The sequence below is a fragment of the Brachionichthys hirsutus genome, chromosome 17, assembly GCF_040956055.1.
Source record: "Brachionichthys hirsutus isolate HB-005 chromosome 17, CSIRO-AGI_Bhir_v1, whole genome shotgun sequence".
Classification (NCBI taxonomy): domain Eukaryota; kingdom Metazoa; phylum Chordata; class Actinopteri; order Lophiiformes; family Brachionichthyidae; genus Brachionichthys; species Brachionichthys hirsutus.
The window spans coordinates 6,526,200-6,598,288 of record NC_090913.1 but is presented as its reverse complement, the minus strand read 5'-3'; the positions used below and the strand labels follow the sequence as shown (position 1 = coordinate 6,598,288).

General features: G+C 42.2%; 2 protein-coding genes across 2 annotated transcripts in view; one reads left to right on the top strand and one right to left on the bottom strand.

The window, feature by feature from the left end:
* Positions 1-3,181, top strand: part of utp6 (UTP6 small subunit processome component) — a 7,233-nt gene extending 4,052 nt beyond the window's left edge. The window contains exons 13-19 of the mRNA XM_068750929.1: positions 118-195; positions 626-823; positions 1,095-1,175; positions 1,493-1,602; positions 1,757-1,823; positions 2,003-2,075; positions 2,372-3,181. Coding sequence (XP_068607030.1) covers positions 118-195; positions 626-823; positions 1,095-1,175; positions 1,493-1,602; positions 1,757-1,823; positions 2,003-2,075; positions 2,372-2,526 — 762 coding nt within the window. The 3' untranslated portion in view covers positions 2,527-3,181. The remainder of the gene's footprint in view (positions 1-117; positions 196-625; positions 824-1,094; positions 1,176-1,492; positions 1,603-1,756; positions 1,824-2,002; positions 2,076-2,371) is intronic.
* Positions 3,182-47,366: 44,185 nt separating this feature from the next.
* Positions 47,367-55,671, bottom strand: rab11fip4b (RAB11 family interacting protein 4 (class II) b). Its single transcript, XM_068751181.1, has 13 exons — positions 55,454-55,671; positions 55,122-55,307; positions 53,702-53,836; positions 52,425-52,460; positions 51,544-51,643; positions 51,228-51,331; positions 51,005-51,145; positions 50,695-50,776; positions 50,190-50,327; positions 49,922-50,082; positions 48,356-48,431; positions 47,795-47,938; positions 47,367-47,624 (listed from the first exon to the last, which is right to left on the bottom strand). Exons 1-13 carry the CDS (start codon positions 55,669-55,671, stop codon positions 47,508-47,510), a joined length of 1,638 nt encoding a protein of 545 aa, XP_068607282.1. The 3' UTR covers positions 47,367-47,507.
* Positions 55,672-72,089: the final 16,418 nt, after the last annotated feature.

Below are 72,089 nucleotides of genomic sequence, written 5' to 3'. Positions count from 1 at the left end.
TTTTCTCCTGCGTATTAAAACATAAATGTAAAAATATTTCAGTGACGTGACGGAATTAGAAACCTGTAGGTAAGGGGAGGCAAGCTCTGACCTTTTTTATGTATGTGTTCAACCCAGAGGCAGGAGAGGCTGCTGGGAGTTCTGCAGCGGGCTTCTGACTGTTCGCTGCTGAAAGAGCATTATTATAAGAACTGGGTAAGTGAATGGCTTCATTCAATCCATAGCTGGGCTCTGTGGTGTTCTTGTGGGTAAGTGTTCAGGACTCACTGTGGTTTTTAGTCCAGTCAGGGACATTTGATGCTAGCCACGCAGTGCATGTCATTTCCCTGATTTGATATTTCAAATCTTAAACGCATCCCCTCGCCCTCCAACACAAAAACACTCTCCGTGACAGTCTTGCTGTTAAATCACTCATTAAACTCTGTTGGGTAAACCATCTCCTTATTTTTATTTGTATTTTTTTAAACGCATCCTACTTCATTTCTTACTTTTTTGTGTGTGAAAACAGTTCAAATACATAACATTTGTGGGAAAGTATTAATTCCTGTATTTGTGTATCCATTTTCCTCCAGAGGGAGAGAGAAGAAGAAGCCTATTTTGTTTTAACATGGACTTTTAAATAAAGTTGCAGATGCTGCTCTCGTCTGGAGATGCTGAGGGGGCAGCCAGCGTTGCCAGAACAGCCACACGGCGCTACAGCCAATCGGTGTCAGCGTGGAGCCTGAGCCTGCAGACGCTGATGCAGCTGGATGATGATGATGATGATGATGATGATGATGTGAGCAAGGTGTTCCAGGATGCTCTCGCGCACGTTAATCCCAAGGTAATTTGTCCGATCTTTCTCTCTGCTTTCACTAACACCAAGTCACCTGACATCCTACAGGACAACTGGAATTGCTTCCACTGGAGTTGAGAAACGCACGCACACACACACACACACACACACACACACACACTGCTGTGACAGTGGGCCATGTCCTCAACCCAATTCATTTGGATTCCATTATAATGGCTTCATCAACTGGCCTCCTCCAACTCCATATTTGGTGAGAAACTATCTTAAGAGCTAAACCCTTCCTCTCGTGTCTTGAAAGGAGAGTCTTCCTCTGTGGCTGCTTCGGGTCCAGTGGAGCATGGCCAAGGAGAGTCCGGAGGAGACCGACGCCGTCTTCAAGGTAGTCCACCTGAATAGGTTCAGCTTCCTGACAAGATTTAGTCTAAATGCTACGTGGCGCTGTTCCTTGTAAATATCTTAACACATTTCTGTTTCAATTGAAAATGAATGGCACCATTAGAAAAGAAATCCATGGCTTCCCTGGTCTGACGAGTGAAGAACGTGAACTGACAGGGGGCGGGGGGTGGTCTTCGGGTTGTGGATCAAAACGTAAAGATTTAGCAAGAAGACTATTATCCCCTTGAGTCTGCTTCATTGTTCTATCCTCCACACTGAGAATTGCCGTCCAGACAGTTTTGTTTTGTTATTTGCATCCAGAGAGGACTTCTGTCTGCAGTGCCGGCTGTTACCATGGAGATGAAAGAGCGCTACCTAGATTGGTCGTACTCCACTGGAGGCTACAAGAAAGCCAGGAAGACCTTTACAAGGTTAAAAAACAACTCTTGTCTGCTTCACATTACAAAATAGATCACAATGTGTGTGTGTGTGTGTGTGTGTGGGGGGGGGGGGGGGGGTCTTCAGAATTAGTCTTGCAACAAGCTTAGAGGATTTAGTCTGAGAAGAACTTCTCTTATTACACAGCCTACGAGAAGACCGTCCGTTGTCCAAGGCCTTTTTCACCAGAATGATTCAGATCGAGAAGGAACAAGTACGTACAGCGACGGTACATCTACTGTCATCCGGTATCCGCGCCTTCACTAGGAAGCAGGCTACAAACGACAGAAAATAAATTGTGGGGACGGGTGGGCAGGAATTGGAGTTGATTTTGTGTTACTGATGTGAAGAGACAATCCTGTGGTGCGATAACACTCTCGCGTGCCCATCCAGGAGACCCCCAAGATGAACAATCTGAGAGACTACTATGAGAGGGTGCTGCAAGAATTTGGCACCTCGGATGACGGTAAGCAGAGATCAAATACCCAAGGAGTTGGAGGCAAAGTGAAAAATAGTGTTTATTCGTATTATTTAAGTATGGAGGACTAAATTATTACTTCATAGAACATGACAGATGCACCAATGATAAATATTAAATAACATTCATTTGACCATCGCGTTGAACGACATGGAGGTTAGAGTGAAAATACATTCTTGGACCTGGACTCGACACGAAGCCCAATATGGCTTCCTGAAACTGAACATCCTTGCACATCTCCCATTTATAACTCTGGCTATTGTTTTTTTTTGTTCCCATTTAAGATCTGTGGCTGCAGTACATCCAGGAGGAGCAGGGGCCTCTTGGCCAGCCAGAAAATTGCAGCAAGATTCACTGGAGGGCCATGAAGTTCCTGGAAGGGGAGAGTGTGGAGAGATTCACTACCAAATATACTCTACTTCAAACCGGACACTTTTGAGGAGTCCTGAAAGGGTTAAAGCAGCTTCGTGTGTTCAGAAAATGTTCTTTTTTTATCTCCTCCGACCTGCATTGAGGCGAAATGTCCCATTCTGATTTAGCATCGTTCAGCAGTAGTATTTTTTTTTAGGATAACCTGTTTGTGTTTCCTCATATATTTGGCATTTAGATGGTCCAGTGTTCCCACTTGAAGCCAAATTGTCATTCTATATTTTCACATTTGCTAAATAAACTAAACCATAAGTATTAAACCAGAGCCGTACTATGTGACCTTTGACTTGCCAGCTAAGAAAATCCTTCCCATAAAAATCCAAATACGTTAATAGTTATAAGGACACTTAAGTCTCGTGCAGCAGCGTCATCTCTACAGTCATGAAAAAGCCCGATGCCATAAATAAACACGTTAACCTAGAAAAATAACGTATCAAAGGGGATTTTAGAATCGCTTCCAGTCATGGTAAATTTAAGGTGTTAATGTCCCACTGAATTATCACCTACAGCTGTTCATAAGAGAACTATGGAGTCAGGTTTTTTGGGGGAGTATGATAAAAATAAAACAATTTGTATTAACTTGACATTCCAGTAATGTTTTCTGGGGTATGAACGTTCGACACGTATCAGTCTTTGAGGAAATTAGTCAATAGAGCAACCAAAGAAAACAGGACACTGAAAATGTGTTAAGTAGAAATTGCTGTGGCATTGAAATTCTTATTCCTTTTACAAAATGAATTACATTGTTGGGCGGGGGGGGGGGGGTGTCGGCAGACACGGGCCGCCAGCTGGGTTCTTTCCTAAAATACGCGCAAAGGTGTGTGTTTGTGAATTTTTTGATGTTCCGTTATTATTTATTGAGCAACTTTTTACCGTTTACTCCTGCTGTATGCAGACTTTGGGAATTTCCATCTGTCGAACACTTAAAATGTGTCACAGACAGCGTAGTCAACAGCTTGAGGCCGTTAAACAGAGTCTCATGATGGTCTCGCTTTTTGCCTATTTTTGAGGGTGGGGGGGGGGGGGGGGGGGAGAAGTCCATCTTTAAATGCTGTCCTAGTTCACATTTGAGCAAAAAAAAATTATTCAGGCTGGCACAAACAATCTGTCATCATGGTACGTAATGTGTTTGCACAAAGTAAAAACAGTAAATGAAAACACACACACACACATCACCACAAGCACACCCTTCAAACTCCTTTAGAGCTTCTTCAAGAGGATGTAGGTGAAGAGCGCCAAGACGCCGGCAGACAGCAGCCCAATCACACACTGGTGGACGGTGTTGACATTCTCCAGGGTGTGGATGCGTTCCTCCATGGCCCTGGTGTGGATGTAGTCATAAATGGCTGCGCCAATGCTCCACACCACCCACAGAGCATCCACCAAGGCTTTCATACTGGGAGAGACCATTGGGAGGGCCGTCTGCAGCGTTTATTGACCCCCACCGCACTACAGAGTCAAGAAGGCGACACGTAGAGGAGGAAGAACTAGATTACTATAATGCAGAAGGTAAAAGTGTTTCAGTGAGTTAGTGATAACTTATGTTCACCTTTAATGCCTAATAAATGAATCTCAGCCATTACAATTCACGTATACAGTCATAAAAAAACACTTGAGAAATCTTAATCAATGTTCATGCTACTTGTCAGTAAATTCAAATGATCCTGTTGTGACATTTCAATCACATCTGGAGGTTGTACCGGTCCATCAGGAGGAGGATTACTGCTGGAATCAATGCTGATGGGACACCCTGATGATGTGAAACACTGCTGAATGAAGTGGTTTCACCTGAGAGCTTTACGGTTCTTTTGTTTCTTTGTTGCTCTTTGACTGTTGTTCTTGTTACCAGTACCGACATTACTGAGGAACAAAATGGTTTTACTTCCATGTCACAAATGACACAAGCAAATCAGTAAATTAGAGTGGTAATCTAATAAATCCTTCGAGAATACAAATGCATAAAATATAGTGCTGTAAAGCTTTTATTCTCATTAAAGACACTTTGTTGTCCGTAATTCCGGTGCAGACTTGGGGCGGTGTGACTCTACACGCCTGACGTCATCATATTTAGCAACAGATCAAATATTTCTTTCAGAAATCCAGATTTTTTTTTGTCTTTCTCCTTTCCAGATCTTCGAAACTCTGACCGTCCCTCTGCTTTGCCTTCACGCAAAACATGCTGACGTCATCACGGTATAAATAAAAACCGAACCGGTCCCACGTGATCTTGGATTCTATCCCGTAAAATCAAGGAAAGTAACCTCTGTAACCGATAGAATGACGGAAACATTCCGGAGCTCACCTGCGTGCGTCGGACGTTAACGTGACGCGACACCGGAAATCCGCCCTGAACAGGTGAAATCTGCTGTCGGAGAGAAGCCAAAGCTGCTCCCATCAGGAACAAAGTCGGACATTGCTACTTTGTGCCAAAGTCAACCCTGAATCACAAACGGCGCATCCGGCCAGACCCTTCAAAATAAAGCCACCCAAGACTCTCATGGTCACACGCACGCTGAAGATGCGTGGATGAAAAGACGCGACACCTTGAGTGATGATGATGATGAATATATTTATTAGATAGAATGTTACAGTACAAGTACAGTCACACAGTAGCATGTATTACAGTACAAATAAGGTCAAACATCCTGTCTAAGAGGAGCATTTCAAAAAAGCCCTTGCGGTCTTGTTTCCGTTGAAAGTCCGTCGTACATAAATCATCGACATTTAACAATACCAAAAAAAAACCAATACGTATTAAATTACTCAATTGATGCAAAATAACAATAAAAGAAAAAAAAATACACCACTCGATCACAAATTAAATGACAAATAAGTAATTATCCCCTCAAGGTTAATTATTATTTCATACATTTTGAACTTCCTATCGAGGCTACATGGAGCAGGATTACAAGTTGCCATGAATTATATTGCAGCACGCCTTCAAGAATAAAAACAACAGGATATAAAATAGAATAGCATTTATTAGAATAGAATGCGAAATATCAGATGAGAAGAAAATCTAAAACAAAGGACTAATATTTGCATAGAAAAATGCAAAGTAGCAGATGGAATATGGAAAAAAAATATTCTTCAATTTAAATGTTAAAGAATCCAATAGAACAGAAGGCAAATGGATTAAATACTATGAGAACGAAGTTAGGGATCAACAACCCACAAGTGAAACCTTGCTGACTTTACGTGGTTTTACACTTTGTAATGAACGTCACGCTGCAATTGAGTCCTGACGCACAGCGCCACGTGATCTCAATCGATTTGATCAGAAGCAAACGAGAAAGGCTGTGTTTGACACACACACACGCATCTGGTGAACTGTCACTGTGAGTCGCGGCCGACAGGGGTCGCTGCACACCAACATGTTACTGATCAGGGAAGGTAACATGAGAGGAGAGGTGTGATGAACCTGGGGGGGGGGGGGGGGGGCGCAACCTCCCGAGCAGCATCGATAAAAGGGGGGGGGGACACCTTGAGAGAGTTGAGAGAGACGCGGACAAGACGAGACGAGCACGAGTGTGTGTGTGTGTGTGTGTGTGTGTATGTGAGGGGGGGGGTATGGACGGGCGAGCCAACACACCGCAGGAATGTGCGCGGTTAACGGCAAAACCACACGCTCGGACATTTTTTTTATTATAAATATATAATGATCATTTAAGTCCTCTTTCAGACTACTTGGAAATGCCGGGACAAATATCCGAGCCCCCAACGGAGACCTTTGACTGGAGATGAGTCCGTGACGCGCTGGGAATAACCAGGTTGCCGCTCAGCACCGGTCCCTTTCGGGGAGGGCTCCGCACCACAGCCTCTGTGAGCTTGTTCCAGCTGTTTGGGGACACCCTGGACATAAAACAGAAGCAGCTCCTTTCTTCTTTCAGTCTTTTCTGGTTTTCTTCCCCCCACAATGGATAACTGGTGCCTGCCTGCCTGGCCGGGTGCGCTCCGGCGATCTCTCTGGATCTGTCTGTCGCTTGGAAATGCAGAAGCTTTTTTGGATGGGTGGAAGGGCGGGCGGGGGGCTGGCACAAGGAACGACACTGTTGCGTCTGCATGATTTCCCCCCCCCCTCCTCGGACAGAGGGTAAAGGATAGGATAGGCCGGGGGGAGGAGAGAAGGAGGAGGAGGGGATGTCCGATTTCTTCCAACAGACAATCCCCCCCCCCCCCCCTCAAAAGGATAATCTTGCTAAATGTGGGATGCGTGGAACAGCATGGTCATGTATTACTGGGGCGGTGGATGGACGATGAAGTTCAACTTCGTTCGCCTCGAGATGTTCTCCATGACAGCCAGACAACCCACGCGTGAAGTCCCCCGATGCCCGTGGGATGCTGACACCTGCCCGGTACGCAGGTAACAACAGCCGGGCAGCATGGCATCCTTCTTTGGATATGCGGGTTAGGGCTCAGCAGATCATCGGGTATGTATATCGGCGTGGCCGCGCGTAAAAGCCTTCCTTCCGTGGGTTAGCCGCGCGTTAAGCGGAATCTATAGAGGCGTGAACTTGAACAACTTCCTCGGTCCTCCGCGCAGTGTCCTCGGCGGCGCGCGTCAGAGGCTGGGTCTTTGCGGGCAAGGTGAGTCCTCAGTTCATTCAACTGGCCTACAAAGTCCCAGTTTCTGGCTCGCCAGATCATCGAATCATAGAAAATACTCCAGAAGAAAAGTAATAAGGAGCAGATGCGACGCGTTCCGGACAATAAATAGGCCTTGGAGTCCGCGCGTAATTCTCTGTGAGGTCGGTAAACGCTCCATTCAGTAGTGTTGATACTCAATGAGAGTATTACGGTGTTACTAAATATCAAAAGACCCAATTTACTGCAGGTAGAATCAGAGGAATACTACACTTCTGTCGGTTGAATATATGTAGCAGGAATAGAAGTACAGAAGAAAAACTGCATTTGCGAACAGCTGCATCCACTTAATCTAGAAAGAAAAGTGAGAAAGTCAATATTTCTAGAGCTCAGTGGGGGGACATTTCTCTCTGTATTTCTTAACTGGCCTCGGTCTGGGTTTTTGGGGAGCTTGATAAGATACATCAGCTTTGGAGCTTTGCTTTAATATAATAATAATAATAAAAAAAAATCATTCATCATAGGAAATATGGAACAAAGTGAAAGGGAAGCTGCAGTAAACCTATTGGATTAATCTCTCCTCAATACATGCGCATGATAAGTAACTGCATTACAAGGACATTATTCTTATCCTCCTTCAATCTATGACCAATTTAATTAAAAGTTTAAAAATTCTGCCAAAGTGCCCATAAACTATTATACGTAGCACAAGTGTGTCAAGTAGGAGGCCAGTTTCTAAATGTGTCCTGACCCGAGCACGTCACGCATACCTGGCTAATGAATTTAGCAAACTGACACTAGATGCTTTATGTAATTAATAGAGCTGAGGTCCGTGGTGGCATCTCCATGTTGTAAGTGACACATGGGTAAGACATTCGCTGCGGCTTGAGAATTTTATTTTAAAAACATAAGAGCTGGTTGATTATTAAAACGCACCCAGTGACAGTCAAGTTATATGAACGAGACTCCTTCGATGCCACGGCAGGCGGGGAGTTGCTAAATTCACCTTGCTGCACGCGTTATTTATAAAGACTCTATATCATGAGTTATTTGTAGGCCGCATCAGTTTGTTTTTCCAAGCCCGTTTGTTATTTCTTACGTCACTATTAAGTTGGAATGAATGAAATTTCCTCTGATTGTAGGTGATATCACGCTGCTGCTTTATGCGAAAGCACGGAAAAGAGTTGTTAAATAATATTTTGAATCAAATTATGGACGATTACATGAAAGGGTTTCCAGTGCACTTCAGATTGGTTTAGATGCGCTCAATTATGATCGCTGATTCCTTCCAATTTAGCCTACTAAAGTCCAATGACACGCAACAGAGAGCAGAAACAGCCAAAATCTCCCCAAAGATGTTGCAGGAGAGCCCGGACCAGCGTTGGGCATGGAAGCGGAGGGCCTCGTAAGGGAGGCTCGGCGGAATGAGCCTGCTTTCAATAAGCAGCATGGCTGCGGGGAGCGCTGGGATAGACACCGAGTGTGCTGATTAAAGTTGTGATATTAAACAGTGCTGGCTGCTACCGACTGCCAAGGCGCTCTCAGTGGCCGTTCACATTGTTTAAAAAGGTCCATATGGACTCATCTCACCACTTGCTGTGTTGCTTACCTCTTTTTTTAAGCTCCACCACGGCTGTTTCATATTCTCCTCTCGCACCGACCTTTAGCGAGCTCGCAAGACTTACTTTCAATAGACCCCCCCCCCCCCCCACACATTTTTCATTTTCTTGTTTTCTGTTCTCGGTCACTTGGGTTCACATATTTCTCAGATTTGTCATAGTTGTCTGCGGACGTGCAGAAAACATCTGAGGTAAAGGCCTTCAGATAGTCTTCACCTTTTTTCTGTGACAGTTGAACGTCTAATGAATACACGGAAAGGTCCTTCCTGGAAATTGTGCTCTGAACTCATTCAACTCCCTGTAAAAAATGTCACTGCAGACCCAATAAATCTCTGCCATTCATAAAGAGTTGATCAATAATGACAATTTATGCTTATAATTCTTAAAATACATACGATCCAGGTCAAAAAGGTTCCAACCTCAGATGCTGTCGCCACTCGAGGTTGTTGTGCTTCTTTAGCCGCGACTGAACAGATACCGAAGGCGTGCATCTGAACGCATCCGGAGAGACGGAACAATCTTATAGTTTGATCTCAAAAGTTTCAAGCCAGACATAGAACGATTGTAGAGGGAGAGAGGGAGAAAGAAAAGGCAGCAAGAAAAGTGAGGGACTTTTAGGGGCAGCTGTGTTTTATTAACTCAGTCATAATGCCCCTAAAAATCCTTATTGCTCTTGCAATGGTCAACAAATCTCCTGTTACAACGCGTAGAGGATCTACAAGCGCCGTGCAGGATTTCACATAACCTGTCGCACTGCAGGGTCGTGCGCGGATATACTGTATGTATTGTGTGCTTGGGTTACAGTTCTGGCTTTAATCTCACGGCACACTCTGATTTGCAGAACGTATGAATGAAAGATCCAGTCTCACAGGGAAGTGCTGAAATCCAACAGCAACAGCAATTGCCCTTACAGAGTGATTAGCGCAATGCTGGATGTGGTGACGGGTTCTTTCTGGGGAGCTACCAATAGCAATGTTTCCTTCCCTCTGGCAGACTTGTGAATTACACCATCATTATATTTCTGCCCAGGTCGTCGTAGTTTAAAATGCAGACAGGGAAGTCGTTGCTCTGTGTCCTTCAGTATTGTGACTTTGGAAGTGCCAAGGGACAGACTGAAAAACAGGCCAAAAAAAAAACAAAAAGGGCAGGTAGAAGTAATACAGGTTGGAAAATAGAGCAAAGGCAGATTAAACCAAAACCCAGTTCCGGCTGAGTGAAATATAGGCAGACAAAGAAAATGTCCACTCGGCTGTGGAGGAATAAAAAAATATATACTCAAGAAGAAGTGCAGTGATACAGCGTGATAAAAAGAGAGACGCGAGGCAAGTAGGCCGTGGAGGACTGTGATCCAGGCCTGGGTGTGGCGAAGTGGGCCGCTGTGGCTGGCGGTGCGGAGTGGAGCTCTCGATGTTGGCGGGTGAATCATCGGAGGAAAGGCTCCCTGTGGGACAGCTGCCGCTGAAGGAGGAAACAATCCTCTTCATGCCGAATGGCAGACAGAGAAAGAGACAGACAGACCAGGGGCGCGAGGGAAAGTGTGGACGATGACTCAGGGCTTCGAACCACATGGTGATGGAAGAGGGAAGGAGAAATGACTCATCAGAGCACGTGGAATCTCATAGAGCTATCCCATGACTGACAGTGTGCTTCCCCTCAACCATACGCCGCCATCACTCCCTCGGCTGCCAGCTGAACACCACTCTGCCTAGTTTGTTCCAGTGTGAAGGCTGGAGTGGGTGGGAGGGGGGATTCATACTCAGGCGAGGACATCGTTCATGTAGATGACTTTTCTTTTGGTCACATGGTATATGCAGCCTCAGTGTGATTGATTAGTGATTAGTTATTCAGCTTTCCACGCCAGTCTTTCTTCCTTTTCATCCTCTTTCGGCTTGTCCCTTCAGGCGTCGCCACAGCAAATCAACTTTATGGTCGATTGCGTGCTTAATTCTGGCAAAGTTTTACGCCGGATGCTCTTCCTGCCGCAAACCCTCTGAAGGGAGACACCATAGCCGTGCTACCGCTGAGGCTGGCTGCTAAATCCATCATTTCAGTGATTAACACGGAACTACAGCAAGCCGCTGAATGAAAAAGTTGTATTGAGTGGAGAGACAAGATGGAATAGTAATGGGCGAAAAGGTTACCGGCACCACGGCTTCGGTTTATCGTGTACCGTACCCTGCAGGGTCATTTTGTCTCTCTGGCCTCTGGGCGGAGGTTACTAGTGCCAAGGTGCCGAACTCAGCGGTACAAAAATAGCTTTGTCCCGAGTGCGGTGGGTTTGCTGAATATGCATTAGTCTGTATTTTAATCCTTCATCTTTTTATCGGGTTTTATTTTAATCATAGTCTTAAATTTTGGTTTGTAACTTCTTTTATTGTGGTTTGCAAACGTTTTTTTCTAATTTATTTTATTATGACATCTTGGTTTACTGGCGCTGATGAAATATTATTTGAGCACTTTTAACGGTTTGCTTAAATTTCATATGTATGTTTGCTGGTTTTAAATGGATATTGGATGTTTTAACTTTACCTCACAGCAAAACAAATCTACCCTCGGGTACAAATAAAGTAACCTTGAACCTTGAACCTTATCGACTCGAGACGTCCCCGAACGTGAGCGGTGCTAAATTAAAACCTATACCATGCTACAGTTCAGCGGTGGAATGGGACGGAGTCAGCAGAAGCTTTCTGTGCTGGTGAACTTGTTCACCCGCGCTCCACATGTGTTTATAGTGCCGTACGTTCAGCAGTGCAGAATTTGACGAGTGCACCATGGTGACATGACTCAACAGGTGAAAAGGAGCACACCCATTAGACTCGTTTGCAACAGGCACAATCCCAGATCTCTCTCCAACACCACGCCACGAGGGTGTGTGCTGTCAGTGATCCACAGGAAACACTGCAAACAAATGAGAGGCCCCTCCCCCCCAAAAAGAAGAAGACGCAGACTTTTCTGTGTGTGGATCCCTCCAGCACCCCTCATAAAAAATGAGAATGAACCCCCACACACACACTGACCCTGCTTTTAGCGAATCAGCCGGTGATAAATGGCTTTGGTATGAATACAGTAAACAGAGAGGAGAATAGTCAGCTATTACATTGTGATGATGATTTCCCCATCCTGGTAATGCCTAAAGCCAAATAAATGTGACGCTGTTCGAGCTGCAGCTGTGGATCCTTCGGAACTGGTTGCACCAGCTCGTCTGAACTTCAGACTTGGCCTATTTATAATGCCATGCTAAATGTTTACTATGAAGGGAGTTATGTATTACTAAATTTGGTCGTACGGGTTTGTTCTTATGGAGAAATGAGTCCTGCCTAAATATTTACAACAAATAAGTCATACGAAAGCCAATGCTCGCTCTCCAGTAGATGACTCATTCAAATTGAATGTGGTCCAAGCACTACAAAATACTGTACAATCATATAAACTCGGAAGATTTGTATTTTTTTTATTCAGCAAAATGTCTAAGAAATAACACAATATATGTATAAAATAGCGAAATAGCACAATAGTGTGTTTGCACAGGCTTGAACGTCATCAGACCTGCAGCTCCAGCTCTCCATCTGTGTCCACACAGGAGCGCAGGCCGCCCTCGTGGCCAACCTTGACGATCATGTGATAGAAATTTGGCATGCGGGCAATTTATCAGGTGTGAAAAAAAATCTGAGCAAAAAATAAAAATAAATAAATTGGGAAAAGCAAAAAGCATATAATATCTTTCAGATTATTCATTATTTTAGATTGAAAATCACACGAAATACGCCATGGGCGTACTGATGAACAGTTCTGATTGCGATTCAGCAACTGTTTGGTCTTATTATTATCATTATGTATACCGAAGCGTATGATGCTGCTGTGACTTTGTATAGTTACTTTTGATTGGATGGGATTGCACATGATTTTACGACCCCTACCTAGTTGCCACCGCTGGTACAACCCAGCTGTGGTCCTCCATGTCTATTTGACGCGAGGGATCGACGTGCCGATTCTCACATCAACAAATGAACTCTGGAGGACGCAGATCCCGGTTGACTCCTTTGAAAAGATTTGACATCAGTGTGCCGAAGCGGCAAACAGCGAGGTTGTGTGAGTTCAGGCGACAGGTAGACCCAAATGTCAGAACTAGCACTTGCACCGTTGGTGTAGAAGGTGTGTCTCCATCCGTCACATGAATATTGAAATTGCGTTTTTAGACTCAGCGCTGTGTACACAAAAATATACACCCAATCACACGCTCATACAAATGAGCATAGCCAGATAGAATGACCTGCGGCCTCTTTACTGCGTGCGCCTTTCAGGTTTTTAAACTTTTCCGGGCCTGCATGCATTCAGTTCAGTCAGCAGTTGGGCTTCATCATCCACTGTTAGTCTTTGTCATTAAGTTTGCATTTACATAAGGAGAGAGCTATGACATACAAGTGTTCAGGCACTGTGTAGAATTATTTCTTAGAATATGAGGAGAAATCAGCCCCCCCGTTGAGACCTGAGCCACCGCCTGAGCTCAGCCTAAATATTTTGAAAAGTCATTCCTCCCATCTCCCTCTCTATCCCTCGCCGGCCCTCGGCAGGGGCACGTCAGTTTCCAGTTGTTTTCTGGCTATTTGGGCTCGATGATGCATGTTGGCAGACCTCATACAATCCTTTCTGTTTGCAGTGTCAAATTTGAGGAAGAGTTGACCCTGCTCAGAGCTTCTGTGCCCAGGGTCGAGAAAGACGAGTTCCACGGGGCGATTGGCAGATTCTTTGATGCTGAGGATAAACTTATGCCATTGTGGAGAAGGAGAAGTGCTGGACTAGTGAAGGGCTGGAGTTGAAATAGGTATTTGTTTTGGCACGTAAAGCAAAGAAGCGGTGTGCTCTGCCAAAAACACCCCAACCATACCTGCGGTGGCGAGCGCTTTATCTGCTCAGGCTGTCCATTTCACTCCTTATGCTCACCTCTTCAAAACAACGTGAGCTCCGAGGACTGATGTGAGCTGTTGTAGGACCTTTTCCAGTGTAGTGCTAGTCTAAAATAAAAAGACAGCAGTGGAGGTGAGTTGCTGTACTTAACGCGGGGATGAAATAAACATGTACAGCCAATCAGGGGGTACGACGCATCCTCATGGCAGCCCCAATATTTTCTTTCGACTTGCTGTGACTCACTCAAAGTCCCGATGTCTGGGCCAAACCGACATCCTCCAGTCCAGAGGACATCTGTGTGCCAAGCCTGGCTCTTACAATACAAAAGGGAAAACCCATCTTCTCCAAAAGAGACTTCCATTACAGAAAATACATTTTCTGCCTGCATGGAAGTTATTCAAGCCACTTGGGAAACATCAATCGCTGCTTTTTTGTCCTCATGTTGGCAAAACCACCAATCATAGAGGAACGTGAAAGTCCGCGTGTGCATCTGTGCATGCCTACGTTTATCCCCCTCATACCCTTTGGTGTTATGTGCAAGAATTTATCTGCATAACATATGTGGAGCTGACAGGTCTGTGAAATATCAGCATCTGCTACGACCTATGCGATTGTAGACATTAATAAATTGCTTACATCTGTTGAGCATACCTTTTAAATTGCTGAATTAAAAGCTGTTTTGTATTAACATCACAGTGATGGGCGACACGGTTCGACAGGCAGGCCCGAGGTGGCCCGTCAAGGAACTTTAATATGACGTCCATGCCGCTACAGTATTTGCGCACATTTTACGTTCTCTCTTTCTTTGTGCCTTCTCATTATACTTGGCTATTTTCATTGTGATTATCTCCTCGGCTTAACAAATTCCAGGCAGTGGGGAGGTGTTAAATCAACATATGCATAGCATACACTATGACAGCATGCGCCAGTTCTGATGTTAACATCTTTCATATAAATGTTTTTGTTTGTTTATTTGTTTATTGTGGGAAGTATTCAATCTCTGGTTGAGAGGTATGCCAGAAGATTACATCATCAGCTCAGCTAAAATCTGCCCACTGTCACCTCCGCCTCATACTCTCATCCTCTTTTTGGTTGTGCTCACATAACAATGGTGACATTCTGGCGAGCCACTAGCTTTATTGCCTACACTAAAAGAGATAGAGACTAATGTTAATGTAACATAGACTATTGTTAATGTAACAAATGAGGAGTCCTTCTTCCCCTAATGAAGTTACTGTCATTTCATGAACCAAAAAGAAAATACGAAACACTCCCGCATTTCCCAGGTGCGCATGGGACGACGGCTCTGCTTAACTGCACCCAAATTCCTCTGATCAGAACCCATCCTGCAGCCACCCCCCACCCATTCACACGAACCTGCCCTAATACAGTGCAGAAAGCTAACCGTCTGCGGCTTAAAATGAAAAAACATGAGCAACCTCCAGCCATTATTGTATTAAAATGTCAAAAGCATGAATAAGCACGCTTTTATATAATAAACAGTTCCTCGAGGAATAATGAACAACATTTCAACTGTTCCTCATTTGTGTGACTTTGAAAGTTGAAGTTTGAAGAACTCTGGCGATGACTGCATTTCCTCACCGAACACAATGCAAGAAGAAAATCAAACCTTAATAATTATGATTAAAATGTTAAACGCTTGCTTCCTAAACAGTGCTTACTTTCACCCCCCCTCCCCCATATCGCATGCAATTTTATGGTTGAATTAACTTTATTTTGTTTTTATGTTAAATCCTCTTAGTAGACAATCTAAGAGACAAGACCAAACAAATTTGACACACCATCCTTTTCCTTTTCTGATACACTGAGTCAATCCAGATGCTATGTCAGTTGTTTTATGGGATAAAGTGAGTTATTGTTGCACCCAAAGCTCTTTTTCATTCCAAACTCCCCGCATCTGTTGGGTTGGGCCTGGATCTGGCTGATTCTGCATTCTGCATCTTGATGTCAGTATTAATGGATGATGTACCAGTGGAAACATCTGAAGAACATTTATACACATACTGGCACACCAGTATGAATTACCAGTAAGACCTTTCAGGTATTTTGAACCCTTTCATCATTTGTAAACATTTCAACTTATTGCAAAATAAGTTAAAAAGAAGGCCATAAAAGGTCATTCTTTTATCGCCAGAAAGTAGCCACACATTAACTTATGCTTGGCTGCAAACATTACTGTCAGTCTGAGTTCATCATACTGCTGCCAGTAATTAGCATGTGTCTGTGCACATGTGATGCAGCTTTGGGTGTGCCTTTTTTTTTCTTTGTGAGCGAAATAGGAGAAATTACACAAAGAGAAGTGCAAACATTTCCAGTTCACACAAAGCCAGAGCGATGAGCTAACATCATCGTTGTCAAACTAAATAATAGATTGTTGCATATCGTTATGGATTTATCGCTAAATAATATTGTAATACTCCAATCCAATGTATTGATCCAACAGACACAGGACTATGACTTCAGGGAATGCATGCAGAAATGCTGTTATAGTTAAGGTAGGGATAGTGGTGGAAATATGGATAACTATCATCATGGGGCAGATAATTAGGCAAACATCATAAGAGTCAGAGGCCACTGATCTTTTTTAATTTTATTCTGAATTTTAGTTGTTGGGCAGACTTTGGCAAGGTGCTGTAACATTGCTGGAGAACGAATACCTCTAATACCATTTTAGGAGTCATTTAGAATTAGATTACATCTAATTGATCAAAGCCAGTTGCGGCTGCGTGGATCAGACTTCAGTCAAACATGCAACATTATCATTTAACTAAGTAAGTCATTTGTAGTTGTGTCAGTCAGATCACATTCGTCGCTTTTCATACTTTCTATTAGCCAACAAATCTGCAATCAATGTTTGATATTTTTACAGTCTGAACTCACATTAAAGTCTGACGACATCCCACCACAAAGTTACAAAGAGTCCACAATAAATATTGACAGTCAGTCACTGCTACAGTAAAAAGGGTTAATAAAGAAAAGCACACAAACAGAAAGTAAAGATCAATCTTTGACTTTGGGAAGCTATGGGATATGGAGCTGGAGCAGAGTGGTGCAGAGCTCTCCTCCCCACCCACCTCCTTCACCTCCTCTATTTCCTACTCCCACCCATTTTTTATTTATTTTTTTCTCTCCATCACTGTCTTTGAACCATACTGTATTGGTGTGTACATGCCGGTAAATATTTTACATTTGATCATTTGGAGAGAGGTACTCCTACCTTTTATCTTTAAGTACAGGTAGTAAGAGAGGAACCTGAATGTCAGGCATTTAATCAAACACCCCTTTTCCTTTGCGTTTTAAAGAAGTTTCACTCTCATACGACGGTGTTGTAAAAAATGATCCTTCTGCGTATGGGCACGCGTAAATAGTTGAAAACACTGCAGTGCGTATGCCAGGCCAACTGCTGCACACATTGGGCTGAAAATGCAAAAGCCTTGCGTTAAGTAGAGCTGTGCCGTCTCGGTTTTCACAAGACTTGCATTTTGCTAGTTTGTGTTTAACAGTGAAAGCTATTTTTCAAAAGATTGAAGCATTTTTGTCGTCGCGTAAATGACGAAGCCGCAACAAAAATTTACCATTTCCGTTTCCACCTTACTCTGCTTGTTTTTCTTATTTTTTTTCTACTTTATCTTTAACATGTGTTGCATCCAAATGTACTTTCATTGTGGAGGCTGTCTTTCAGAATTAAAGCTGATAATTTATTAATCAATTACATTTTTCTACCTGCAGTGCCTATGATGGCGATTTTATCATATTTTATGGGCTTTTTGTAAAAATACTTTTTTCCTATAAGTTCACACTTACAGACTTGTCATTGAAAAGTTAACACAATGATGGTCTTGAAAAAACGCATTGCAAACTGAAACTATACTCTGTTGTGGTTTACTTCTCTTTTCGCGTCTGTGTGTGCCCATGTGTGTATGTGTATCTGATGCATAAATAGCTTAAGCCCTATGCATTGGAACAATTTACACTATGGAATCTATACTGTACACTTGCACATGTGGTGCAGCGCATTCCAGAACTGTATGTATAAGTAGCGGTTATAGCAACACTGAACTCTATGAGAACATGGCAGTATTTTCAAGTTACCGGTATTAGTTAAAAACTGAATCAGGGAGTTAATTTACATTCACCATGCAGTCAGAGAAATAAGAATTCTTGTGCGTGTGTTTACGTAGCCAAAGTGTCTGTTTGTTTCCATTAATTTACCGATCCAAAGCCAACACAGTCTGAGTCCAGGCAGGAAGGCAGGATGTTTTTGATGAAGCACTGGGCTTAATTTAGGTCCAAGAATTCTCAGTATCTGTCACCTAACTCCCAGTGATCTCAACACATATTACAGGAGTCATACGTGTGTGTGTGTGTGTGTGTTTATCCAGTTGGGCAGGTCATAAATACAAGAAATTCACTCACTTTTCTGTGCTCAAAAGACTAGAATGTCCAATGATAATGATTATAATATATATATATATATTTTTTTGTAGATTTGAATCAAACTATTGTACAAAATTTTAGCTTTGATGTGATTTTCTTGTAAATTATTAAAGCTGGCAATTAAAACCCCAATCCTATTAACCCTGCCAAACAGGAAATTCTGATTTCTTTTCCTCAAGAAATTGGCTTAATTATAGCTCACGCTTGGACATAAACTAACCAAACAGGCAAGCAGCTTTGCCAGGAAACCAGCAAAGGCAAAAGAGGAATGCCAACAACCTCTGCCAAAGACGTCAGCTTGCACCCACTGTTCTCTTACTGGCACACAGGAAAAAAAATCTGTTGACTTCTTGGAATTAAACACATTTTATGACTGTATGAAAAATGTTTTTAATTATGGCACCAAAGGCTGAGCAAAGATTCTTGTTAAAGCAGCTTGATCCAATCGAATGTTATTAACACAAACCTACAGTTCTGGCTCTTACTGTCTCTCACAAACTAAAATGTGTTCTGTGTTTCATTAGTGTATGTTGAAAGGGGCAGGTCATTTTGACATCCCACCTAAAAGAGAATATACAGAACACTCTCTGGCTAATCAGGCGATGGCAAGGAGTGCTGAGAGGTGTGGCATGTGGTCATCATGAAAGCAGAACTAGAGAAAAGAAAGGAAGACCACACAGCGGCTCGATCAGATCAGGATGTCAGAGACCAAAATAAAAATCTGGGTCACCGTCTGAGCTGTAACCTCGCTCACTCACCATGGCCCTACAATGCTTCCTCTGCACCACTCTCCTTTAGCCCACTCAGCATTTTTTGCCTCTTCTCCTTCTCCTTGCTACACTGCTTCCTCACCTCACTCACTTCATTTCATTCAATTGTTCCAACATCCACCCTCCTCTTTTTTCTCCATCATACTGATTACGTGAGATAATTTAATCGTGACACGGGGCGGGGTTAAATACGTTTTTCTTCATCATGCTCCTTTTCGAACGGAGCGCTCTTTTAAATAGTATGTGTTTGTTTGTTTGTTGTTTTATCTAATTTATGGTCAAAATAAACTTTATTCAATTCAAAATTCTAATTCAATTCAAAAGTCCAAATGCAGAGGGTGGCATGTGTTTACTGAGTTATGACATCAGCATGTCATGTGTACGTATTTAGATTAATGTCACACTGTACTGGTAGGGCAGGTACACAGGAGTCAGAATCAGGAGACAGTGCTGGAAATGACGGCGTGAATCACAACAATTTGGCAGGGGTGTGGCGTCTGAGCTGAGTATATGTAGTGTCTGGGTTGATGACAGATTAGCTGCAGGTGAGCTTGGGAGCACAGGTGACCAGAATGAGCTCATTGCAGGAGGAGACTCTGGAAGACAGGAGAAGTTAAAGTATGGAAAAGCACAGGTCCACCTCTTGACAAAGTCTGGACTTGCCTATCGTGGTGGCAACCAAGTATTATAATGACTTCAGATAATATTTTCTTGCTTGGTTATGTATTTGTGGTCCCGTGCATTGATACGATCTAGAAAGTCAACTGAGTTAATGATCCTGTAGGGCCAAAGATCTTTAATCATAAACTTTGCAACTTTGTTTATCAAATTCTGTGCCTGTGGCGAGTTTGATATGTACTTTCCACCAAATAATCCCATCAATGTTGCCATGTTTGACTCTCAATTGTGGTATTATTCTCTCTAATAACAACTGACAAAGGTTTTCAGATGATCCCGAGTAGGACATCAAAACATTTGAAATGTTGCCACATGCTGAATATAAAGTCATTCTTCATCATTTTGATGCACAAATGCATTACATACTTTTACAACTTAAAAAAAAATTGTGTGTTTACTGTTCAACGTTTTCCAACAGTGCTGTTTTAGGTAATGACTAAAACAGCACTGACTTTGTACATTGTGTTGATATAAACCTTTGCCACTGCTTTCTTGTAGACTCTTATTAATTGCGTGAAAAGGCAGAGTTTCTGTTCAGGGAAACACGAGTCACGAAAAAAAGTGAAATGTTAAAAAAAAGTTGAATGTGCGAACATGACAAGTTGACAATAAATTAATGAATGCAGACATTTTTCCAAACCTGTGTGTGAGATAAAGCTACTACTCACTGCTTGCATGTGCGTTAAGGCATGAAGACTTAATTACAGATGGAGACAGAGATAATGGACACCAAAGTACAGCATTTTTCAGAAATTCCACTTCCATTTCAATCTATTCTTTTTCTTGTAGACGAGAAAAAAAATCTATCATCTCGCCTACAGCTACTTGATCCGCCTTGCGGCTCACGGGTGTTGCTGGAGCTTATCCAAGCTGACTACGGCAAGAGGCGGGGTACACCCTGGACGCATCGCCAATGCATCGAGGGGCCACTTTTCCTCAATTCTGCTTTCAACAGTTTTCTGTTTTTTTAAACCTATTTCACATGTAAAGCAAAATAAATGAAAAGTACTTTCATTTTAATGCTGTTTTTAATTACGCCACTAATAACTAAGAACCATGATTCATAATGCAGAAAAAGGTAATAAAACATATTAATAGTATGCTCCCAGCTACTGCTGATTGGTGTCAGAAATCCTCAGTGCTTCCTTAAAATGTATTACTCAAGTCTTTCACATGTTGCCTCACATCAAGAAGGTCACGGGTTTGAATCCGACTCGTGGCCTTTCTGCGAGGAGTTTCGCATGTTCTCCCCGTGTCTGCGTGGGTTCTCTCCGGGTTCTCCGGCTGCCTCCCACCACCAAAAGCACGCAAATTAGGCAAATTGGGCAAATTGGTGGCACTAAATTGCCCATAGGTGTGAATGATTGCCTGTGTGTGTGGCCCTGCGATGAACTGGCGACTTGTCCAGGGTGTACCCCGCCTCTCGCCTGTTGACTGCTGGGATTATGCTCCAGCACGACCCACGACCCGGTAAAGGACAAAGCGGTTAAGAAGATGAATGAACTCTTTCGCATAATCAGCATATGCTTTTGTGAATGTAATGTATTGCTGGAAAACACTAAAGAGCCGATGATTGAACATTTTAGTGGAGACACACTGATGCTCACTCTGTAAGACAGACCTGGCAGACCTGCTGTTGCTGCTAACATTCATCATGGGAGAATAACACTGGCATAAATATCCATGCTCCTTTACAGCCCGATGCCTCTGACACTACTGTGGAGCTCGCAGAGCTGCCAACAATAAGACGTGACGACATTGTCCTGTTTTCACATTGGAGGTCTCCCACTATGGAGTTCTTGTGAGGACCTCTTCAGGGTGACATGGCGACGGACCCACAGCCACTAGCAGAGCCAAGCAGAGCTGAAATGCGGAGACGCTTTAGAGCCCTGCTGAGACCTGCCAGACCCACAACTTCCCTGCCAGGGGCCTCAGCTTGCAGTCAAAGCGAATCACAACTCATGTTCCTGACACACACATGCTAATACAGACACACACACACACACATACAGATTTAAACATGAACAGTATGTAGGCATGCAGGCGCATGCATAGTTGGAGCACATAGAGGAGTATATTAGTAAAACCGCAAACCAATGCTCACATGCACACAGAACAAAATGTCTGTGGTGACAAATGTGGTGGCAAAACCAAATGGGCGCAAACAGTCAATTACACCCACATAATGATAGCCCACTGACAGCTAGTGTCGGCCCAGCGGACATAATGCATTATGTGATGTTTTACATATACACCGAGCAACAGGATAAACAATGTAATAAGATGGCAACAGCAATTATTTACCTTCCCTGCTAAATGCCAGTTGTTTTTGTCCTCAAAAATGACCCCCCTTTGTGAGCGCCATACGAAAGAGTGCAGCAGTAGTGTAAAAGGGGCAATAGACATATAATTAAAACACAGATGCAGTAATGAGCATATCCTCTAACAGGAACTCTATCAATCAGGGTTAAGCTAAGTCAACGTATGGCTGCTGCTGGATCAGGTGGATTGATCTGTCTGGATAAACATCAAAAGTGAAAAGGGGCATGCTCGAGATTAAGGGCTTGGAAGGCAGTGACTGAATATGTGTTGTCCAAAAGAGACCATTGTACAATTATATCAGTTGCATATCTGTGCCAGTATTTACCTCCGCACATAGTCCTATGGTATTTCATAATGGCTCACACAGGAACAAGTAACTCCCATCTCAAGTTGGGATTCAATCCTACAACCTCTTGCTTCAGTGCTAAGAAACAAAATATATTTACATGTAAGCAAATTCATTCTATTATTCTGTATTTATGTATGTACCCTGCTAATAACTTTGCCTTATTCCATGGTAACATTTTACTACAGCTACATTTCGTATTCTTCCGATTTATTGAAACTTATTTAACTTTTAAAAAGAAATAATGATATGGCATCAAGACCTATTATGCTAAGCTAACGTAAAGAAAGAGATAAAAGGTTTCTGTAATTGCATTCATGGGGCTACCATTTGTGACTGTTTTATTTATTTATTAAGAATTACATTGTCCATGCTATATTACAACGGAGCAGAGGGGAAATGACTGCATAGACAAATGTAACCCAATCAGGCGTCAACAAATCACATGAAGGAATAGTTGCTGGGTCTTTGGTCATCATTCAGAAGCTTTCTAAAATCATTGACTGGACCTGCATACAACGCAGTGACATCACGGACATCAGGAACCTTCAGCAGCAAGTTTTCAACCAGTTGCTTTTTGCTCAAATGACATCTAGTACAGTTAATGTACATTTTAATTGTGTAGAAAAAAGAAGGAGTCCTTTGTATCTCCAGAACCACCTCCAGCGATGTCTCTTGAGCCAGCACGGGTCGGTTTTTCAGGTTAGAAAGGATTGACCACCGGAGCTCAACTCAACTTGAGTCGTGCAGCTTGAGGCCACATTGGCCGCTGTTTCTGCTGCCTTGATTGTTTTGGGTTTTCTCAAAGACAGCAAAAGAGATCGAATAAGCTTGTTTGTGTGACAACGTCATTACCTGGCTTTAATTATAGAACTAGGTTATCATTCCTGTTCACAACAGATGCAATTGGACATCACTATATTTAGCACTCACATGAGGCCTGGCAAACTGTTGCATCTCAGAGCAGCTATATAACGTGTGTCTGCATTAATTCCAGGAATGTTGATATGGTCCAGAGTTTAATAGAACAAGGCGTGGGTGTGGAATAAGAGTCCCTGGAAGCAGAGTTATTGTCTTAAAGTGCTAAAAAGCCTTGGCCCAGACCAAACACAACCACTCACAGGGACACATCAGTGTCCTTCCAGCCAGGCAATGCTTTCATACTTTGTCTACAAGAACAAGGCAAACACATGCAGGATAGATAGGACGCATACTTGCATAACAAATGTAAAATTTAGGAACTTACACAGACTTTATAGAATGAATCAGGTTACAAGGAACCCCCCCCCCAAAAATGAACCCAGGCACAGATGTTGCTCAAACAAACACACAAACATGACAGAACACATCCCTTTTTGTGTTGTGTTGCTTGCAATGCAACAAGGAGCACATGACTCGAATTGGATGTAGTGCATGACCTATTATCGAACAAAAGCGTCCCACAGAGAAAACTGATGGGAGAAACTTTGTCTTGCCGCCTGTCGGCAGTCATGAGGTCTCTTCCCGTTTGTCATGCTATTGCTCGTGGTTCAAAGACCATCCAATTTTGGTGGCCTCTCATCAATACGTCAGCTGCTTAGCCTGGGGAGAGGGGCCTTAATGGGGGCCAAAATTTGCAAAACTATGTCTTTTTGAAGGCATGTTTTGTAGTAGGATAAAGACTTTCTTGTTAGTTTTACCTAATGGGCATGATGACTTTCTGAGAATGACGGGTTTGTGTATTATGTATTTACCCTGTTTTTTTCATGCAAAGCCAAATACAAATGTTTTCATGGAAGGAGCTGCATCCTGTTTGATCTCATTTACTGATCTCCTTTTAAATTGCACAATTTAAATGTCATATTGATTAAGCAATATTTGTACGTTGGAGTAATGACTCGCATTTCTCAAATTTTATGAAGTTCATTTGTTGACAGTCTCTCTAGAATTTAAATCTGCCAGGACGATATATTCAGCAGGACCGATTTTGTATTTCAAGGATCAGAAAAAAGGAGGCCAGCAAGAAAAAAAAAAGGAAAGGAGATTCGGATTATAAAAGTGAAGAACCAAATGTCCTATCAGAATGTTTCATCTTTGATTTAGTCGTTGGCAGAAGGAAGGCTGGTAAAGTGTAACTAAAAAGGTAAAATCAAGCTGAACAGAAAAGTGTGTGAATACCAGTCCCCATTTGTGTGTACAGCATCTGGCTGTCCAATGACAAGTTAGCGTCACTAAGATAAATAAAATTGGCACAAATTAAACCAATAACTCCCACCTGATAATTTTTTCCCCCACTTGCATTAAAGAAAGTATATGAAGTCCATGATCAAAATAGTCCTAAAAGTCTGAAACTTTGCTACTTATGAAGGAAGCTATAGTGGAAATGTATTACTTGCTTTGTAGAGGGGAAAGCGTGGAGCCCTCTTGAAGACCTGCACTAATAAGACCAGTCTTATTAGATGAATTGCTGATTGCTGATACACGAAAATCAAGTGTGAGGGGGGGGGAACCCTGGAATCACATGCCAGTATACAGTTTGTAAACATGGAAAATTATGTGACGTCCTTAACCAAAGGATGGACAGATGGAATGATCAGTGTCTTGGACTGATGGTTTGCTTGTTAGCTAGCTGGCTTTGACTTCGTGAAGTTCAAATGCATGAGAATAAGAAGTGAAAGATTTTTTATTTTCAAATTATTTATATTTATTATATGTAAATTGATCAATAAAGAATCCGTTTAAATCTATATTCACAGTGTTACTGTTCCTTTGTTCACTTACTGTCAAACATGTCAATATAAAAGAAAATAACAAAAATACATATTAAACAGATTTCAGAAAGCGGCTGGGTATTGCTGGTTTAATTAAACATCAATGTGTAGGGACCGCTTTCTTAAAAAAAACCCATTTGGGACGCACCTGAACATGTATGGCAGCAGGATGATGGCGGACAAACTCAAAATAAACCATCATGCCAATATATTCATGCTAATAAAGGAGCTTGTTCGCCAGCGTGAACAAAGTAGCTCATTGACTTGTAAATATTTGTAATAGTTTGCGGACAACAATGGAGCTCTGTGGCATGGAGCAAATCGTTATACCAGGCTTCTGCTGCACAGACAATACAGACAAACATTAACTTATATATAACTGGTTACATTTATGGTGTTTGTAGATAATAAGGACAACATAACACAGCAGACCAATCAAATGAACAGCTCCCCTGTGCAAATTGCACTTGTAATTTTTTTTTATTTTTTTTATTTCTCTATAATTGCTGTAAAGGGTGACTAAATGTAGTCACCAACAATTATGATTCATTTTGCTGCTCGAGTGCGAGTCACATGTAGCTTTCCCCATTACAATGAACATTTCATTCAGAACATCTGTTATGGTTGAGAACATTAATGAAACAACCGAAGAATAATTCAGACCATCACGCACAAGCACGCGGGAGAAATGAGAAGCCTATCCCGCTCTGGAGAAGAGAAAGGCCGGCATCAGGCTTCAACGGCCTTCTAAAGCAGAGCCTCCATTCTCTGTGCAGAGTGACGGCTAAAGAGAGACCCCTCTACTCAACGGGAAAACAAAATGTGCAAATTACATAAATGAATGAGTTTAACTGCCTGTCTGACACACACAAACACACACACACGCACACACTCATGCATGCATGTGCACACAATAATGAGTCAGACATTCCAAACAAAATACGCACACAAATGTTTTACAAACTAGATCATTGTGTTGGAGTTTAGACAGTACATTACTTGCTGTTTGCCTGTAAAATACTTTCACTCAGTAACAGGTCATGTTTTTTTCAGCGAAAGAGGAACGTCAGAAATATTTGAAGCTTTTTATTTTTTTTAAGTATAGGCGCTTTAATCACAACAGTTTTCTGTAATTGATCCAGTATGTGTTATCAACACCACTGATAACACAATTTGAGAATTTGTGAGTGTTAGCACCAGGATCATCAGCAAAATGTGATCATCTGAAGAGTCCCAACATTTCCTGAAAATGTCATCCAGATCCATCCAGAACAGAACAGAACAGACAAACAAAGAAACGGCGGAAAAAACATAACCTCTTTGGCGGAGGCAAATATTAATTCCCTAGAAACGTCACATGAAGTCTATTTAAAATAAAATAAGGGGCCTGTGGGCATAAGCAGGATCTCATCTTTTGATCAGGGGAGAAATGTCATTCTTGGCATAAATTACCTTGATAATAATCCTGCCTCATTTTTTATGAAACGTCATTAAACCTCAAGCCACACCTGAGCAGTTGGAAAACACTCTAACAGATTCAAATGAATATATATATTTTTTTATCGTGGATCTTTTACCTGCCAACGATCCCGCTTTTCCAATATTTATCAAGACCTGACAATCTGCCAAAAAGTGGAAAGCGAGTGACACACCTTAGCCAAAGAGCCTCATCATGTGACTTATAGATAAAACATGAGAGCCCAACCCTGGAGCTGCATCCTGTGGCCTACACCTACTGAGCCTGAGCCAGGAACTGCATCAGGGGGGGCTCAGTTGCACAGGCTGTGATCCACACCCTGGAGCTGCATTGGAGGAACTGCATACATATTCCAGTGAGACCAGTCTAGAATTTGCAAACACATAGACACGCCTTATTGGAGCTGCCTTTCTGCCAGACACTGAACAGGGCACTAGAAAATGAAACGGCAAAGGTGTAGAGTCAGATGAACTCACACCTTTAAAGCTAAGTATAGCTCCTCATAACCTGCATTTGTGAACAATGCTATCAGCTTCACGTCTTAAGCTTGATGGATATATTAGGAGAAACAGTAGGAGGACTTGGCCATCTCACACTACCATACGCACTACACTGTGTGTGCATATATGTGCACATATAAAATGCCCTCATGCCTATGATGAGTAAAGGATGAAAATCTTACTCCAAATAACAAGGATAAACTTGTGTGCCTACAAAGTCTAAAACTGCTGTAAAGATTAACCCAGCAGGGGGATCTATTTTCCATATGATAAACTCGAATAAAGAGGTGGAAAAGACTTTTAAAAGAAAGAAAGGTAAATAGAGAGATCGCTTACATGTTTGCATGTTTCACTGCTTTACCTGTCGATCGGGTTCATTAATCCCAAATATGATTATCTTATGGATACAGAGATTATTAGCAGCACTCCTCCAACTGCCTTGAGCTAAATGGAAACATGTAAAAAAAAATATTGTCCATGAACTGGGTGCACTGTAAAACATTTGGTAAAGATTTTATGCTGGCCAGCATGCACATTAAGTCACCAAACAAAGTAAGCATAGCCTTTAGCAGTAAACAGTAAGATGTATCTCGCCACTTCATGAAACCAGGATGTTGATACAAGTGGTGACTGCAGAATGGACTTCAGTGTCCCGGGTCAGTGGTACGCTTGGCTGTCAACACAGAACGCACACTTGCTGGCAATCCTTTTCTTTTCAGATGCCCGTTGGAAATATGGCCTTAGCAGCCCTGTCCAAAAATAGCCACCTGCTAGCACAACATGATCAGATGGTTTTGAAACATTCATTGAAAATGGTGCTAGAGTGGACGGGGGGGGGGGAGAAGAGGGTAACAAGTGCAGGAGCAGAGCACCTCAGCAAGTGTTGAGAAACAAAGGGCATACATTTCAAGTTGCCTTTTTTTTGGGGGGGGGCGCCAAAATAAGCATGCTTAAACACGGTGAATCAGGCCGAAAAAGTTAGACATAATTGCCAGTGGACAGCTGACAGGTGTCCTGCTGCAAGGCCATGGGGGCCACAGCATACCCCTCAGGGATGTGGGGGCTCATTTAACACTGCTTCAGGTATATATTTATCTTGTCTGATACGTTCAACACCAAAAAACTGATGGAGGCAGCATGGAGGCCACTGACAATAATTTTTTGTGAATGTTTTGTTTTTTTAATAAATCTTTCCTTCATGCTTGTTACGCTACTTGAACATGTGTTAAAGCCTCATGCAGAAAAAATGAATACAACTACAAACTTTACCTGTTACTGCAAAAATATGTACATACTGTTAAATACTGTTAATTATTTTGTTTCTTTGTTGAGTGGAGCAATGTTGCTGATATAATTTCCCGATGGGATTATTAAAGTATTCTGATTCTGATTCAAGATGGACTCTCAAAGTTTTCGGATGTGCCTGACTGTGCCTCACCTTGACCCCGTCATCACCTCAACCCAGGACACCTGGCACGTCCAACCAAAACCTTCCTATCAGAAGTCTCCTTCACAAAGCCACTTGATGACATTTTTACATACATGAAATTTCTTTTTTTCATGTATTGTCGATAAACCTGAATGATTACAGGAAATTGGTTTCCTAAAGTGCCTGAACTTTGAGTTAAACTAACTCAACAGGTTTCCCTGTGAACGAATTAAACTACAAATCTCCATTTTGATAGGATTTTGCCGCAGGGATCCCGACTCATGCAAATTCCTCTTTCAAATATTTAATCACATGGGTTATGAAACCCATGACTGAAACGACTCCCTGCTCTGTCATTATGCTACATATTAAAGGCATGATCAAATATTGAAATTATTAATAAATTAAATATTATTAGTACATTATTCCCTGCTTGACTTGTATGCACTGGGAAGCAATCGCATGCATCACCTCATTTGACTTACTCTGACTCCAAAGTAATTTTACTGATTCTAGCACACAGTCTGTGGAGAAGTTGGGAAAAATGTAAAATACGAAAGGTGGGGAGAGGGAGGATGGGTCTCCCTCTGTGTGTTTCTCTTTCACAGGCATGCATGTGGCTTATTGATTCATCAGAGAAGTAGGTTGAAGCTTGACATAACAAACCTAACATGCAATCTCTTAATGACTTAACCACATCAACTGTTTTCCTTGTGTGCTATTCACCCTCCCTCCATCTCTCCCTCCAGGCACCAACTGTGGCGAGAACACGATGAGTCACATCGGAACAAAAAGCCCCATTTAAAACACACACATAAACTCCTGATCAACTCTAGCCAGTGTTGCCTCGTGATAAAAACTATGTTTCCTTTCAATCAACAAGCAGATTCATATCAGCATTAGATTGGGACCAATCAAATTGTATGGTATGAGTCCAGTCACCATGCCGGTGCAGCTCCCAAATACAGGAGCCAAACCTTCCAAAGGCTGCTGTCTGTGCAGGGCCAGATTTAGTTAGTGAAATACTAGGGTGGGCATTATGGACAGTGGGTAGCCCAGAGTTTAATATAGTAGTAGTAGTAGTATGGCATCTAGTGGCATAAAAGCCAAATCCAGTGTGGAGATATCACATATTTACGAGGTCTGCTTAACCTGACTTGCTCCTTTGGTCCCTCCCATAAGGGCTTCTCAATGCTCCTCAAGGATGGGTCTAATGCAGACATTGCATGTTGTATAATATAATATGACAATAAAGCTACTTCTACTACTGGTATACTATTTCTACATTGCCTGAAAAAATAAGATTTTGTTTTTGTTTTCTTCACTTTTAATGGGGTGGGCAAGATTCAAATGTGGGTGGGCCGAGTCCCTCGCTGCATCTAGCTGCCCCTGATGTATATACAGATAAAAGGTCTGCGCATTCCTGCTTTCCGACTGCTCGTATATGAACTGCAAACTGACAATGATCCTCACCCTAAGGAATTTCCATATGTTCATCACTTGCTTTTTAGTATTTTATTTCCCCACAAACAATTTTTCTGAAACAATTGAAGATAAGGACTCCGGCTCTCAAATTGTTTGTATATCAATATCAATGATAGGCTAAGGTTCAAATAATAATTATGGGCAAGATAATTTCATGTCAAGATTAATTTTTTTTTAGATAATAAGGCAACGTACAAGATGCATCATTGTGGGGGGGAAATATTTCTCAGCTTAGTCCAAGTTGTTTTACAGACTTCTAATTATCAATCATTCACTCATTCAATGCGTCGCTAAAGATGAAACCACAAAGACACCAGTGGAGACATGCAAAAAGGTGGTCAGCAATTATAGGAAGCATTTGATTGCTTTAATAGCCAATAAAGGGGGTTTCTATTAATTTTTAAGAAGGGTATAAATAATTTTTGACATGGCATTTTATTTAAAGGTACATACATGCTGCTAATATTTTTTTCCCCACAATGATTCCTCTTGTACATAACTTTATTATCTTCTTGGAGCCGCCTGTGTCATTTCCAATCAAGAAAAGCTGGTTGAATAAAAGTTCAAGTACAGGAGTACAAACAATAACAACAATATTAAAGCCTGTAATATATGTATGTATACCGGTATGTACATACATACATACATTATCTCTTTTGCTATTTTAAAGGATCATTGTCAAAGAACTAATTTAGCATGAAACAGTATGATTATATTTTCTATTTGGACACTGTGCCAGAATTCACACCAGCAGGTCACATTTCACAGCAGGAATCTTTCTGCGGGTCGCAGTGTTGAGTCACCCACTGGTGTTTGCACCATGTATCAACTGATAGTGGGTTCATAAGAAGAGGCTTCACATGTAACTTTATAACTTGACCCTTTAAGACAGAATTATCAGCAGCTGTCTTCCATTTCCAGCAGAAGTTCTGGCAAAGGTGATGGTAAAATGTGTGTTAGCGTACACCGGATTATTGCTTTGTCTCTCATGCCTTTGCCAGCCCGTGCTCTGCCTAACCTAAGTTTGTATTTTTGCATGTTAATTATTCTCTGTGCTTTTTGGTTTTGTACTTCCCATCTTGTTCAGTTGGATTTCTGGACGTCCACCCCCCCCCCAGTACTCTTGCTGAGAGTTTTCTGTTTTACGTTATTAAAGACTTTGAACGTTTCTTTGCCTCCTTCTCTGCATTTTGGGGTCCTCTTGCCTGCCAGTCCCTTTTTGAAACCTGACTCTCGGTCAATCAAATACCAATATTTTTTGAGTTCTGTTGAACCAATGTGCCTTATTTGCATGATTGTTCTCTCTGGAGATGACTGATGGAGCTCCGATAGTCAAAAAAAAGTGAGGGGGTGGGGGCAATCCCCGAGGGTGGCTGTCTTAATGTGAGATGTTAGATAAGTATTCAAACACACAAAGCCTCCACCACCTTCAGTCATTCCAGCAGGGAAACCTTCGCTGCATGTTCTCATAAACATAAAGATAAAAATGACGAGCACACAGGCCAAATACAACAAATAAAGACACCAAATATGACGAAGTGTTTCAATTAGGTCAAGCATCTGCAGGTTAAGCGCATTTCTGCTAAATGTTTTGTTGCGCTGCAGATCAAATTCCTATTTATTAGATTACATATATTAGGTATATTTACATTGGCAAATTCTGAACGAGGTTGTGCAGCTATGGGTAAGAATACTATGCCAGTGTCTGTTACCTCATTCTTTGCCTGAGGCAACCAAACTATACTGCTCGCAGATCACTCTTTGAAATGAGACGCTCAATCCCAGGAGATCTTGCTGATAAAAGTAGTGACGTAATGTTGTACTTGGGATTGAAATGTGTGTATCCTTATGTAATATGGTCCAGATGCTACAATACGTTTTTTTTTTGTCACATAATTTGACTAATAGCAGCTCTGTGAAGCTACCTTAGCAAGCTAACACAATCATTAATATTAATGCTCACCGCTCTTTTGTTTGTTTTAGCATTTAACATTTTCTCTTTGGACCTACAGGCAAAAACATAAATGATGGACAAATTTAAGTTTGGATGTGGTAATAGCGCTTAGATGTCAGGAGTGCAGTATAATTAGGTACTGCATGAGGAAGTCATTGCATGTATGTCAGAGTAGTGTAAGACATGTATGACAGTTGTACAACAGCAGTGAAGTAGGAGTAACAGGAGTTTAGGGTGGGATTGCACCAGGGATCAGCGCTGAGCACCCTTTTTGTTTGCGTTGGTGATGGATAGACTAACAGATGAGGTGAGACAGGAAGCTCCTTGGAATATGATAGCCAAACGTTAGATTCTAAGTTGAGCAAACCTTTCCCTTTCTGAACCCGGTTACAACTGAAAAATTATCAGGGCCTTAAACCAGTCGTACGACGTTTCATTCGCTTTCATCAGATTTCAGCAGGAGCAGGAGTTGAGCCAAGCACATTTCTCTGAGTCATCAGTGAGTATGGGAGGAGGAGGAGTTGGAGGAGAAGGTCAGGGGGAAGGCGAGGAAGAAGAAACAGAAGGAGAAGAAGGAGAATGAGAAGGTAGGTAGGTCCGGAGTTTCCCCTCTCACTCTTGGCTCTCTTGAAACTATCACACAAACATTCCGAAGGCGAAGGGGCCTTTGCCGGCCAGACCGAAAAAGTTATTGCATTACTATTTCTTACAAAACTAATGAGAAAAAGTCATGGACAAAAAAAAAGTTAAAAACTCAAAGTAATACGTTATAATTGTTCCTCTTTTTAAATGGCAAACTACTACAATTGTGTAGAAGTAATAGAGCTGGGATATGTGACAAAGCACATTTTTCAGATCTCATAAATACATAGTACGTCTTTATAAAAGTGGTGTTTAAAAAAGGATTTAAAAACAACAAAAACAACAACGTCGTCACATGCTCATTGCAGTTTCTGAAAAGCAATTAAAAAAAATATTTCAGGAATTATCACAGCTTAACTCAGGACAGCTTTCGGTATTAGCGGTCACATTGATTGTAGCAGTGTATTATCAAGTTCACAACCTGAATGCAACCATCCCACAGCCTGGTGTCTCCATGTCTGCCAAAAGTGGTGTACAATAACAGGCTGTGATGCAAGAGGGGAACTTCCTGTCCCGTTTGTCTGGCAAAAGGTAGAAGGTGGGGAAAAAAAGACGAATGAATGGCATGGCAAGGGAACAAGGCAGCAGCTTTCTGCACAACTTTTCATTCCTTGTCTTGGATAGTTTTCAAATGGTCAGCAAGTTCTCGTGTCCCTCTGGACCTGTCAGGCAGCTCCTCTGTTTATTTTGCACACCGGCGTGGGGACAAATTTGGACAAGGGTGACAGCGGAGTCTATTTTTTCCACCTGGAAGCTTGGAATGGACGGCAGGGAAACTCAAGACTGGTTTTACCCTCTTCCTGGAAACAGTAAAGCAAGAGGCCCCACTGCCAGGGGAGAGAGAGAGAGTGTGTGTGTGTGTGTGTGTGTGTGTGTGTGTGACAAAGTGCAAGCAGAGAAAGACTAAGAGAAAGAGAATGAAATCTCTGGTCAACACATGAGGAATATGTTTGAATACATGGGCGGGGTTGTTTATGTGCCTGTGTGTGTGTGTTAGAAAGAAAATGATAGAATGATATACAGTGCGTGTTCTCCAGCCAGGCAATTTGCTGATGCCCACAAAGATCTGTTTACAGCGAGTGCCCCCTTGACCCCCCCCCCCCCCAGAGGATGCAGGAGCTTCTGCCAATTTTGCCAACACCACACGGACACACAAATCATCCAAGCCACATATCTCAGCCGACACCGATACGGGGGGGGGTCTAAGGGCACCTGCTAGATACATCCGGAAGGCCGGATGTATCTAGTGGAGCGACGGCAGGAAAGGACAGGGAAGCAAATCCAGCAACTCCCCACAGAGCAACTTGCAGCTGAATTGCACTGTGTGCATGAGAACATAAAACCGACACACACACACACACACACACACACACAAAAAAAACCCTCAGGTGGCGACTGACACCAACCAGGAGCGTGGGAGTAAAAGCTTGCTTCAAGGGCCGAAGGTAGGGAGAGAGAGGTAGATCTGTGAGAGGAGAGAAGGATGACAGATGAGGAAAGAAAGAAAGAAAGAAAGAAAGAAAGAAAGCCAGAGCAGTGATATAAGCGAGCTCGCTTCTTTCCACCTCTGTTCTATCCTCTCATCATCCACCTCCTCCTTTCTGCCACGGAGTGGGAGCGAGGGAGGTCACCCCCCTCCAACGAGCGCTCCATCAACCTGCTAGAGACCTTGATCGTCCTAAATGTGCCCCCTCCCTCCCTCCCCCGCCTGCTACTCTGCTGTCCTGCTGCAACCACTCCACAGCCATTGCCAACTTACACCACCACGAACACAGAGGTGTAGCTCCAGCCAGATGGACAGTTTTTTTGGACAGTTTTTTTGCTCGCTCTGTGCCAAAATTCAGTGGCAGACTTTTCTATTTTATGTTAATGGGTTACATTAAGAGGAGTCTGAGTGGGACCATGAGAAAACACTATCGATCTATCTCTGTCAAATATACATAATGTCTGACAATAGTTTAAAATGCCAGTCACACACACAAAATAATAATAATAATAATAATATATATAGTTCTACAAAGATATTCCCTTTAGGAGGATATAAAACCGAGACAAGTAGAATCTCATAAGAACTGAGATGGAACCACTGAGAGTGATTTTTAATCAGAACAAAGACTTATTACAACCGTAGAAAACCCATGTTGATACATTAAAAGTGCAGGTTTTGTCATGGATGTACAAATACGTCAATTAAATATTGCTACTCTAGATGGTCACCATTACATGAGTAGTAATTTATTTATGTTGGACACAAAATTGGTCCAGCGGGTGTTACTAGCATTTCGATCATTTTTAATGTGGGTGGGAACTCTGTGACCAGAAGGGTGTGAGTAGGCAGAAGAACACAAGCTGTATTTTGAACCTGTACGCTGGCCGATGACAGTTTTACGTCTGTTATCCCACTGGACACAAAGTGCTGCTTGAAAATGCCACCCAGTGAATATTATGACAAAACAGCCCTGCTTCATTTGAAACTTATTTTTAAGCAAAAACATTGAATAAAACGGGTCTTTGATCCAACAGAAATACAGATCCAACTGAACCGTCCGTGGTTTGGTTTGCTTACACTGTGAAAGCACTCTTTTGGATGGTCTGGAATTTTGGACCAATTACAGGAAGTTACTGCCGGCCGCACTGCCACCCAAAAACAAAAGAAGAAAAAACAAATGAGCTCGAATAATCAAAACCAATCAAAATGATTAAGCTGGATATAATCCTGAGAGAAATGAATACTACAAAGTGAGATGTAATGAAAAGAAAGAAGACAGTATGAGGTGCGCCAGCAGCCACAGAGCTGAACCCATGTGAACATTTGTAGGTGAAAGCATCACGACTAAATATTGGCCGAAGGCCCGAAACATATTGCATCTCTCCGTCAAAGGAAAGGTGCAGCGTGTCACCTCCAAAAGATGAAATCACACGCTGCCACCGCCGATTTGAACACGAGTCACTGTGAGTACTGCAGTAATACTAACAATAAAGGCAGAGACAACACACATTATTGCTTGTAAATATATTTACGATACAAAAACAGCATCTGAGCAGGACACAGTGTCAGCCTCACGACATGAAAACAACACAATGTGGCAGAATCATGAGCAAAACACAATATATTAGACTGTTTCTGAAATACAGTTTGTAAACAAAGACTGTCGTCATTGCAGTCGTGCAAAAATTTGTTTTTGTCATTTTAAAGATTTTTTTTTTATTCCTAAAATATCACAAGAAGAAAAACAAGACTATACAGTATAACCTTTATCTGAAGTACAACTACTAACAATTCCGTGTGTGAAACTGATTTATTCAGAAGACAGGTGATACGAAGATTTTGAGTTACGCTCCAAAAACAAACCAGGCCATCTGAGAAAAATAAAATAAAATAAGATCGATTTCTGAAATTAATATCAAAATAAAATAAATATATTAACTGGTTTGGTTACAATATATTATTGAGTTTACTCTGGATACAAAAAGATTGTGGAAATATGGATCACTTTACAATACATATATATATGCAATATATATTCTGTGGAATGAAAATGACCAGAGAACACACAGACTGAGGGAGAAGAAAGAAAAGTTATACTTTTCTGAATGAATACCAGCAGAGACCTTAAATGTCATCACCCGAAAGCTTGTTTCAATTGTGAATCCTGTGTGTGTGCAGGTAAGGAGAGACAGGAGACAGAAGTGAGACCATTATTCATCTTTAAAAAGGGCTTATTCCCAGATGACGTACGCATGTGTGTGTTGTAGAGAGTCGGTTATAGAGGTTTGGAGTAGGAGGTGTAAGATAGCTAAGCTATAACTCCTCTTATCGTGCCACAGAGCAATGTGGAGAATGAGGATTCTGGGTTCCCCCTGCTGCCCCCCACCCCCCCACACACACACCTACACGCACACACACACACACACATAGATGTTAATGAATTTGCAGCACAGAATTTAGGCTCAATGAACAATTCTTATTATCAATAGAATTTTGTGGTATATTTAAAAATTTCCCATCACAATTATTTCCTTGACACCAAGACTTATGTGAATAAATGTAAAAGATAAAGATTATTGCATTTTGAATGGGAAGAAAATCAAGCTGCCTCACATCCTGAAAAAAGTGAGCCAATGCAGAAGTGATTAAAAATATCGTTTTGTGAATGCTAATTTGCTCCGAATGTCATTCAGTCCCCCACGCTGATACTCCTGCAAAACAATTTACCAAAAACATGTTTACAACCTGAGAACCAGAGAATACCGGCAATCAATTCAAAATAATGTTTTCAATCCGCTGTTGCTTGGCCAATCTAGTTAGTCTCGTCTCGGCCGTGCAGTATTCGTGTGTCATTCAATGAATGCATTTTAATGCATGGCTTTGTTTCACACCCATTGTGTTTCCAAGTAACTTTAAAAGTAGCTTGATGCATGAAGAGACCTAAAACGAGCCGGCTGCTGAAAGAGATTGCATGCAGTCAAAGTCATGCATTATGCAAGTGGTTTAGATTGAGCTGGGCGATTTGCTTCATGCGAGACGGCTTCACACTGACAGAGACTAGGCTGTGAAATATGTGTTTGTGTGCACATAGTCTTCACGGAGTCCCAGTTCTGTTCCAGATTAACAGGATTATCTGCGTGTTAATTCAACAAAGAAACATTGTAACCCTCTTGATAAGCAGATAAGCTTCGGTTCCCATCCTTCTTTCCCCTTAAGTCGCATCAATCTTCACGTCTTCATCCATTCCCCGTCTCTCTTTCTTGTCTCTCACCTTAAATACTGTCTCGCTATTTCTCTCGTCCCTCTTTCTTCTCCATCCGTCACAACCTCCTCCTTGCCTTTTTCCTCCCACCCTTCTTTCATGTATCAGAGTTGTGACTCTATCAGGTTCCTGCTATCTAGAGACACCCCTCAGCTAGGGAAGCCAGACAAGCTAGAGGGTCAACCACACAGGCAGAATGAAAAAAAAAAAAAAAAAAAGCGGGACGGGCAGCCTGGTAGTTCCTGAGCACAGACTGAGATATCCAGGCAAGTCTTCCAACAGGAAGACAGAGATGCTGTCATTTGGCGTCTACCGAACAGGCAGGAAGACACACACAGGCAGCAAATAGAGAGGCAGACTTCAGGACAGAGCAACTGGACAAAATGTTTGACACTGGCGAGAGTACCCAGCCGAGATACAAGACTGAACAGGCCAGAGGGTCAGTCGCTGCAAAGCTACTGCCTCTGTCTGGGCCTGGCACAGTACTGCAGCCATTAAATGATGCCTGCTAGGAGACAATTAACTTAGTCTCAAGGAAAGAGGCAGTAAAAAATTCTGATTTTTTAAGATGGGCTTATTGTTTAGAAGCAAGATTGTACAAAAACGACCCCGACTCAGATGTGCCATTTTTCTTTTTATCATTCCGATAGTAATATCAATAGTTTAGGGACAAAACAGGTGGTCAACTTTGACAGAAAGCAGCTATGATGGTTTCTTGGTATTCACTCTGTCGCCCCACTTCCTTGTTTCCCGTCTTTCTTTTTGGTCTCGCCATCTTACCCATCTACACACAAGCACCCTGCTGCAGGTGTAACACCGACTCTTCATCAGTCAACCTACGGTATGTGGTTCGAAACTTCAGCCAACGCTGATTTGTGCAATTTCTTAGGTTACCCAGTGCATTTTATTTTGAGAATCAGTTTGCCTATTGCTCAGGTTCTTTGACAGCCTAAGTGTGATGTTAACCCTTTCTGTCTTTACTTTGTGTTGGAGAACGTTGTACGGAGCGTCGCTGAACTACGCTGCTATAATTTGAGTCGTTCCTCACAAGTGGTCGTCACGTTAAATTTAGAATGCCGAGTGACACTCAAAAAGTGAGTGTACCAGATGCTGCATGCCTTGTTCTGGAGCCTCAGCCTCCCGCCTATGTTGAAAAGTTCACTCCAGAAAAAAACACCCTCCAATTCCAATCCCACTGACTCAGCACAATTTGTTACCCTTCCTCTGGTCACCAGATGTGGCGAAGAGTTCTTTTCCAAACATTCTATCCAACAATACCACTTATGCTAAAATATAATTACAGAGCCCCCCCCCCCCCAACTTCTAAAATATAAATACCAACTCAAGAAATAAGTAGCAAGCGACTCATTACAAAATGTAGCAGCAGCTATTGTAATCTTTAGCCGCTGCTGCCAGATATTTCCTAAGGCTGTGCACATTTTTCTTAGTGGTTCGTCACCCCGATCTCTAAACCCTTGGCGCTGTCTTCCTCCCGGGTAAAGACGCAATGACGCGAAACCGCCAACCTTCTGTCGGAGGAATACAATCAGCTTCTCAGAAGAGAAGTCATGGCAACATCTGTAAAGACGAAGCCAAGCCATTAAAATACTACCGGTACTAACCATCTAGAAAATTCTGAGAATATAAAGGGCCGTTAAGTCATTAAAAGTAATACCTGCTCATTTCTGTGAAAAACTAAATTAACGCTGATGCGAATCCAGCCTGACTGCAACACATTTTCCTAATGGGTCTTTCTTTTAACCAATTCTGGAGTGGATTGGAGATAATATTTCTACTTTACTGGAATCCGTGCTCCCAAAAGCAACCGGCTTATGTTTCTGTACTGGTTAGCTCTGGCTGTGGTTCGTTCGCCACAGGCCTCTTCCTGTTGATTACCAGACCAATCAAAAGGAGTCACAGAAAATGACCAGGTCGGCTGAGGAGAGATTCACAGGCCGTGACTCGCGGTGAGTCATGGATGAAAATACGAGTATGAAATGCCAGCCTGATCGGGGGCCACTGTCTCTAAGCCGTCCGTCATGGCTGTCCTCACCGCTGTCTTGTAGCTCTTTCCCTTCATCCTCGCTGACACTCTCCTATCACGGAGCACACCTGATACTTTCCTCCACCCGTTCCTGCACGCGATTCTTCACTTCCTTCCTGTGACTGTCATCACTGCCCAACAGTATATGAATTAACATCTCAAGATGATCAAGACCAGATCTAATACTGTTGACGTGTACATGAAGTCAATACTCACTCATCATACATTGTCAAAATGTACCTGACCCAGTGCATGTTTCTAAATTCCTCCGGAGTTTTCGATCCGGCCTGCGGTACTCTGGTTGACGTCTCACCGGCTCCAAACTAAAATGTCTCAAACACACAGAAATAGCCTAGAGTAGTTTGAGCAATGTTACTAAAGTAGAATAAAATATTATATTTGTTGGGAATTACTTTAAACAGCAGATACATATATGTTAGGTTCTCCAATGAGTATTTACAGCGACAGGACGACTGACGTGGGACTGACTAGAAAGAAAACTCGTGGTTGGACTCATCTTGTCGGGTTGACATGATCACGGTGCAGATGCGCGACCATGTTTCTCAGTTTTGGGATAGAACATATTTAGTTGTACAATAAAGGTATTGGTTTTATTTAATTTTTGTCTTCTTTGCTTACATTACGAAAATCAGACAATAGAATACCAGCAGTCATCAAAAGTAGAACTTTGGTTGGGGCTTCCAGAACAGGAAGGACTCGCCATTTAGGGCTGCCAGGTTTGAACAATAAGCGCTTTTGGTGAGATTGTATCCACGACCGCATTGTGTTTGCTTTGGTGAACTGTTAGAGGCCAACAAACCCGCCATGCAGTCAGATCAAACAAGGCTGAATGTTAAATGACTGGTCACATTTGAAACAGATTTAAACAGCAGTGATTCACGTCTTTGAAATGTGATACCGAGAGCCTGGAGCAGATTTTCCCCAACGCCATCTCTGCACCAGGAAATACAAATTGTATAATAATTAGTCCAACTTATGAATAATGTATAATCGTTTGGCTCGACTCCCAAATGAGCTGAGCTGGACTACATGCTATATCTGCAGTGGGAACCGGAGCTGGTCAAAGGGCAGCATGTCTGAAGATGTGAAGCAAGTCGATGTGGGAATAAATCAACCAGGATTACAAAATGTAGATGACGTATATTAGCAACGTAGCTCGATTAGAGTATCTGAAGACATCTGCAGCTACTGCAGCATGTAAGGAGAAATTTAGAGGAAAACTAGAAAAGCACTGAGAGCGCAGACCTCCGCCAAGCAGCTCATTTCCCTCCTAATTAGGATTCACACCGTCCAAATGGTGATCTAGATCGTCACCAAAAGGTTATAAATGGTTTCAATGTTAAAATGTCATATTTTTTCCTGACCTCATTCTGGATCCGATCCGGATGAAATTCGGTGGTAAGGCGGAGGTCCCCGCCCTACATGACTGTGTCGAATTCCATAAGCATTGGTCAATAATCATCTGAGATATTGAGGAACACATTTTGAAGCTCCATTGACTGCAATGTTAACAAAAATTCTAAAGTAATCCAGAATCCAAGACCTCTTCTAGATCATCATTTTTAGTTTTCTTGCCAAGACGAACAGACAAACATGAGCTCCTTGGTGGCAGTAATCACACTGGTTAAGTAACTCTGTATTTGCAGATGCGAGGCAGCTGTGTAAAAAGCAGGAGGTGATCGTAGGGTGTCCTGCACCAAATGACAATCAAGAACAGAAAGCAGTCTGGATGACATGACAAATTAGATTCTAGGTTTTTGATTTTGATTTTGAGGAGAACTATTAACCACACAAAAAAAAATCTGCCCAAATAAAAAACACATGTGAATTCTGGAGTATTTTTTCACTTTAGAGTGAAATCATCAGCACAAAGCAAATTAACATTGACTTTCAATGTGGGTCAGCTTGCTGGAATCTAAGGCTACAAAACGAGAAATGCAATGTAATGCCATTGTGTGTGTGTGTGTGCACTGTGTGTACTGTGTGTATTGCACACATAATGACAAAAATCAAGATTTAGAAGAGAAACACCAAATACATGAATGTAGGAGTAGATTTCAAAAACAAAATACTGACTTCTTATCAAGCGGCTGATGATTCTGAGCATTTCCCTGTGTGGCTGGTTGATGTTCACTCAGATGGAATCATTCAGATGATCATACATTCATTTTAAGGACTGTTCTTCCTTGTTCAGGCGCGTACCGGCAACTCTCCCTGCGTTGGTCACCAAGACATGAGACAATTACATCTAAAATAATAATTATGCATTCAGGCGTACATAATCTAAGAATCTCATTTCTAATGTAACAGACCATCATTTGTTCCTTATCCACACTCCGTCAGTAACATTCGCTCTCATTATAAACCATGACATACACAGAAAGCAGGGAACTCATGAACACACTTCTTCTGCTTTTGGAAGTGACCGATCTGAGGTTTCATACCTTTGCTTGAAGATAAACCTTTAAAATTGACCAATTTAAAAGCGACCAATTCTAACCACAGTTGTGGATTTCACCTCAGTCTATTATCTGCAAGGCGTCTGCAGACTTATTAGAGGACATTCAGCTTGGATCGAGTTGCCTCCATTTTTAGTTGCATTCTGAATGGCAGAAATGAAGCCCAGCTCTGCCTGAAGAGAGAGAGAGAGCGCCAAAGTGCCTTATCCCTCCCAAAGTCCTTCGGACCGAACCCAATGAACTCCCAAAGGTGGGTGGAAGAGGTTCGAGATAAACGCAATCCGATAACCACTCTGCCATCTAGTGGGCGAAAGTCGTAATTACCACTGCAAAGATCCCCAAAATGTCACAATGAATGAGGGTCACGCACACAGACGGAAGAGAATTTGATTTAATGTAGTTGTGAAAAGGGAAATGTGAACAGGCAGATAATATTAATCCATAACAAACCAATCTAGCAGCACATGAGAAAAACAAGAGAGCATCTTACTGTGACAACAGATATACATATTTCAATTATTGGAATACATTTCAGAAAATTAATGAGGTGTTATATATTTAGGAAAAAAAGGAAAACCATTTTCCAGCAACAACAGAAGCGGCACAACGGTAATACATGGAATTAGCTAAAATCATTCTTTAAGATCACAGAAGTCTCACAAATTAATATTCTACAATATAAAACAAATGTAAAAGCTGAATATAACTTATAAATAAAAGAAAATAAATAAAAGCAACCGAGACTCTACCCGATACGGAATATTCAACCAATGACGGGATTAACAGGTTCTTGAAGCTTCGCATTTACGCTAAATTAGACTATGTTTTAAATTGAATTTCCTCCCTCGTGTTCTTTGGAAGAGAAAATAAATTATGCGGAGTAAGCAAATTATAGTCAAACCTGAAACCGGTCTCATCCTTAAAATATTTACATTGCCAGTGAGGGCTGACATTGAATTCCATCAATCCTCCCACACGGCATCCGCAAACTGGTCATTCACAATGCGAACGTGGGATGTGGACCATTGGATGGGAAGTGGGTGCCGCATCTGCAGGCAGGACTTGGCTGCCAGGGCCAGATAATCTGCATCCGTGTGGTTTAGCTTCAAGCCCCGCAGAGCTAACGGGAGCGCGTCCTCTGGATCTGGACGGGGCAAAACACTTTAAAAAAAAATGAACAGCTCATCTGGAGTAGAAACGTAAAGATAACGTTATAGTAACAACACTAGACAGTCAAACAGGACTACGAAGCACATCTACATATTCGGGGGTATCAGTATACACTATCTATTAGCTGTGAAATGTTTTTACCGTAGGGTTCGCCTCCCAAACTCGCCTCGTCCCGGTTTGTCTGTGACAGCGGCACGTCTTGGATGTCATTTTCCCAGTCCTCCTCCACTTGTGGCAGCGACGACGGGGGTGCACTAAAGATCAAAAGTCTACATTTTAATACGACTTATCGCCACAGCATTTTGTCCACATGGCAATTGGACGAATCTCATTTTTCGAAAGAGGCACTAAGGTATGCTGTTCTTCCGAGGATAAGGATTCAATCTCTTGGATACTTTCCATTTTTTATTTTGTTATTTTTTTGTGACAGAACATTTTCTGTGATTGCAGGACTATTTCCACTCTTTTGGGACGTACGTTCGATTGTCCCGCGTCAGCCCAGCACCGCCTGGCGCTGAAGGCTCGGTTCTGGAGCCATTTGCTCAGAATTACAGGGCGAAGCGACATCGGGCAAGTCCGCGGTCCCGTTCACTGACCTGCCACCGGGGACGGCCGCGCCGCCGACCACGCCGGCCGCCGAGGCGTCACGGATGTCCAGAAGCGTGCTTTTCTGTCTCTTGCTCTTGTGGCTTTTGTTGATATAACCATTAACCAGGCAGCGGGGAGCGGCGCCGTGCAGCGTGAAGGCTGGTTTGCCGGTTCTCACGGCAGCTGCCGGGTCGCCGTCCTGAGGAATGGCTCCGTTGAGCGGACCGGCGGCCTGACAGCTGGATTTCCAGGCGCGGCGGCGGCGGCGCGTTCCTCTCCCGCCAGCCTCGTACAGCATATCATTCTGAGACTTGCAAAGCATATCTGAGGTGGAAGAACACAAAACTTTGTTCAAATCAAAGACGCAACTCATGTGGATTTTACAGTAAGAGACGGAACATACAGAAATATCTCGTCCCGAGACGCGAGAAAAGGTTTGCTTTGAGACACGAGCGTGAATTTGAGGTACGAGCAACTTCCAGATGCTGGCGCTTCATGGCCGAGCGCTCCGAGCACGCTTCTCTCGTTCTCCTGCCGTGTCGTTTCCATTATTTACGTGGTTTCGGCTGCAGCGAAGCTCCTCTATAAGAGTCAAATATCCCCACAGAAGCCGAGCATTCCGGCCCGACTGAGGATGGACTCATCCGACCTCCCCGTCTCCTCCATCCATCCTGTAACGAGTGGCTCCTATAAAAGCCTCCTCTGTGTAATTACGGACGGCCTGTTCCTGCAGAGAGTCATCCCGTTTCACCAAACAGACTTTGCCATCCACAATTTCCACGGATCCGAAATGATGACCTTCCCGTCACCTTTACTGGTAAAACCAAAAGTCAAGCTGAGCAGCAGCTCAGTCCTCCCAACAACGAACCTTCTGAATGCTGCTGATCATTTTTTCTCCCTGAGCTCTTTGGGACATTAAAGAGCTCAAACCTGCTTTGGTTCGACTCCTCTTCGTATTAAAGCTCTATGAACACAAAGCAGAACTAAAAACCTCGTGGATTGCGTTCCACGCAGCCACGATCAAGACGCGTTCATTACCATCCGCAAGTAACTTCTTGCGTGTTGTCTCTTAATTTATTGCCCTTTTATATATATATATATATAAATGTATTTAAGCAGACTTCCCATTTTACATCACACCCATCTCATTAATTAACCTGGCGCGACTCCATTGCTAACAGCTAACAGCTAGCGCTGTCACAGTGGCTTCATTTATGATTGGCAGCGACCCTCCCCGCTTAAGCAGCGCATAACTAAACCCTCGATGAACGGATTAAAGTAATAATATAATTGATTCTTAAACCGTGTTCGGTTCGATTCAGCGGCCACTCTTACCTCGACCGCACAGCTCGACGCAGGTCAACCAGCCCCGGAGGATCGCTCGATGCGCAGCAAATGATAACGCAGAAAACTACAATTGTGTGATATGTTTTTTTTGTTGTTGTTCAGATTTAATCTAGCTATATAAATAACATTGTACAAACGAATGCGATAAACTATTTAAAATAGTCTGAAATATAATTTTTTAATTATTTATAACACAATAGCGACCCCTAGCGGCAGCAAAAAGCAACTCCAGCTGAATGACCTGACTGTCCCTCCTCTGCTCACTCACAAACCAACCTTCACAGATCCAAGATGGACTGCATGTATCTGGGCTCGAATCTCCAAGTTAGCATTCACATATCAATAAATCGGACAGATGAGTTGCCAGCTCTGAATACTGGGTATAGATGTTAAGCTTTAGGGCCATGATAGTACGGTATATCATCTATAAAATACCCCCTAAAAACTGAAATGAGCATCAAGAATAACTAATTTTCCATCATAATAGATATATAATATGCATTACATAGATGGCCTTGTGTTGGAGACAAGTGTTTCTGAACCCTGGCCTGCGTGGAGCATTTCCTCCTCAAGCTCATTCCATCAATCAGGGGAAAATCCTTGCGAGGAGGTTTTTGAGAAACTATTTTGAAGTAACTGCAAACAGAAGTAATTGCATCATCACTTCCGTTTGTAATGAGACTTTATATCACACAGGAATGTAACACTGTACATATCCTTTGCCCTGCTTTTCACGTATTTTATACCCAAAAACTTCAGACACAATGAAAATTCTCTCTCTCTCTCAGCTTGCTGATATTCAACTCCAGTCATGGAGGTTCACTGCATTCTCCTTTCAGAGTACATCTTTTAGACTATAATACGCAGTTTGTTTTAGAAATTGCTATCTGTACCTGGAAATGACAAGAATAAAACGATTGAAATGACAGAATATTCACGAGACATCGCTTCCCCAAGTAGTGCTATTTTTTTATTGCTATTTATTGTGACACCATCACAAAAGCTACAGTGAATGTGAGTCCGATTCTACATTTTACTTTACTTTTTTCAAAATCTAGAATGGCACAAGCAGCTAGTTAAAGGATTTGTGAAGCAAAAAACAAACAAAACAAAAAACAAGTTAATTTTGATCACAACTTCATTCCTAGGAATGAAGACTATTTGAAATCTAGTTTAGAGCAAATTGAAAAGCAATGGACTCACCGTGACAAACAAAAAACAAATGCAAAAAAAAAGTATTAGAAAAGTCTTACTGTGACAGGACAGGTACCATATAAAGCTTTGTGCTCAACCGATTTTCGAATAGAACACTTAAGCAATCACAAGTCCTTAAATTGTACAAAATAGTTTTCATAGCATCATAGAAAAAGAGTGGTGAGTGGCACATGAATACAAATTATAACTATATAATTACAGCATTTACAAGTCAAGAAAAAGTCAGAAAAGATGCAGCTTCAAAAATCTAAATCTTTAGCAACATTACTTTTATCGTCTTCAAAAGGCACGACAGATGAAGAGAACCATGCAAAATGAAACGAGAAAACCTTTGTGCAATACTCGTTTAGAATTAAATACAGCAGATTGTAATCGTTTCCTGTATCCAAAAAAATGCCCTCTTCCTTACATACTGAATACTGCACGTGTGTATTACAGCTGTTCTTAAAACAATTACATCGATTTAAAGTCAAAACAGCATTTTGTCCACACAGACAGTGAAATTTCCAGTAGTACATTAAAGATATTTACAGTATTAGGGCGTTTCAGAGAACTAACAATTTTTACAAAAATCAACCGTAACCTAAAAGCTACAGTGAGATTTCTCATCTAGTATTTTGTACCAAACAAAGGGAATCTTCTGTACATGTACAGTATCTGAGATGATTTCACTGAGTATAGAGAGAGGAATCAGTCACCCTAAATCCACCTGTACAATCACATCCTTACTGTTCTGTGCAGCAACGTTGGGTTGTGGCTCACCACAAGGTTCCTTTTTCAAGCTCATGCATTGCTAGCAAATAGCAGCGACCGACGCTAAAGTTTAGAGACAGACATTCCTCAGTTGCTTCAGCTTCATAATTTGATGTTTGACTGTTTACCCAACACAACAAAGACCTGCTTGTCAGTGAAGTAAGTTCACTATGGGACTTGATTGACGATGCAAGTGCTGCCGTTTTTGTCCTGAAGGAGGAGCAAAAACAGAAAATCTCCACCTTCGATTAGCCATCAGCGACTTTGCCAACGCCGTCAGTTTCATCCTCTTGTGAGAGATGCTTTACATCGTTTTCGTTCTTTGACCACTTGTCTCCAGATCCTTCGTTTGTCTCTTTCACCCCTGATTCGGTCTGCTAGTATGCAGTGTCCTGCAGGATCCCGTGTCAGGTCGGTCACGTCGTTCTTTCAAAGAACGCTGAATGATGGATATCAAAGATGTGACAGTGACAGTGCCTACCGTCCAGCGCAACAACAGTGAATGCATAAAGGAGGGCAGATCAAGCTGAGTCATGGTGTCACCCTAACGCTAGAGACCCTTCGCTGTGCAGCAGGGGGCGACCAGAGTCTACTTGTACGTCCCCGTTTCTATGACGCTGCAGTTCCCTCTGCTTTGCTGCACAGATTCCTCCCTCAGTTTGCAGCTTCTGATCCAACAACTGGAACGAGAATCGGAACGCTTATCATTCCAGTTGTGCCTCCGCTACTTCTTGATCTCCAGGATGGAGGGGTTGTGGTCCAGGATGGACAGGATGATTTTGTCCATGTACTGCCGCAGGCGCAAGTTGATTTCTTCCTGCTGCTTCAGAGCTTCCATTAACTGGGGAGGGAAAAATGTGTAAAACATGGTTTCATTTTTAATTGTCAAAACACGTTACACGTTTACGTATCATCGCCCACGAAGATTAGGGATAACGATTTTAATATATAGGAGCATCCTGCCATTACAGAGATTTGAGTACAATAACAACGTCACTCTCACAATGTTACCTCGTCTCTGGATGCATTTTCTATCTCTGCAGCGATGGATTGGGCCTTCGTCTGCGTGGCAAACAGCGATTTGGCTTCATACAGACTGAGGCTGAGGATGTGACCGTTTAGCTCCTCATTCTGCTCCCTCAGCTTCTGGTTCTCCTAAAATACAGAAACGGGACGTTGGGTGAATGAGCGGGACTTCAAAATGAGCGCGAGACGAGTGTCTGCACCGCGAGCGTCGGGATCGATGATGCTTTTTGAAAATGGCCGCTACTCAAGCCTCACTCAACCCAGAAGACGATGATGCGTCACTTCTTACAGCGTACAGGGTCATGCGTGTTACAGAACAAACTGCTCCGCCGCATTGTTATGAAAGCTTGATGATCAAAGTTGCCTTTGAACACTGAGAAGAGGTCAGTTTGCTTTCCCCTTGTTCTCTACTGAATCAGTCAGACTGGGGGGGGGGGGGGGGGGGGGCACTGCAGCACTGACCCCGATTCAGCTCCACAGATTCGCACTACCTCATTGTGATTAGTGGTTAATCGGGAGGTCAAACATTCACAGAAACAATTTCACCATCAGACCGGGGCAGAGCCGAGCCCCAGATAACACCAGGTGCTGGATTTCAGGGGGAATAAAGTCCTGGGACACACACAGGCATTAACAGAGGTGTGCAGGCAAGCAGAAGATTTGTCGAAGGTGCGGTGGGGAGCACTTATTCTGAGTAGTCGAGCTGGTAATTCCACACAGCCACATAATTATTAATAATTTAATCTGTATGAGAGTATCTTGGGGAGGCTCCGACCTGCAGGCTGAAGCTGGCTGATTGATTTTCGTGCTTGCTTGAGTGTGACATGTTTGGTCTGAGGCTGCAGCAGGACCGTGGACTTTATTGCCTCATTCACAACAAATCAGCAGTTTTCAGACTGGCCTTCCAGAGGTAATGTTTTACTGACGTAAAGCCTCTTCTGTTTGCTTTGGAACTTGAAAGCACGCCGTCTGATGTATATCATCAAATGGGGTTTATCAGAAAGAAAATCTGAAAAGCACTTCCTTATCGCCGGTGTTTACTTGGCACCTGGTTGGCTCTCTTCGCACGAGCGGAAACAGCAGCTAGGAATGTGAATGTCAAATAAAGTGACAGTTTAGCTATGCTAACATAAACAACGAAAGACGTTCACATAAACTGTCACGTGAAGTTGGCCCACTTGGCGTTCTTCCAGCAGCACGTAAACCAGTTTCTTATATTAAAACATATTTTTTTATATATAATCGCTGTAAGTGTAACTTCAAATGAACTGCAGAATTGTCTTCTCAGGAGATGTAGTACTTTCAATAATATATTAAATGTGCAAGTAACGTTCAGCTGCAGGGAAAATGCCTATCCTGAGAGGCTATTAGTAGCATGATGAGGTGAGAAATAAATAAAACAATGGTTTGTATCTGTGTGTGAGTATATAGTTTCATACTCCATTAAAATATAACAAGAAATACTTTTACTACTCTCTCATACTTTGTCATGACGTAGTTTCCATGCCAACATGCTCACCGCCGGGAGTTTTCTCCCTTATCTTCCCGCTTCCTGGTGTCGTGTTCGTGATGGTTCTGCCATCAACCTGCTATCCAGTGGGAACGTGAACGTGCTCCAGGGCAACAGCGGAAACCTGGCCTGGATTACCATTTGGTTCCTGAACTCCGTTTCTTCAGCTTCAACTTCCACAGTCTCTGATCTCTGTTGGTGACTGTCTTGATTGCTGCTCTCTGTACTTCTAATATCGATTGTCAATGGTTCATCAGAGGGAGCCCTCATCTGTGGTTCTTCTTTTTGTCCCTCACCCAGTTCAGTGGTCGAACTGTAGAGGGTGTTACTCCGTACAGACTGCAAAGCCCTCAGAGGCAAAGCGTTACTTGTGAATATGGGCTATAAATACAATCCGATTGTTTGAAATAAATAAAAACAAATGCTCTGCAGACAACTGAAGCACGATCTTCTTACAGAAGCACAGAGACGATTCAGACACCGTCTTTCGTGTAGATCTCACCGAACCTTCTTTTTCCTTCGATTGAGAAGTGTTTCATGAGTATCTCAGCATCTATAAGCATCGGCTGCGTTTACTGAGCTGCGCACAACAACGTTTTGGAAGTACCTGCTTCAGCCTCTTGACTTCGTGCTCCAGCTCCACCTCTTTGGTCCTGCTGTTGAACTCAGCCAGCACAGAGGCGCTGCGACCGCGGCCAGGCCTCTCCGTCTCCAGCTTGAAGAGCTGCAAATGCTCCAGCTCTCTACGCAGGTCCTCTATCAGCTACACACAGAGCAAAAATGTGAACAACTTTGTGCTGTGTAAGAGCGACACCTGTATCTGATAACACACACACACACACACACACACACACAAGAAGCCACTCCGACCTCCTGCATTTCTTCCTTTTCTTTCTGGAACTGATGTCTGTTCTGTCGCAGTTTATCCATCATTTTTCTGTAGAGGTCCATCTCATCCTTCAGGCGCAAACTGGTGTCCTCCAGCTTGTCTGTCATCCGTTGCTTTTCCTTAAGACATGCAGGCATACATGCAATTATGGATTCAGCAGTGTCAAATCAGGAAGACACACAGCACATTCCATATCACAGAATACCAACATTCAACATATGATAGATTCATTGACTGTGTGCATGATATTCAAAGTCAGCTTCTGGTTTTCATAGGACGATCGTATGTGTGAGAGCATCACACATACGCAACACCCACGATAAACGAGGGGCTTTAATTCTACCGATATGGCAAAGCAGATGATATTTTCGTACATTCAATTTCATACATGCAGATCAGGTATTTCCTTCTCAAATTAGTGTTGTAGTCTTTTCAGAGCGACATCACTCACGTCAATAACTTAAACAAAATGTAAGCATTACTTACCTCATCCAGTTTCACAGTATGGGATTTGAGACGGCACATGTGAATGGAAAAATCCCCGTTTTCCTCCTCCAGCTGGTTAACTCTACAGATATAAAATGCCTATGCATTAGTTCATACGTTCAGACTGGGGTTTGTTCAGCCACGCAGACGTGCACAGTATTTGATGCAACTCCAGAGACAACAGCCCAATCAGGAGGGCTTTCTGATTCTGCACAGACTGGCACATCAAGGGTTTAAAAAAACAAACATCTCAGCTTCAGATTATTTGCTTTAAAAATAAACCGAACAGACTAGACTGGATGTTTCTCACCTGTTGGACAGCAGCTCTATCTGTGTGCTTTTGTCTCTCTCCATCTTGTTGTAGGCTTCTCGGTGTCTCCTTAGCTCTTCCTGTAGATTCTGTTCCGCTCGTATCTCTTGGTCTTTCAGCTGCTCCTCCACCTCATGAACTCTGCAATGATGAGCGCATCACTCAATACAATAACTAAAGTAATGCTGAACGTCACAATGGAATCGAGTTTTTCTGAATTTACCTGTGAACTAGTTGCGTGTTGTCCTGCTTCAGCTTGGACTTGAGATCACCGTTCACCAGAATCTCGCTCTCCAGCAATGCCACCTTCTTCTCCAGAGAACTCACCTGACAGACAGAAACAGACCCGTTTACCACAACCTGCGTTTACAACCAAATGCAATTATATTTAAGAATGCATGCTCAGAAATGGTGTCCATGACGCACATACCGTTTTAGGCTAAATAAGTGTGTTATACGTCTGAAGTAGCCACACAGAAGCTGTAAGGGCTGTTTGTTCATCACGAGAACTTTAGCCATGTTAGCAAACACTTCGCTACCTTCTCATTGATGTCGATGTCACAGGAGTCGATGCTGTCTCTGAACAAGTCTTCTGTGCTGCCGTTACTGCTGCTCAAGTTGCTGTTGTGAAGCAGCTGCCTGCTCAAACACACACGCAGACACACACACTTAAATCTGCTGTGAACAGAGTCAGTCTTCTTGTATACGTGTGCGCGTGTGTGTGTGTGTGTGAGAGAGAGACAATATGTGAAAGACAATGCAGGAGTGAAAAGAAGTGTGTTCTCTCCTGCAGTGACGTAGATGATATAGGACAATAAGGACAGTGTCAAACAGCAAACTGGCGCAAACAGAAGGGAGAACAGAGGGAAAAGAGGAGATGCAGGAGAAGACGAAAGAGGACAGGAGTTTAGAGAGGAGTCTTGGGAACCAGAAAGAGTTGATAAAGAAATCAGTTGACTCAAAGAAGCAGTGAAAGCTGACAAAAAGGGCAGCAGAGGGAACAGAGGGAGAGAGCCGGCCGGTATATTGAATACATTCATCAAGTTACTGACAGGGCATTTTCACTCTGTCACTATAAATCACTGTAAGTGCAAAAAAAGGTTTGGCTACAAAACATTTCACCTGGTACACACTAGCGGACCACGACAAGTTGAGATTTAAAGTTTCTCTACACAGAAATAAAGCATTTTTAAATCATACATGGTTTCAGATAGGTGCGAGTGTGAGCATGTTTGGTTGTCTGAATTGGCTATAAGAGTACAATGTTCAGATAATACTGGGTTTTCTCCGGGTTCCTCCCACCTCCAGTTTGTCGTTTATGTGAATTGGTCGACACTAAATTGTCCATGTGTGTGAGTGTGAGCGTGGTTGGTTGGTTGTCTGAAAGCGGCTTCCCTTCACATACAGGTGAGAGACCTACCTTCCAAAAGCAGTGCTGGAGATTTTCCTGCTGGGGCTACACGGAGAAGCATAAAAAAAAAGGAATTTATTATTGTGGATTTCCAGCGATATGCGTCGACTCACTGTTCAACAATGTACTGAGATTTTGGTCATTCAGGAAGCAGAGAGGAACAGTGAAGGACAATAATGTAAACACAATTTCACTCCTGGTTCAGTGAGCTCAATAACTGTCTGAGAGGGACAGGAGGACAAGGATTTTACAGTCTGTGTAAACTCATTGGTTTAAATTCACTGTGTCCAATTAAATAAATGAATTGTGTTTAAAGACCCTTGATGTGCACAAATGATCCCTTAAATAATATATGCTGCTCAGTATACTACTACTTCCTGTTTGAATGCTGCTTCCTCTTATAAGACCTTCAACGCATAGCGCAATAATAATCTTCCATCAAAATCCACTTTCTCCACAAAAATATTCAGCATCTACTTCCCGTCAGCTCACTCCGCTCAATTACATCTCATTCACTCTCGTTTCTTTTCTATTCTTGCTCTTTCCACTCACCAACTCTTTTTTTCTTCCCATCTCTACTTCATTATTCATTAAGAGGGAATTGTGGGTCTAACTAGAAAAGCACTCAGAGAGCGCAGACCTCCGACAAGCAGCTCATTCTCCTCGTAATTGGATTTACAAGCATCCACATGGTGATCTGGATCAAAAGGTTCTAAATTTTTCTTGGTATCTTTATACATCAACCATGAAAAGACAAAGTGATGTGTATTTTTACCAGATTTTTGAATCCATAAATGGGATTTTCAAAGTTAAAATTAAATATTTTTTCCTGACCTCATTCTGGATCAGACCCAGAAGACATTTTGCATGATAGTTCATATCAGACCCCTTTATGACTGATTTCTGGTGAGTGAATTGAATGAATATTTTACAAGATATAAATTTTGAAAAAGCCTCCATTATAAGTAAAGTTTACATCCATTAAAACACACACAAAAAACAAAACCTTAGATTTCTGCCCACAGTGTCCGGGGTGCTATTTTAAAAGCTAGAGATCGATACGTTGATACTGCAGCGGGATTTAAATTGCATTTTTTCAGCAAATGACATTTTTTATTTAGCAAATACATGCCCTTGATTTAATTTGATTTAACAGGCTCACTGTGATAAGCGGCTAAGGAACAATAACGGGAACAGTAAAAGAGCAGGCCAAAAACTCCTTCCCCATTAAATACGTGATAAAAACATATTGAATTAGTGCAGTATCTTTGAAGTGTGTGTCCTACCTGTTGGCCTTGAGGTTTCTGAGGCGAGCTTCCAGGTCATTTAACAGGTTGACCTTCTTGCTGCACTGTGAACAGTAGACATCCATCAGTTCACCAGTGTAATGCTGACGCACCTTACGAGGCGTTTGGCCCGCACTGTAAACACACAGACAACAAACATGGTCAGCTTTTTTTTAATGAACTACAAAGGTAGATGAAACTCGACTAGGATAGAAAGGAAACCCCAAATGAGATGGTCCTCTGGGACAAGTTCCTTTTTACGAAGGACCTCAGAACTAATACCACTTTGCTTGAAATGAATAATGAACAAATAAACATACACCATCTGGTATCATGTCAAATAATGGCTATATCACATAATTTTCTCCCAGTTTACTGGAGAGACTTAAAATCTTAACCTCAGAAAATCAAAACATTTAAAAAGCAAGAACAAAAATATATTTTTTGTATACCTTTAACCCCACTTGTTATTTTAGTCTTTCAAATGTTTTTCCCATGCTAAGCTGAAAAATATGCCTCCAAATCTGGGTCTCCTTTTGTATTTAAATCTCCATGTCAACTCTGTTTGGAGAGTTTAGTCGGCTTGGTTTGAGCATTGCCAACTGATAAGTCTAGAGACCTAATCTCATTAAACACGGGCTTTTGACAAATATTAAAATGGCCTCAAGGGTAGAAACTCTCCAGCTACACGGCAACAGCCAACGCTTTGAATAATGAGTCATGAAGGGAGTGGAGTGGAGCCTCAAGTGTATAATTTTGGAGTTGAAGCTATGAAAGGACAGCGTTTTTGTCATTGTTTAACCTTTGTGCAGCATTAACCTTCTGGTTTCGCTACAGTGAATCGCTCTCTGTCACAAAACAATTCGGGATATGAATTGAAGTACGTCAGCTCACCAGGTAATCATCTTGTCATCACCCACATACAGTAAGTGACAGTTAGCACATGTTTATTATCTCTTGTGACATGCTAACTTGTAATAATAAGTTACATTAAAAATCAAGCAAGTAGGATGCAGTGGAAAGACATAATCAAGTTTCAATATTTAAATGTTTGGCAATGAAAATGTTCTTTATTTAGGTGTCATTTCATGGATTTCATTCAATTTCTGCTTTGATATCCTGCACACTGTTTTTTTTAAATAGCACCACTGCGACTGTTCCCAGAAAATTAAGGTTTTGTGTTTGTGTGGTTTTGTATTTTGGTGAAATGTTACCTTCACTTTTAAAATCCTGAAGCCAACAGGTGGAATGGCTAAGAATCATGGACTACGCAAGGACATTACAGGCTGATATTATTGGAATGATTTGATGTACTTTTGTACAATGTTTGGTTCAGTGCAGCTACCAAAACCTTCGTTTTCATCCCAGTACCTCACCAATACCCCACCCAGGATTTAAATAACGTTTCTTTGCTTCTTACCTTGATGGAACGGAGGAGCCGAGGTCAGAGAACCCGTTGGTACGAGTCTCGTCTTCCAGACAGGGGCTGCTGGGAGCGTAGTCTGGCTCCTCCCCTTCGCCGTAGTCCTCAAACTGCTCCTCGTTCAGAGAGGCAGAAGAACGCGTCGATAGGTCAGAGGTTACTGAGATGCTGGTCTGACCACACCTGAGGGAGACAACATGTGTTATACTTAGATATATCCCATATTGATTTTCATCCAAAAAAGGTTCTTCACACTAATGATATGTGTCTTGAACAATGACCTTAGAGAGACAGACAGGAAAGCAGAAGTAAGATGGAAAATGGCTTACTTGTCCCCAGGGAAGAACGGGTCCCCCAATACGTCCTCCTTGTCCCCAGGTCTGATCAGGGCATCAGAGGTGTCAGAACCGAGTGTACTTTCTACAGCGCTGTCTCTGTCTGATTCCCTTTCCCTGGCTTCGTCTGCCACCTCCTCCTCTGGCTCCTCCACTTCCCGCGGGAACAGCTGGCACTCAGGGACCGGGTCAGGAAAGGCCCGTGTGCACATGATGACCGGACAACCCGGCTCTCCCCTTCACAAGCCTGGAGAACGATGAGAAGAGAGGTAAGAATAGAGTGGAAGGGCACAGGGGGGGGTAAATGTGTGGAGTAATGTGTTGGAAGGATGCTCGGACGGTAGTATGGATCGGTTCGAAGGAGACAAGAAGTACAGAAGAAATATGTACAGTTCCAATCAAAATGATAGAATTTCAATGTGTGTTTCCATCTTGAGGATCATCTACTCATATCTTGAACATTATTCGGATTTTTGCACCCCCATATTATATGTGACTAAACAAAAGCACAAACACTCATGGCTTTGTACAACTACACACAAAACACACACACACACACAAAAGAGGCTCTGAATGGTTACAAAGAAGCAGCACGGGGTCTGAGAATAAAACAAAGGATAAAGGTCTCATTACTTCCCTGCAGCAGATATAAAGGCTAGTCAACAAAAACAACTGGACCAGCGCATACAGTGGGAAAGTTTTATACAGGTTGCAGTTGTGAGGAAGAGGAAATGCTTTTCTTATGAAGTGTTGAATACTACTGTTGTCAATCGATTGTAAACTTCAGGCAGGGCCGAAACACGGGAGGTCGGGTTGAAGTGCTGGAGAGCAGGAAACATCACTGCCAATCTGGCAGTGATGTGTGGCATGAACAGAGACTAAATAGAGTGCGGGTTGATGGGAGATGAGTTGCAGGTACTGACAGGAACACCTGTGCCGGGAATGAGCTGATTGCAGGAGCCTCGGGAGGTGAACACAGGGAGAGTTAGTGGGGGAATGACACAGGGGTGAGGGGTGACATTCAGTAACGTATGGCTATAAAGTAATACAATCTTGCTATATTTAATTACAAAATGAAGGGAGTGTATAATTATCACTTTCCTTTGTCCGGGTGAATGTGTTTCCGTGAACTGGAACGATAATCGCCGAGCTGTCAATCAAGAACGAGCAAAAATAAAATAAAGACACGTTAACCAACCAATGAGTTCAATTAAAATATTTGTGAGAGCCAATGGTGGATGATAATACCTCATCGTGTGGGCATTCACAGAACCCCTCTCTGTTTACATGCTTGCAGAAAGGAGCGCGATTCCCCTAAGCTCAAAGACAACCAACCTGTCAAACAGCATAAGCTGCCCGTGCCTTTGAGCTGCACGTGATCTCAACCGCAGAGGCTCCTCCCACAGACTTCCTGAAGCCTGACGCGCCTTTACTTTATCAGACCTTGAATATTTGTTTGGGCCAAAAATGGCTCCGTCATTGATCTTTGATCGGCAGGTTTTATCAGGTGATACAAGTGTTGGAAGCCGTTCGGCGTTTTGGTGGAAACCCCGATGTATTGTAAAGCATAGATACTTTCGTATTAAATTTGACTAATACACACAAGTTAATATTTTCCATTACTTTCCATTCATTCTTATCTTATATTATCACTCACCATATTGACCATTCATTCGCAGTGACGCCTTATCGAATATCAATAATGCATAACAAAGCTGTGGTCAAGCGAAGTGAATCTGCAGTATTGCTCTTTCACATTTCATGTGTTCTTTTAGTGTGTAAACAGTCTGCGACTGTATGCATGTAAATAATCACCACTACTAACAGTAGTCCCATCCAGGTGAACACTGAATAATCTGACAGATTACAGATTACAATACATTTTGTTTTTTCATATTAATCAAGCACTGGAGTCTTGCAAAACACACTTTTTGTCTGAACCTAATTTTATGTAAAATGTACCTGTGCACTTGAGAGAACAACAGGACTTCATTGATTGCGAGTGTGAAGCTAACAAAATTCAATGGCTCCACTAAGAAGTTGCTGATATCAAAACAAAGTACGCATTTGTATAAAAATGTAGGTCATTTGTCAACTTAGAACGCACTGACATATCTCTAGCTGTAGGCCAGAGACCGAGGAACAACGGATCATTCCGGGCTTTCAACTCCACAAAAGCCCTTTAATTTATGATACCTGAGGAAGCACTGTGATTGTTTTTTGGATTCCAGCGAAGACATTTCCCTCTGGTAGAGTGAAAAAGAACGCAAAGAATATCATAAACAACGTCATCGTGTTTCAACAACTTGCGTTCATGGTGATGCCTTCAGGCCACTGTTACCACATACGCCAATCCCTTTATTCCTTTAGCTATAAAGTTATGAATAAACTCAGAACATGTTTTATTGTCAGTGCATTTTCCTTCTTTATAACATATGTAACACTGTCTGTAGATTTATTTTACCTTCTTTCACAGATTTTGCTGTTCTGTACTGACCTCTTGTTGGCCTGTGCTATTTGACGCGCAACATATTGGATGCTGATTTGTGTGGACGGGGTAAGCTTTAAATTAATTCCCATTTTTGATATCAATAAAGTTGTCTGAATCTATCTTATCTATTTTTAGGAGGAAATGATCATGCGTCACTAGCATTTTGTTAAGTCATCATTTGAGAAGCAAATTTGAAACAAACACACACACCCAAATGAAATAAGGAAACGCTGCAGTAAAATACCTGCGACTAGGATATAAAGCACCCCCTGCTTTCTGTTTTCATACATCAACCCCCAAAAAACAGTAATAAATCATCCACACTGCTGACGTATATAAGCATTTATAAAAGCACTTCTACACGCGGCATTATTTTCCACCCGAGTCTCACGAGACACAGGTAGCTGCTTGGATTACCAGGAATGTTGCACTGGATAAAGCACAATGTAGGGAGGGACTGGTGCAGCACACTGGGACCTGTGTCAAGGTATTCTCAATGAAACCCAGCCAGGATTCAACCAGGAAACATGGCAAAACTGAAAAGATTTCTCTGCTACGTTTGTATGTCTAATGAAGGGAAACGATGTATTTGAAAAGCAGGGGTGTGTGAAATTTAATTTCACCAGGTTGTATGTATATCATAAGAATGACTCTAAAGGGTTAAAGCCAGAGACAGTCATTACAAAGACATTAGTGGTCGTCCCTTCTGAGTGACAACGTGACGTGTCTTTGTCTTAACTGGTTGCCAGCATTCCCACTGAATGGCTGCATTTCTACACGCTGTTGGCGGCAGACACCTCAGCAGGTGATTAGGCCCCCTGCTTCTTTGTCAGCTGTTGAACGCATTTCAACATTTCCTCAGGGGAAAACTACAAGAAGCGAATCAGCCCCTGCAGGTGCTCAGGAACATCAGAGAAATCGATACCCTGAAGACGTGAATGTTTGCACTGAGACAACTATTTTTGCTTTGTGTTGTTCCGAGTATCAGCGTAACAGGAAGTAGAGGAGAGAGGTGTGCCTGTTTTAACTGTTGCAGATTAGCCTCCATTCATCCATTACAGCTTGGTGCTGCATGTTAATCTAGTTATTCTAGTCCTGGTGTACAGAGTGGGCCAAAGACACTTGTCTGAGAGGCTTGTTTCTAGACATAAAACCAAACAACTGTTAAAAGAAAGACAACTATATTCAACTCTATGGGCATCAGCAAAATGATCCAAAGGGAAACATGCTTCCAGTGCACTTTTGGGGCCCGGACCAAACTTCCTGCTTGGTCGAAGACAGGTATTCAAAACGGCTGTAGTCTGACGTCACCTTGCATCTGTAACACCTAAAAATACAAACACTGGTGTCTGCTCATTGTAAATAACACGTAAACAACAATAAGGCTTATATTCCTGTAATTTAATCACATTTCTCACATCGGATGTCTCTGGATGGTAACACTGAACTTTAAATTCGCAACACTGTCATGAAAAAAAGCAAATTAAAAGCCTTTGAATATAATATTTGTACACCATGTTATGTGTGTACTATGTTTATTAGCGCACCAACATTTTCAGATGGGCTGGCTCAAAACATTTTACTGAACTATCCTCTATATCTAGCCTGTTCCATGCACGCTGCGCTCTCTCTCTTTCTCTCTGTCCCTCCCTCTCCTTCCAGCAACCCTGATTTCCAATTAATCCCATTTACCATCAGAGACATGCTGAACTGCATTGGAGACATCAGCAACTAAAGCAGGGCCAGACGGATGATTGGGATAAAAACACAAGACAACAGCGAACAGAAGAGACAAAACAGGAGGAGGACAGGGAAGCTGAGAGACGGCTTCAACTACATGCAAATAACACATTCAAACACCAACTGGGGGACAATGGACTTTGCTGAACCCCCTCCACCACCCCAGAACTCACCGGTCTCTCCCCCCCCCCCCTTTCTAAAAACTCTGCCATCAATAATAGCAGATAAATAATAAACCCTCAGCCTCTTTCCTTGATTTTGTCCCCATTCTGTCAAGTACTCTCTCGTCATCCCCATTTTCCAGCTGGTTGGGTGCAAGTCTGGTTGCTTACCCCGTTTGCTAGTGAGGGGAGTCCATCGTCAGAAGTCCCCCTCTCTCCTCCAGGCAAACCCTCATGCACTGGTCGTCCACTCACCCTGTTCAGCAGGGCTAAGTCCGTTGTTTGATTTTCACACACACACACACACACACACACACACGCACGCACGCACAAACACACACCGGCGTCCACAGGCAAGAGGAGGTGTCAGAATAGTCCAAAGGGTGAGTCCTTGTTAGTGATAATTCACAGAGAGGTGAGGAAATAGTCCGGGATGCATCGTCCACTTCAAAGCCGGCTGCCTGCGTCTCTCCCTCTCTCTGTAACACACGAACACACACACACACACACACACACGCACACACACACTAGTACAGACTCTGGACCTCACACTCACACCCTCGCCGGCTGACTGGATCGGCTTACTCGCATTCACACAGTGAGAGCTCTGATCAGGCAACAGTTGTTGAATTCATAGCCCCACCTACTTCCCTCCCCCCGCCCTGCCCTCCCCTTGCATGGTCTCTTAGCAACCAGCTTCTGTGGGCGGTGCTTGTGAGAGTCCTCACATTGCTGCACACTCTGCTCTTGGCTGTCGCCTACACAGACTATATTTGCATATCAGGCCCTGCCCCGTGTCTCTGCTGTAAAAGAGGCAAGTGCCTGAGTGGGGGGGGGGAGCTGCCACCTTTAAACCAAAAGGAGGTGGGAAGGGAAGGGAGCTGAAGAGGATGAAGAAGATAGTCGAAGTGAAGAAAGCTAAATGAAACCTCTGTGGAACTCGCCACTCTCTCTTGCTCTCTTTCGACCTCGTTTCTCAAGGACGTTAGCGCTGGCTCAACCGGTGGCCAATAACTATTTGTTTATGGGTGGCACCATTATTATTGTGCTGCAGCTTCATTCAAAGAGTAAGAGTAGGAGAAAATAAAATTGTACCAACCACACCATCAACATCAGTCTTCTGGTTAACTATGCACGCAAAATGACCGCCGCTTCCTTCACTTCTGTGCATGTCGCGTGGATGCTCCAATTAAAGGGTGTGGCTCGTGTGAACACAGGATCCTATCCGCTCGCCCGTCGTAGCTGACGTCGAAACTTTTCATCGGAATGATTTCAATCGGAATGAAGACAAGCGTCATCGTAAACTGGGCTACTCGGAATCAGCCGACGAACACAGGTGAAAAACAAAACCTCTGGCGGAGGTAAAGAATGTGCTTGTCGGAGAGTTAGGCTGGAGCGGCTCTGCGGGGGGGGGGGGGGGGGGGGGATCTTCACCAGCTGCTGGGGTTCACGTTGCAGTAAGACAAACGATATAGAGTAGGTTAGGGAGGGGGCTGTGATAGATTGAGCTCGAGGAGGGAGGCCCCACAGAACACGAGGAGTAGAATCTCAAAGGTAAAAAAAAAAGTGAGATAGGGATACTCTTCAGGGAGTAGAGATTATGTCGGCAGAGTACATTAAATTACAGCATGTCTTCTATTGCCCGTATGTATGTCAAGGTTAATGACAATGCTATTACTCACCACCGTAAATAGGCCAGCAGTCCAATTTAATAATAGCTCAAGGTATTCTGCGCTACACACTGCACCTGATTCTCCACAGTTCTGCATAGCGCGATAACCTCTATGAAGACGAGACCTTCCTTTCAATCACAGAAAGGATCGGCGCCGGCTGGGAGGTTATTGCGCACGACCTCATCACGGCACCATGGAGGACGCAATTGTGTTGAAACCAGTATAAGAACAGTTTGTGCAATAACTTCCTCTACGGCTGCTTTATCTGAAGCAGAGACAGAATTTAGGTTTGAAACGGCCTCTTAAACTTTATACACATTAGTCTGTCTCAAGACTGCAAAACGTTTATGCTAGAACAGTCTGCATATTAATGATAGTAAAATAGTACAGTGAACTTTTTTAAAATGAGTTTTCTGTGGACTTTACCAAACAAATAAATGAATCAATAATTAGTCATTAATAATGTTGGAATTCTTGAATGTAAAAATACAGCGCTGTAGTTAATATTTTCATGCTTGGAAATGCTGCCTTTCTTGCCAGGGATAAAAAAAAATAAAAAAATCCTCCTTCCTTTTATTTGCTCAGCTAACATTTCTGCATCCAGCACTGTGCACATTTAAATCACGTTCAATACTGTATTAGTGAGCATAAATACCCTACCTCGGTACTTCATGTATCAGATGGTCATTTCATGTCTTCTTGATGAATGCAGTGTCACAACACCAGCGTGAGTGAAAGAGTGCACAAAAGAGAGAAAAACAGAGAGGCAGATAAGGAGGAGCAGGGTTCAGAACTGAACTGTTCTAACAGCTTTGCCATTCAATCCACACATCACAGGCCAATCAGCGACCAAATTACACAAACAGAAAGGAAAAGGTGGGTGGGCTCATGGAAGGCTAGCGGAAAAAAAAAAAAAAGCAAAGGAGAGAATGAGAATGGAGGTCAGAAAAACAAACAATTAGAAAGACAGAGGGAAGAACTAGAAAACGAGGGTCAAGTCAGGCAAGGCCCAAACAAACACGAGCAGCAGTAGAAGGTAAAAAAAAAAAAAACGATGTAACAAAATGTTACATCATTAGCAAGTCTCACTGAAAAGGCTCTCACGCCCACACGGCCGCAAGCGAGTGCTAAGTCTGAGAGACAGCCTATCTTGAGGCTTTTCTGGCTGTTAACAGGGCTGTCATTCAGCTCTGTGGCTTTGAAGGTCAGAAAATTCACCATGTCGGTTCTGGATTGCCCAAACACGCATGTCAGGAAAGGTCTGAGCCAGAACTTGGGTAATGGGCGGGCCTGATTCTTCTCTGCCATCTTTTGTCTCGACATATACACACCCTTCCCTACTGGCTCGTCTGTCCCCACCAACTCTGGTGCGTTCTCATGCTGCATTTCAGAACAAAAACATTCTTCGACCAAATGCTCTATAAAAACAAACCCAAGGCAGCCCGGCATGAAAAACTTGATCTCACAACGGATCAATTATGCATACAGACCAGCCAACAGCACAAGCAGAATCACTTCAAACAGAATACACACACATATATACACACACACTTTGTATTAAATACTGAGACCGTCACCTAATCATTTTTAACATTCTGGAAATATCTCCTCACCAGAATCTTTGGTGCCACCAACAGTGTTGGCATAAAAATAAGAAAATCTAGCTATAAATAAATAACCAGATGGGAAGAATCTTTTTTTTTTGTTCTGTTAATTAACTCATAACATTGTCTGATATAAGTTATACTCGGGAGTTCCTCATCCGCTCAGGCTAATCGCTAAAGACTCATTGCGCCATGTCCCTCCGTTTGTGTCTGTGGCACAAAACTGCAACAACACAAACGTTTATTTGTTTTGTTACTTGCAACAATTCCAAGATTCTAACACAATTCACCGTTACTCAAACGGACGAACCAATTCCCGTAACCGTGAGTGAAACATACCTGTCACTGAGAGGCAAAACGAAAAAAAATGATCTTCCTCCAACAGGAGCGCCTCTTCTCGGAGTAGGAGATCGTATGTCTGCGAACGCAGAATCAGTTAAAGGCCATGCCTCACAGGGAAGTGCACAGACGAGACCACATTTCCAAAAAAGAGAAGTGTTTCGTATTGCCCGTCAAAGACACAGGAGGAAGCTACCGTATTGCATTTCACCCACTGTGAATATTTTAAGAGCACTTCTTCGCTGGTACAATGAAATGCTATACTATACCAACGGCAGTTAAGACTGTAGAGATACGTTAAAATACAAGTAATATAAAGATAGACTATTGATGTAAACCTTTACTCACATTGGTCTTGTACAAATCAGAGTAAATATGCGAGGTACACCAGGCATTGCACAAAGTATTCAGTTTTTCAAGAGATAGCTTCACGCATTAAGGCGGCATCAAAGGATATTTCTTGAAATCGACAAATACTCTCAGCATAAAGTTGACGGATGTTAAACAGAAGAGTCAGAATATTGTGTGTGTTTAATACAAAGCCTGTAAAACTCTGAAAAATACATTTTAAAAGTAGATATGAATATTATAACATCGAACATTTAACCAAAGGTTCTTAGAAGACAAACCTCTAAGACCGCAAAAAGGTCTGAGGGCTTATTTGTCTTGCATCTGATGCTGTACACTGCCACCTAGTGTTCACAGTACAAAAGTACAAGCCACACAAAAGTCTTGAATTTAATCCAGCATTATAGTCGGTACTAAAGATGCTCTCAAAAACAATCTGTCCTACCTTGAGAGGGTCAGCCCTGCAGAGCTTCATTTTAGAATTAAACATTTTTTTGGATGCATTTGTCAGGACAGGGCGAGAGCAAACATGCAAATAAACGAGCACTGAATCTCACCTGTTCTGCTTGACCTGACCTCCTGCCCGCCTTTCGCAGGTGTTCGGGGATGGAAGTCCTCGTCGCGCACCTCTTTTAGTTTCTTCCCGAAATAGCAGCAGATTCTCGGGGTTAGAAACAAAGTTTTCACCCATGTCCTTTACATTTATTCTTCATGTTTCAAGCCTCCACGACAAATCCGCGTTTCTACCTGCGTTTACTCGCGCACGCGCCGCACTGCGAGTTCGTGTTGTCAAACGCAGGTGGTGCGCGCGAGAGGAGTGATGCTGATTGTCCCAACCCGGAAGCAAAGATAAATTTATTATTATTAGAATTAGAATTATTATTATTATTATTTCGGTTAAATGTGACGAAGCTAATTTTTTCACATTACCTTTGTCACCTCTCTTATTTTTTTTAGAACTGCTAGAAATTAAATGTAGAACAACCCAGTTTAACTGCCATACAATGGAGCTGCTGGAGCTACTATTAAACATAAAAAAAAAAGAATAATAGAATATATTTATATCACCTTTTGTATTGTGCATTCTCAACCAATGTTTATTATGTAAATATTTGTTGCAAAAAAACTATTTTTTTTTTACTTCTAATATTCTAAATCATAATGGTGCATGCCTGTTTCTGGTGGAATTGTTTTGTTGTGTATAATAAAAAGCAAGCATGGCAGTTTACCTTTAGCCATTTGATGTTGAAGCACATCACCTTCACTTACAGATATCTGATTTGTTCGATGGACATTTAAAAGTCGCCGATTATTAAGCACATCTCTCACAAACCTAAAGGCACCAGGTGTGTTAATAAGACTCAAGTCTGATGCTATTCTTATCATATCCCTCTGCTTGACCAGTGTCAACCAAAAAGGAAGTGTGTTTGTAGTTTCTACTTCCCCCATCAGTTTGAGAGAGAGAGAGAGAGAGAGAGAGAGAGAGAGAGAGAGAGAGAGAGAGAGAGAGAGAGAGAGGAGCCTGTACTTCTCAAACCATTTAGTCGTCTCGTGTCAAAGATGCAGGTTCTCAGACAGTCACTTTGGATATTCACTCTTCTTTTTATTTTTCTGCTACACTGGGGTAAGTACATGTGTCATTTACTTTTATCTGAATAGCCAACAATATACAATGTGTTTTCTTTATAAATATCTATTTATGGGTGTTTTTTTTGTTTTTTGTTTTGGACAAAGAAGTGAAATACTAGCACAGACATTTCGGTTTGATGTAAATCTACTTACATTGATTAATGTTTGTTTAATATGTATTTTTGTTTATATGATTGATGTTGATTTGTTATTATCTGTTAAAGCACTTTGGGAATTTTATTTCTAAAAAAGTGCTATATAAATAAAGCTTATTATTATTATTATTATTATATTACTAAATAAATATTCACGTTACAGACAGTATATCTATTTTAAAGTTTGTCTCTATTCTCATGAGGTACAGTCACTGGGTTTGTCCAACATGAGTTTCACCACATGCAGCAACTACAGCAGCGTCTCTTTCTCGTGTGGGCACGTCACCGTTGTACTGTTGCCCCACCTTGAAAATCTTAAAAGAAATTTGCGAAACTCTGTCGTTACACCTCTCTCTCTCTCGCTCTTGCTCTCCTTTCCAGGACGGATATCATCTTCCACTTCCTCTCTCACTCTTCCTGCACCTGAACTTGACATCTATTTGAGGTCAGAACATTCAGTTGGTTTAGTCTGTCGGGCCCCAGAGGGCCACTTTGGGCTTGTGTTCATGTTGTACCAGTTCAGGACCAAGGTACTTTTAGATTTGCTTTCTAACATGTTTTCTGCCACCTCTGTGCTATCGTGAGGCAACGTTTTTACTTCTTTCTTTTCAGGTGGACTCTCAGGAGCTGCAGTCTGGTGCTGAGGAGGCCCGCTTCACTGTGACGGTAAAGGAGTCCGTCCAACTTGAACTCTTCTGCTGCCTGTACAAGAACCAGGGAGGTTCCTATAGTGCCTTCAGTCCATATTTGCAGCTGGAGCACCAAACAGGTGTCTAAATTACTTGTCTTTCAACCTATTATAAGCACTTCAAAAGAAAACGTTAAAGTAATGCCTTGGTCCGGGACTCCAAATTGTATCTAAAGTGTAACAAACAGATTCAATCTGTTCAATCTGCAACCGCGGACGATTCTACATGTGGAGTGAAATAATAAACACTCCCATCCGCTTCTCTCCAACCCCCAAAAACACACTCCTGCGTGAAGGTGCTCTGTGCGGTCTCATTGTCTTGCGCTCTGTGGGTGTGAGCAGTGGTAGTTACATCCTGCCCTTCATTTAGAAACCACACACACACACACACACACACACACAAGACTTCAAACAGCGATAACGGTTAAATGTGGCAAACCAAAATTGTCTGCAATATCATACATCTTGATGGAAATTGTGTTACTAAATGACACATTTTAAAATAACGAGGACATTTTATATGTTTCCTATACAGATGCTGCCCCGACTCCCTCCGCACCGTTTCTCTCTCCACCTCCACCTGTCTTGTCTGTGCAGCCTCCTGCTGATACGGTGAAATGTGGGGATGTGCTAACCTTCAGCTGCTCATACCCCTCCCTTCTGGACCAGTCTCAGCCCCAGTCCAGCTATAGGAACAAACCAGTAACCTACCTGTTGCTGCGGACGGCTACCGGGGAAACAGGAGTAACGTCTCTCGTCCTACAGCCTCAGGCCATTGGGATAGCAAAAGCTGAACCCCAGCCAGGCGTCTTCGCTGTGGGGCCAGTGACGGAAGGAGAGGAGGGCGAGTTCACCTGCCTCTACCAGGTCACCAAAAATAGAAGGTTGCTTAATTCAACAGTCAGCAACACCGTTCAAATCACAATCACAGGTGAGGATGTCTTCCAAAGCGATCTCACTTCACTACAATCTTCATTGGCTTTTATAGACCTCCGTCTTTACACTCATTTTTAATGTCTTTTGAGCGATATAGTACAACCCAATGAATGAAACCTTCAAAGTACGATTTAATCGATGCAGATTTCTGTGGCGAGAGTTACCTTTGGAGAGGCTTAACTATTTGCATTGGGTTTAAATGTGCTGATTTCTTTTCCTCATTGAATCAATATATTTGTGCCGTCTACTTCCAGATGCTTTGCCTGTGCCCACCCTTGTTTTCCAGCAGCAGACAGCGGTGTGGTATTTGCTATGCACGGGGTCTCCTGCATACCCCGGAGCTGTGTTCTCCCTCTACCTGACTGATAACGAGTTTCCTGTCGCCACTCACCATGCAATCCACCATCAGGTCAGTTTCCCAGTCCCGGTCCAGGACACGCCGCAGGTTTTGTACCAGTGCCAATACAGTGTCCTTTTGGGAAGGGAATGGAGAAACTCTGGACGTAGTCTCCCTCTAGCTGTGACCACAGGTACAAATTTAGGATTGTGATGCTTCTGCCTGTATTAGTACAAAATATGACTATTTGCCACTTTTCTTTTCAGGAACCCCACCTCAATCACCACCAGGTAGAGCGAAATCCTTTTCATATGACAGTTTAACTAATGTGGAATTAGATTGGGTAGGGGGGACACTGAGCAACGATAGTGATCCTGGCTCATATCAGTTTTGTATCTTGCAATAACGCCAGCGGTGTGTCTGCAGAAGCGTCTGGAGTGGACTGGCCTCTGATATTGGGCAATTTCTCCGCTGTGGTAGTGTTCCTCTGTTCAGTGGTGATTGTGGCTGTGGCTGTACTAAGAAAAGGTATTTCATGTGTGAATCTCTGTTTCATCAGTGGTAAATGTAATGCCATATTGTTTCATTATCTTTCTTTTGTTCACGTTTATCTCAAGTAAGAGCATCAGCTGAAGAAAAGAAGAAAAGGTATCATCTCTTTACATTTCTTTGGTGTCAAAAGTGGCGAAAACTGACCTCGCGCTGGCACTTTAAATTTAGATTTAATAATAATAATGCATTGGTTTTATACAGCGCTTTACTAGACACACAAAGATGCTTTACATGATGCATTATTCATTCACTCCATACTTGGTGGTGGTGAAGCTGCTATTGTAGCCACAGCTACCCTGGGCCAGATTGACAGGAGCGAGGCTGCCAATTTGCCCCATCAGCATTCACTCGCTCTTTACATTCACACAGGCAATGTGGGTGAAGTGTCTTGCCCAAGGACACAACGACAGCGTGCTCATGTGCAGGAGCCGGGATTCAAACCACCAACCTCTCGATCATAGGACGATCCGCTCAACCACCTGCGCCGCCGTCGCCCCCCGATTTGTTAGCTGAAATTAGCTGAAGTTTAAAAATGACAAGCAGAGAAACCTCAGTTATACTTTTGAAATCCACTCAATGTGAATCCTAGTTTGCTCTCTTTACACCTCTTCATTAATTTGCACCTATGATGCACCTTTTCAGACAGGATGCTAAGTTCTGGACTCAAGTTCATGCTAAGGACCACGTTGTAGGTGAGTTTCCAATCTTACTGGATGTTCTAATCATTCAGTTTCCTCTCATTTATCCACGACGACGTAATATTTCTCCATATTTCTGCGTATTGCATGTTCATCCCAAGCAAAAGATATGCTGAGATATTCCTTTTTTTGTTTTGCAGACCTTCCACTTAGGCACATAAGCGTCACCTCTCAAGTAAGCTATTAATCAACACGATGGATGATGTTCTATTTTATAATATGAAAGGTTGTCATCGCTTCTTTCAGTAATATTTTGAGTATTTAAAAACTTAAGACTTTAAACTTCCTGACTAAAGTCGGATCATGTGCAGTTTTCTCGTGTTTGTCTCCTCGTCTTCCTCTTTCTCTTGGTATTTCTGGTATTTCTGCGGTCTTGCTGTTTCTCCAGTAGATTCAATTTGTCAAACAGCTGTAAACTTCCCTGATCCTTGTGATGTAAACACACACACACACACACACACACACACAGATAAATTGTCCGCCCACACATGTGCCTCATTAGAACTGTTGCATGATTTCTTATTAGCTTGATGGAGGACTCTCATTAAGACGCTTCTCTTTGTATAACTCAACTCCCGTCTTAGAGGAGAGAATACTTTCATCACCAGCCGACAGAGCGACTAACAAGCTGTCATGGAAACATCCGAGACAGGAAACGAATGTTTAAAATGGACATGTTATGATGATTTTCAGCTTCATGTTCATGTTCTTCATGTGCCTGTACAGCCATTTGCTACAGAAATAGAATTCACCTTCAATTGTAACCCAGTCCTCTGAAAGAACTTCTCCTGTCAAGCCCATGTGCCCTTAAGCCATACAGGATTGAACCTGCACCATTCACTGTCTCTATTCGTTTTTTTAGCTTCAAATTAAATTTTACATTACCAGATATTTTTTAAACTTCACAACCGTACATGTTAATCTTGACATACAGTTTGATTTTTGGAATTGTGGAGGGGCGCGTCTCATTTTAGAGTGAGCCCAAATTTCAGCTTGTCCTTCTGTCATGCAGCTTACAGGGAAGAACAAGGGGAAATCATAGCCCCTCCAACCGCTTCCGAGAGTCGGAGGAATTTCTTTTTTTGTTCTTGCTGCAAATGTGCACAGTGGCAAACAGACTGAAAGGAATTATGCCTCTAATTTTACATGCATGATTCAGTTTATGTGTGTGTGTGTGTGTGTATGTATGTGCGCAGGAATGGACCAGTGTGGACACAACTCCAGAAACACCCGTTCAGGCTGCGTTATGGAACCCACTGTCCACGTTCACAGCCCCAATCCATCCCATCCATTAGAAATGTTTCTCTCTCTCTCTCTCTCTCTCTCTGTATGTAGTTTATTTGCAGTGTAGCATCAGCTGGGGTTACGCTGCAGGACAGGAACAGCTATTTCCGCAGTTCCTCTAAAGCTGTAAAATGTTACAATTTGATACAATGTTTGTTTGTTCTTACATGTAACTGAGCCAGTGAATATTAATACAGATATTATTATTATTATCATTATTGTTGTTATAAAGTTTACTTGCTAATTTGTTTCCTCGCCTGACAGTGATTTTACTGGAAATGTCTTTCAGCAACTGAACAGGATCTTTGTCAGCAGATGTGGGGCTTGACCAAAAGGAAATGAGCCATAGTTTAAATAAGATTTAAAATGTGTTCATAGTGCTATTTATACATTCCAGCACCATCAATATTATGTTAAAGCACTTGTAACAGAATAAATGAAGAGATAAAGAAGTCCTTTACTAGGAAAAAAAAAGGGAAACACCATCAACCCAATCAAAGTAAAATCACACACAAATAATTCTTACAGTGCATGCATGTTTCTATAGAAACATAATACAGGGCACATGTGCAAAGAAAGTATACAGCACAAATCAAATAAAAGGATACAATTTCACTTTTAGTGTGGATATAGTGAGTAAATTAATATGGCTCATCTTAGTCACTCGCCTTTAGTTAGATCAGTTAACAGGTGCCTGTCTGGAGTCAGAGTAATGCAAAGTCACAATCTGAGGCCAGACCACAATTATATATTATATATATGTACTGATATATAGACAGATTGTACAAGACAGATTGTATTAAATGTCAATTAGAAGACAACTCACCTCATTCCTGAAAGTGCCTTGCTGTAGTTTGACTCATTATTCTGCAGGGGGCGCTGTTTAGACATCAACAAAATGTAAAAAACATACATGCAGTACAGGAAATATAAAACAGTTCTGTAATAAGTGGTTGTGGTGGCCACACGCATGCAGATGTACACACACTGTAGATATTCCTCTACAGATAATAGCATTATGTTTGAATAAGAGGCATAATAATGATAAGAGGCCTGAGCAATGTGAGTTCAACAAGCTTATGAATTCAAGTGGGTTGTGGCAGGCTCACCCTGTACACATGACACACAGAATAATTAGATAGAACTTTATTAAATTATATTCAAAGTTATTCAACTCCTGAGATGACAATGGCATTTTTAATGCCACCCTATATGTGCTTCCTTTATTCTAGCTGAATAAAATGGATTTAAATCATCATCTTTAATATATTATGACAAAGAAAAATGCTGTTGCTTTATCAGGTTTTTTTTTTTTTTGGCCTTTCTTTTCCCCTCTGAATGAATTTAAAGCAGCAGATAACGTAAATCTGACATCCATTCACCTTTGAATTGCAAAATCGTCCATTGAATGTAGGGTGTTTAATGGATACAACAAGATATATGAGTGCAGTCTTTAAAAGTACTGATTATATATGACAGAACCTTTATGAAACATTTGCCGAATAACTTTATGAAATTGTGAGATAATTGTAGAAACTCCCTCATAAGAGATGATGTCAGGCTTGAACGTTCAAAATGTTATCAGTGACCGTTGCCATGAGGATTACAACCTACTAATATGTTATTACTGAGTCTGTCTGTTGCATTATTATTAAGTTTTAAAAGCATGTTTGGCTTAGTTGAATGAACAAGAATAAAATGTTTGATGATTAGATTATTAGAACAAAAAAACGCTTTCTGGAGTTATTATTTATTTGATTTAGTTGAAAGATACTAATTTGAAAGAGTGAAATATGTTTGTTTGTTTATTTTAAATGAAAGTAGTTGAGGTAAAAAAAATAAAATAACAGCTTGTATAAAGATATGTGTCTGCGCTATTAGATACAGCCTCTTCTCTGTGAACTGAAATTTGCCGTCATGGTTTTATTCTCATTTTCTGTGGCTGACTCATCTTATTCTCCTCTGTGAAAGCAACACACCCACACCAGTCTTTGT

Bases quoted from the DNA above. Each gene is read 5' to 3' on its own strand.
- rab11fip4b (XM_068751181.1), bottom strand. From the start codon at position 55,671: ATGTGCACACGGGCCTTTCCTGACCCGGTCCCTGAGTGCCAGCTGTTC. The intron at 51,146-51,227 runs GTAAATTCAGAA...TCATCATTGCAG, and splicing joins AACACGCAACTAGTTCACAG to AGTTCATGAGGTGGAGGAGC. The intron at 50,083-50,189 runs GTCGGAGTGGCT...CTCTGTGTGTAG, and splicing joins AAAAGGAAGAAATGCAGGAG to CTGATAGAGGACCTGCGTAG.